A 71,498-nucleotide genomic window follows, 5' to 3' on the forward strand; every position below is an offset into this window, starting at 1 on the left:
AGGGGGCAACTTCGTCACAGACTTGGAGTCCCACAGACCTGGGATGAGCCCCAGATCTGCCACCAACGGCCGTGGGTCTCTAGGCTGGATAATCCCACAGGGCCCGAATAGTCTTTATCTATAAAATGGGAATATTAGCAACATGGACTTCACACACGTGCAGACCTGCGAAAACACTGACCAGCGTCTTCCGTGTCAGCGTATCTGCACAAGAGCAGAGGATCAAGCGGAGGTCTCACGGGGCTCAGCGCCCGTCCCCCGGACTCGGCCTCAGCGTGCGCATGCGCCGGGCTCCGCCCTCGCGTGCGCCTGCGCGGAGTCGCGGTCTGTTTGGTGGCGGAGGGCGTCGGGCCCGGAGGGTAGACAGGCTCTCGGCGGTGTGGCCTCAGGCTGGGCGGCGGGGCCTTCGCCATGCCCGGGATGGTGCTCTTCAGCCGGCGCTGGGCCATCGCCAGCGACGACTTGGTCTTCCCCGGGTTCTTCGAGCTGTTCCTGCGAGTGCTGTGGTAAGGGCACGGACTCGGCGGGCGGGTGGACTGGGTCGAGGAGGGAGCGAAGGGCGAGCGTCCGCGAGTGATGACAGTGTCGCCAGGTGCCTGCGCGCCGACGCGGTGCCCTGTGTTCTCCATCTAGGCCTCTCCACCGCCCGAGGAGGTCTGCTGTTACTCTCCCCGTTTTAGAGGTGGCAGACTGAGGCCCAGGGCGGGTCGGCCGTGCCCAGGTCACACCAGGGGCCCGCGGCCGGACGTCCGCGATGCGGCGCGGAGACCTGGCGCTGGGAGCCGCCGGGACTTCACTGCCCACCAAAGCCAGGGTCTCGGGAGGGGGAGGGGGGGGGAGGGGGGGGGTGGGGAGGGGAGGTGTGTCTCCTTCCGCAGCCGGGTGCAGCCACTGACATCATTCGGGCGCTCTCCGTGGAAACGCGCAGTATCTCGTATCTGCCCAGTGAAGGACGGGAAATAACACCCTTCAGGGCTGTTCTTGAGCCGGTGGTGGCTGGATTCCCTGAGGAGCAGACAGGCGTGGCGTATATGTTCTTGTCTTTCCAAGTGTGCAGTCGGTGGGAAGTGGAATTGGGTCCCTGAAGTCTGTTCCCAGAGGGTCTGAGCAAGGAATAATATCATTGTTATAAACAAATAGATTCTTGAGGGGAAAGGAATATAAAAACACGAAATGTTATGAGCTGCTTCTCAGTAGTTTTCAGAGTTTCATAGTTTTCAGGGCCAAGTCTTTCCGAGATCATTTCCCGTTATTTCTAGACACAGTGTCGTAATATCAAAACTGACAAAAGCATAAAAAATTAATCCAATTCCATGTCTGCGCTTGAATTATTAATACAGAGTTCTTGCCAAATGGTGCTCGGCCCTCTGCTGAAATAGCTCTAGTCATGAGTCACTATTTCTTTGCATTGTTTGTTGCTGTTTTGCTTTGTTTTGCACTGAACTGTGAAATATATATTTGAGTCCACAATGCTTGTCCTTTCAAGTTTCTCAGTGTTCACCGTGGAACATCTTGGCAGAGCTTGCTTGCCGCCCCCTTGTTTTTGTACTGCACACAGTATATTACAATGGGTGTTTGTCAATTTCTTCTTGATCCACAGAAGAAAAATTCTCTTGTTAATAATTTAGTCAAGTATATAGTTTGTTGGTTTACCAGTTGGGTATTTCTGAGTCACCATGGGGCTGTTTTCCAGCAGCTCACATTCTGTTTGCTTGCTTATGGCTTTAAATGCCTCTCATGTATTACAGCAGGCATAGGATAAGAACAATTATGTACACATAGAAAGTATAAAGCTCATTTAAAAAAAAGTCATAGTCTTAAGTTGACTTAGTGGATCTTTTATTGATGAAAATTATATTCCAAAGCAAGCCTCGCCTTGTTTTGGAAAATATTAACTCCTTTTATTTCTTTCTATTGTGTTTTATAAAGCAGCTCGTTGGGTTCCGTTTCTGACCCTCTCTATTTCTCCACAGGTGGATTGGCATCCTGACTCTGTACCTCATGCACAGAGGGAAGCTGGACTGTGCTGGTGGAGTCCTGCTCAGCACTTACTTGATCGTTCTCTTGGTTCTCTTGGCACTTGTTATATGTACTCTGTCAGCCATCGTGCATGTCAGCATGAAAGGTAGAGTAGCCTTTTCTCTGAGATATAATTCACACACCATGCGATACACCACACGATTTAAAGTGTACAATTCAATGATTTTTAGTATAGTCACAGAGTTGTGCAACCATTACCACAATTTTAGAACATTTTCATCACCCCAAAAGGAAATCCTGTACCTATTAGCAATAACTCATCGTTTCTCCCTAATTCTCTCAGCCCTAGGCATCCACTGATCTGCTTTCTGCCTATAGATTTGCCTATTCTGGACACCATATAGGTGGAATCATCCGCTGTGTGGCCTTTTGGTCTGGCTTCTTAAACTTAACATAAGGTTTTCAAGGTTCATACATGTTATAGCATGTATAGTACTTCATTACTTTTTATGGCTGAGTGATAATTACATTGAATGGATTACCACATTTTACTTATTCATTCCTCAGCTGATGGACATTTGGCTTCTCTCCACTTTTTGGCTATTATAAACAATGCTGCTATGAACATTTGCATACATGTTTTTGTCTAGACATGTTTTCATTTCTCTTGGATATGTACATAGGGGTGGAATTGCTAGATCATTTGGTAACTCTATGTTTAACCTTCTGAGGAACTGCCAGATTGTTTTCCAAGCAGCTGTACCGTTTTTCTTTCCCACCAGCAGTTCATAAGGGTTCCCGTTTCTCCACATCCTCATCAACACTTGTTATTATCTGGCTTTTTGATCATAGCCATCCTAGTGGATGTGAAATGGTATCTTATTGTGGTTTTGATTTTCATTTCCTTGATGACTAGTGATATTGAGCATCCTTTCATATGCTTATTGGCCACTTGTATATTATTTTTGGAGAAATGTCTATTCAGATCCTTTGCCCAATTTTAAATCGAGTTATTTGTCCTTTTATTAATGAGTTGTAAGAGTTACATCTGTTCCTTTTTTTTTTTTTAACGAGGAAGATTAATCCTAAGCTAACATCCAATGCCAGTCCTCCCCTTTTTTTGCTGAGGAAGATTGGCCCTGGGCTAATATCCATGCCCATCTTCCTCTACTTTATATGGGATGCTGCTACAGCACGGCTTGACAAGCCGTGCATCGGTCCGTACCCGGGATCTGAACCTGTGAACCCTGGGCCTCCGAAGTGGAGCATGCAAACGTAACCGCTATGCCACCGGCTGGCCTTTACATCTATTCTTAATGATAATTTTTTTCTACATGTACTGTTTTCTGCATACAGTCACTTAACTGGGACTGTCTCTGAAAATGTTGGAAACCTTCCTTGTTTGATTGCTCTGGTTCGTAGGATGAGCTGAGCACTCTAGTGACTAATAAAGAAATGCATTAGTAAATAAAAACTCATCAGTCAAAGGCAGAGCTGTATGGCATGCCACCATCTAATGTGTTTCAGTGTTTTATCACTGCTTGAATCGGGATGTAGGAGGCATGCTTACAGATTGTAGATGATGATGGTGATAAAACTGGGAGGGCGAGCTGATACATGGGTGACAAAATCAAGATCCTGACAGTTTGGAATGGTAGACTGGAACTTAAAAGATGATAGTTCACGGGGAGAAATATAGAGAGAAATGTTAGTGGCAAAGTGTTTCATGAGAAAAAGACCTTAGGGTTTTGATGACCAAGAAGCGTGGCATTTGCCTGCCTTCTATAGTAATATATAGAAAATAGAGCTCTGTGTATTTTAGTATACCTCTGAGAACATGAATGCATAGGGTCTGGTTCAAAGAAGGTCCCAGTTCTGTGGTGTGTGTCGGTCCCCAAGTCTGGATTGTCATTGGTGCTGGATGCTGAAGGAAAAGAGGGAACTGAATGTGGACAATGTGGCTTTAGCACTATGAAGTTATTAATGAAGTCAGAATTTCTGAAAGATGAAGGATTTAGATTGGTGTCTTTTCAGATATAGCATTATCTAAATTATTTGCCCTTTTTGTTCATGTCACATTCTGGTTGGTATACCAAGTTTACAACTGTAGTAGTGGGTTCAGATTTGAAGCAGTAAGTGTCAGCTTTCTTTTCCTTAAATGTTTTCTTTCAGATATTTTTGGTGGTGTCAGGGCACATTCTCACCCTGGTGATGGATGGCCATATTCACTCCTAGGCACTTGCACAGTGCCTGCACCATCACACACTTCTGGTCAGAGTTCAGAAAACATCTGTGGGTCATACAGGATGTTATGGGTGGATCGTCTATCCAGCAGCCTCCTCCAAACAGAACCCAATTTTATTCAGGATGTTCCCCCATCCCTCATATACTAAGCATATGTGTCAGAGAAGCTGGCCCTCTGCCCACCTCAGGAATAATCCTCGTGTGTCAGTGATTGGTTCAGGAATGGACATGTGACCCAGTTTGGGCCAGTGAAATTCAGGGATTTTGCTGGGAAATTCTGGGGAAGTCCTTCTTTGCTCCTCTAGGAAAGATCCAGAAGCAACATACTGTTTTCCTTTTGGATGGTGCTGTGCGTGGATGAGCTGCTGAGTTCCTGCTGTATCTCCACTCACAGCCAGGATGAGCTGACGTACAGAAGAGGGCAGGGCTGTGAGAAGCACAGGGAGCTCTGATGCCTGTCCTGGCTCTGTGCTTCCAGTCCCTAAAGTCAGTACAAGACCTTCCTGTTATTAAACTGGTTTGAGTTGGATTTTCTGTTACTTGTGGCTAGAGATAATCACAGCTGAACTGAAAACAGTATTTCATAAAAACATGTTAGTTTAATTGCCAATTTATTACAAATAATTAGCATTGTATACTTTATTAAAAATGCTATGTAAATTTCAGTGAAAAACCATGAAGAAAAAAAAGACAGATGGGAAAAAATATAACTCATGAGACTTAGAGCCAATCTCCTTAATATATAAGGGCTTCTATGATAAATAAGAAAAAGACCAATAATCAGTAGAAAAATGGGCAAAGATCATGAACAGCAGAATAAATATGTGACTTTTACATATATAAAAGACGTTCAGTTTCAATCACAGTAAGAAAAATTCAGTTAGATAATACATTGAGTTGGTGAGGCTGTGCAGAAACAGGCAGCTCATTTAGTTGGTGGGAATGTAAATTGGTTGAATCTCTTGGAAGCCCAGTTTGGCTCTGTGTGTGTGTGTGTGTGTGTGTATCAGTCAATTTTTTCTTATGTGTTTGCACGTGTGCAAAGAAGTACTAGTAGGGATGTTCATTGCAGTATTGTCTGTAGGTACGAAAGATTGGAAATGCCTGTCAATAGGCCACTGTTAGGTAAAGTGTAGTTCATTGATATGAAGATCTACTGTGCATCTGTGAAACAGAATGAGGAATACTTTGTGAGGAGAAAAGGAGTGATTTCCAATATGCTAAGGTACAGGACATTGTATGTAGTTTGCTGCTTTTTTCTAAAGGGTATATATGTTACATATTTTGTTTATATGCAGACTCTGGGTGCCTACACAAGTTACTAGTTTACGTCTAGGAAGGTAACTGAAAGACTGAAGTTCAGCGTGGGGAGCAAGGCTTAATATCTACTTTATACCCTCTTGAACTATTTGAACTTATTGCCCTTTATGTACCTTACCTGCACAAAATCAGTGTTCTTTTACAAACTGTAAATTTTAGGTATGTTTTTTTTCTTTTTATTTATTTATTTTTTTATTGTGAAATTTTGTTGTACATAATTGTTTATCAGTCACCATATAAGTGCATCCCTCCACCCCTTGTGCCCACCCCCCACCCCCTAGCCCCTGGTAACCACCAAACAGTTCTGTCTGTCTGTGTGTTGGTTTACCTTCCACATATGAGTGAAATCATGCACTGTTTGTCTTTCTCTTTCTGGCTTATTTCACTTAACATAATACCCTCCAGGTCCATCCATGTCTTGGCTATAGTGAATAATGCTGCGATGAACATAGGGGTGTATAAACCTCTTTGGATTGTTGATTTCAGGTTCGTTAGATAGATTCCCAGTTGGGGGGTAGCTGGATCATAAGGTATTTCTATTTTTAATTTTTTGAGGAATCTCCATACTGTTTTCCATAGAGGCTGCACCAGTTTGCATTCCCACCAGCAGTGGATTAGGGTTCCCATTTCTCCACAGCCTCTCCAGCATTTGTTGTTTTTTGTCTTGGTAATTATAGCCATTCTAACGGGTGTAAGGTGATATCTTAGTGTGGTTTTGATTTGCATTTCCCTGATGACTAATGATGTTGAGCATCTTTCCATGTGCCTATTGGCCATCTGTATATCTTCTTTGGAGAAGTGTCTGTTCATTTCCTCTGCCCATTTTTTGATCGGGATTGTTTTTTTTTTTTTTTGTTATTCAGTTGTGTGAGTTCTTTGTATATTATGGAGATTAATCCCTTGTCAGATATATAGTTTGCAAATATTTTTTCCCAGCCGGTGGGTTCCCTATTCATTTTGATCCTGGTTTCATTTGCCTTATAGAGGCTCTTTAATCTGATGAAGTCCCACTTGTTTATTTTTTCTTTTGTTTCCCTTTTCTGTGTAGACGTGGAATTCAAAAAGATCCGTTTATGGCTGATGGCGAGTAGTGTACTACCTATATTTTCCTCCAGGAGTTTTATAGTTTCAGGTCTTACCTTCAGGTCTTTGATCCATTTTGAGTTAATTTTTGTGTATGGGGAAAGAAGATGGTCTATTTTCCTTCTTTTGCATGTGGCTGTCCAGTTTTCCCAGCACAATTTATTGAAGAGACTTTCCTTTCTCCACTGTATGTCCTTAGCTCTTTTTTCAAAGATTAGCTGCCCATAGATATGAGGTTTTATTTCTGGACTTTCAATTCTGTTCCATTGATCTGTGTCTGTTTTTTTTTTTTTTTTTGCTGCAAAAAGCTTCATTGTTTCTATTTGGTCCACGGCTTGGGAGAGGGCTCCAGGGTGGTTAAAAAGCTACCTAGTGGCTTCAGGAAGAGGCTCAGGCAGAAGCTCTGACACCAAGGGGTTGCCAGAAGGGCCCCTCAAAGGCTGCTGGACTGCGGAGGCTCCTAGTCATGCCTGAGGGTGAGCCTATCCAAGAGATACTCGCCCAGCCCAGCCTGGGGGCCAGCGAGCCTGTGAATGTTGGTCAGGTGGTCACCCATCTTCTTGATGAGTTTCACTTCCTCCTCTAGGAAGTGGTTCTCCAGGAAGTCACAGAGATGGGGGTCTGAGTGGGCAGAACCCAGAGCATGCAGATCCAAGAGGGCCTTGTTCAGATTCTTCTCCAGGGCCATGGCAGCTTCCATAGCCTGCAGGGTGTTGCCCCACTCATCCTGGGACGGCTTCTGCAAGTCTTGGAAGAGGGTGCGGCCGCCGTGCTGGTTTTGCATCTTCAAGAGACGCTCCGCGCCCTCGCCTCACGCTTCTCCTCCGCCAACTTGCGGAAGAAGTGGCACTCGCCCTCCAGAGCCACATCGTCGCGGTCGAAATAGAAGCCCAGAGAGAGGTAGGTGTACAAGGCCCGCAGATACATGTTGACCAGGCGGTTGACCGCGGCCTCCACTTCGGCAGAATAATTCTGACGAATCTGGGAACTCATGGTTGATGGCAGTAAGGAGCTGAGCTCAAAAAATCGGTGTTGGTTGGTCCCGCCGGAGGTAGAGGATGGCTGAGCTGGTCCGAAGGCTACGACTGGAAGAGAGGTTGGAAGGTGGTCGGAGGCTGGAAGAAGGGGGCGTCCCTGGGTCTGTTCCGTCCAAACACTGTTGAAGCAAGAGACAGATCCAGGGGACGCGGAGCGCGCTGCCTGTGTCTGTTTTTGTACCAGTACCATGCTGTTTTAATTATTATCGCTTTGTAGTATGTTTTGAAGTCAGGGATTGTGATTCCTCCAACCTTGTTCTTCTTTTTCAGGATTGCTTTAGCTATACGGGGTCTTTTGTTTCCCCATATGAATGTTAGTATTCTTTGTTCTATTTCTGTGAAGAATGTCCTTGGGATTCTGATTGGGATTGCATTGAATCTGTAGATTGCTTTAGGTAGTATGGACATTTTAACTATGTTTATTCTTCCAATCCAAGTGCATGGAATCTTTTTCCATTTCTTTATCTCATCACTGATTTCACTCAGTAGTGTCTTATAGTTTTCATTATATAGGTCTTTCACTTCCTTGGTTAAATTTATTCCTAGATATTTTATTCTGTTTATTGCAGTTGTAAATGGGATTGTCTTCTTGAGTTCTCTTTCTGTTAGTTCGTTGTTGGTATGTAGAAATGCAACTGATTTCTGTAAGTTGATTTTGTACCCTGTCACTTGGCTGTAGTTGTTGATTATTTCTAATAGTTTTGCAATGGATTCTTTAGGGTTTTCTATATATAAGATCATGTCATCTGCAAACAGCAAGAGTTTCATTTCTTCCTTGCCTATTTGGATTCCTTTTATTCCTTTTTCTTGCCTAATTGCTCTGGCCAGAACCTCCAGTACTGTGTTGAATAAGAGTGGCGAGAGTGGGCACCCTTGTCTTGTCCCTGTTTTCAGAGGAATGGCTTTCAGTTTTTCCCCATTGAGTATGATGTTGGCTGTGGGTTTGTCATATATGGCCTTTATATGTTAGGGTACTTTCCTTCTATACCCATTTTGTTGAGAGTTTTTGTCATAAATGATTGTTGGATCTTGTCAAAAGCCTTCTCTGCATCTATTGAGATGATCATATGGTTTTTATTCCTCCTTTTGTTAATGTGGTATATCACATTGATTGATTTGCAGAGGTTGAACCATCCCTGTGTCCCTGGTATAAATCCCACTTGATCATGGTGTATGATCTTTTTAATGTATTGCTGTATTCGGTTTGCCAATATTTTGTTGAGGATTTTTGCATCTATGTTCATCAGGAATATTGGTCTGTAGTTTTCCTTCTTAGTATTGTCTTTGCCTGGCTTTGGTATCAGGGTGATGTTGGCCTCGTAGAATGTGTTGGGAAGTGTTCCATCTTCCTCTATTTTGTGGAATAGTTTGAGAAGGACAGGTATTAATTCTTCTTTGAATGTTTGGTAAAATTCTCCAGAGAAGCCATCTGGTCCTGGGCTTTTATTTTTTGGGAGGTTTTTGATTACTATTTCAATCTCTTTACTTGTGATTGGTTGATTCAGGTTCTCTATTTCTTCTTGATTCAGTTTTGGGAGGTTGTGTGAGTCTAGGAATTTATCCCTTTCTTCTAGATTATCCAATTTGTTGGCATGTAGTTTTTCATAGTATTCTCTTATAATCTTTTGTATTTCTGTGGAATCTGTTGTAATTTCTCCTTTTTCATTTCTAATTTTATTTATTTGAGCTTTCTCTTTTTTTTTCTTGGTGAGTCTGGCTAAGGGTTTGTCAATTTTGTTTATCTTCTCGAAGAACCAGCTCTTTGTTTCATTGATCCTTTCTACTGTTTTTTTAATTTCAGTTTCATTTATTTCTGCTCTGATTTTTATTATTTCCCTCCTTCTGCTGACTTAGGTATGTTTTTTAATATCTGTTAACACATTGGTAAATTTTATTCTTGATACATGGATAACTTCCATTGCCGCTTTTGTTTCATAAGTCTTCTCAATAATTAATCTGTCGTTTGAGCTGAGAAACCGTGTTTATTTAGCTTTTGGCTGATATACCTCTCTAAAAGAAACACTACAAGTTGTAGAGGGCATATTTGGAACAAATAGAATTGAGTCATCTTTATCCACAAGACTGATGCTTCTTTTTCTTGGTCATCAATATAGTTACTTGGTGGGTCGGCCCTGTGGCTTAGCGGTTAAGTGCATGCGCTCCGCTGCTGGCAGCCCGGGTTCGGATCCCGGGTGTGCACCGACGCACCGCTTCTCCGGCCATGCTGAGGCCGCGTCCCACATACATCAACTAGAAGGATGTGCAGCTATGACATACAACTATCTACTGGGGCTTTGGGGGAAAAAATAAATAAATAAAATTAAAATATATATATATATATATATATATATATAGTTTAGTTTGGAAGAATCTTGATATTGTTGTGGTAGTTTCTAGTTTTGATTTGAGAACCTCCCTGGTCAAATCCTACTGTTCCTACCCTATGGGAGGTTTAATTAGGGAAGGTCCACCCTCATGACTGCCGTGTTCTTTTTGCTTGTTTGTTTTGTGAGGAAGATCAGCCCTGAGCTAACATCCGATGCCAATCCTCCTCTTTTTTACTGAGGAACATTGGCCCTGGGCTAACATCCGTGCCCACCTTCCTCTACTTTATATGGGACGCCGCCACAGCATGGCGTGACAAGCGGTGCGTCGGTGCACACCTGGGATCCGAACCCCAAGCCGCCACAGTGGAGCACATACACTTAACTGCTATGCCACCAGGCTGGCCCCATGACTGCCATGTTTTGATAGAAGAACACCCTCAACATCCAAGGTCTGCCTTTGCCATGTTTGGTTTTGATCATGGGACATCTCCTAGCATCTCCTCTGCATTTGTATCTCAAGAGTTCATTGCTCATCTCATACTGGAGAAGATTACAGTCATGTGCTGTGTAACGACATTTCAGTCAGTGGTTTGACAGTGGTCCCGTAAGGTTAGTACCATATAGCCTAGGTGTGTAGTAGGCTGTACCATCTATGTTTGTGTAAATATACTCTGTGATGTTGGCACAATGAAGAAATTGCCTGATGATGCATTTCTTGGAATATCTCCCTGCCCAATGCATGACTGTACTGCAGTGCTAGAGGTGTTGAATCCAAAGATTCTGTGACATAGGCCTTCTTCTTGTTGCTCTTATGTAAATGGCTACGTCTGATGAAGGATCATAGGGTTACTTCACCAAGAAGTACATTACATTCAGGGACATACTCTGCTTGTCCTCGACATCAAGATGCCCACTGCAGCAGCCAGGTCCACACCAGCAACTCTATCTCGAGAAGCAAATAAATATCTAAATGGAATAAAAATGTTCTCCTTGGCAGGCATAACTATTCAAAGGAGACTTTTTCAGTATTTTATTTCTTTTCTGGAACCTTAATCAGAACTCCATTTCCTGCTTCCTTATTCATGTATTTATTTCATTCATGCAGTATCAGTCTGTGGGGTTTCAGGTCTTGGTGCTGCTGACAGCATTATTAGGGCGTTCCCTTATTTGGAATCCCAGCCATCCAGGAAACAGCTCTGTGTGAGTGTGCGTGTGCGCGTGTGTGTGTGCATGCGCGTGCAGATATTGTTTCCTGTTCCTTGGGTGATTGGCTGTTGTTATACAATAACAAGCTCCAAATACAGGACTGATTTTTTACAAACCTGCCCTCATTGTCCATCAGAGGGAGTGCTATTTCAGTTACCTTATAAAATTTTGTCTTTGAGCCAAAAATGAGGCCCGGTAGTATCTAATATTTTAAAATGTGACTCTAAGTAATTCATTCTAATGGAAAATAATTTTTGGAATTCAAAAGCTATTTCCTTACTATATCATTCTTTAGATCTTAGATTTTTTTCAATCGTTGTTGTTTTTAATTATGTGGCATTTTTATGTTACTTAAATTAGTGTTTATCACAACTTTTTCCCGAAGGGAGAGAGTTGATTTTTTTTTTTTTTTGGAGGAAGATTAGCCCTGAGCTAACGTCTGTTGCCAATCCTCCTCCTTTTTGCTGAGGAAGATTGGCCCTGGTCTAACATCCATGCCCATCTTCCTCTACTTTATATGGGACGCTGCCACAGCATGGCTTGATAAGCGGTGTGTAGGTCTGCACCTGGGATCCGAACCCGCAAACTGTGGGCTCTGGAGCAGAGCACAAGAACTTAACCACTACGCCACTGGGACAGCCCCGAGAGTTGATGTTTTACATCAAGAATTAAAGCCCACAGGCCTCTGTTGATACTTGGATGTGTTTTGCAAATGCAGTTAAAAATGTTGTGTCCAAATGTTAGGCTTCTTCAAGTGGTTGCACACATCAGAATTGTTCAATTTCCAAAAGTGAGGACCATGGGGGCATTGGTGAGGCAGAGAGCCTGTGTCATGCAGACCTGGATTATATTTTAGAAAGTAGTTACTAAGGGGCCGGCCCCGTGGCGTAGCGGTTAAGTGGGCGTGCTCCGCTACTGGTGGCCCAGGTTCGGATCCCGGGCGCGCACCGACGCATTGCTTGTTGGGCCACGCTGAGGCCGCGTCCCACATACAGCAACTAGAATGATGTGCAACTATGACATACAACTATCTACTGGGGCTCTGGGGAAATAAAAGGAGGAGGATTGGCAATAGATGTTAGCTCAGGGCCGGTCTTCCTCAGCAAAAAGAGGAGGATTAGCATGGATGTTAGCTCAGGGCTGATCTTCCTCACAAAAAAAAAAAAAGTAGTTACTAAGCTCTCTGAGCCTCAGTTTCCTCATTTGTGAAATGGGATGGTGACTATCTCACAGTTGTCGTGAGGGTGGAAGAATAATGGGTGTAAAGCGTTTTTGATGGTGCCTGGAACGATACAGGTCTCGAATAGATGGTGGAGCTTATTTTCCTGGCTGTTAGAACCTGGGTGACTGTGTGTCTCTGTTTTCCTGGGACTGTTCTGTTTTATGCCAGTTGTCCTAGCATAATTATTAATAGCACCTTTTGCTCTCAAAAGTATCCCAATTTGGACAATGATTGTATGGTCACCCTAGTTAGAATCCAGAAGTGTTTTTAAACCCTGATAAGTCTAAGAAACGAATCTGAGGCTTTTTGTCATGTTTCCCGTTCCTCACTTTGTCACTTGCTCTCAAACTTAGGCATTGATCACCAGTTACAAGTAGAAAAAGTCAGATGGTGGTGTGTGTACAGTACAAATATATGCTCTAATAGCTCTATTTTTGTAGAAAGGAAGCTCTTCATCTCTGAAGAGGCAAGTCACCAGCTTGAATATTTTCTGTATTTCAGGAACCATTTGTAATCCTGGACCACGGAAATCTATGTCTAAGCTGCTTTACATCCGCCTAGCGCTCTTTCTGCCAGAGATGGTCTGGGCTTCTCTAGGGGCCGCCTGGCTGGCAGACGGTGTTCAGTGTGACAAGACAGTTGTGAATGGCATCATTGCAACCGTCGTTGTCAGGTGAGGTCTTTCATCTTCTCTTTCAGTTTCTTGTCTCAAATGCACTTCTGAGTCCCTGCAGATAGCCCAATGTCATGCAGGCTTCCTAAAATAGTTAGAAATTGGACCTTTTTGAGTAAATCATAAAAATTTAGAGACACTTGTTTATACTTGAGAAATAATTCATCTTCCATTATGCATTTGTTGATGTAGTTTTTTTTCTTACTGGTTCTCATTTTTCTGCATTCCTTCCCTTCTCTTATAAGAAAGAAGAAAACCTGACGACCAAAACAAGGGCAAAAACTAAAGGTAGGGTGAGAAGAAATAAGTGTCAGGAATTGCAACAGAGACTAGTATACTAGAATAAGGTTTTTGCATTTTCCAGGCTAAAAATCTTAGAAATGATCTAGTTGCATCCCCTTGTGTTATAAATAAGGAAACCGAGACTCATGCTGATGCTGCCTTTCTGAGTCGCACAGCCAGGGGCAGCAGAGTCCCTTCATAGAGGTTCATCTTCCCACTAGCACACACATTAGTGAATCCACAGTGCCTTGCACATCGTGGGCTGTCTAGAAATATTTAAACGTATGAATGAAAGACCTCTCAGAGTCTCCCACGGTACGGCAAAATTCTTTTGGTTTTACCGAGAAGAAGCCTGAGGCACTGAGGAGTAGTAAGGGCCTGGGTCATGGACAGGGGGGTGTGGAGAACAAGTTCTGGCTGCTTCTTTGCCCAGGCTGCAATTCTGCCTACTAGACAGCTCCTTTTCTCTTTTGTGGTCTTTACTTTTAGGGCTCTGATCTTTCAGGGGCCTGGGTTAGCCGTGGGCTCATAAGGAACTTTCTAGAAGACACAAGTGCTCATGTCAGCCAGGTTCTGGGAGATCCCCATCTCCCTCAGTAACTAGAGCCACAGTTGTACAGATGCAAAAACTGAACCCACAGGAGGGAGCCTTTGGCTCCTGCATCTGGACGTAGGACCCACAGTCATCAGCCCTTTTCCTCTCTGTTTTGCAGTTGGATTATCATCGCCTCCACTGTGGTTACCATTATCGTTGTCTTTGACCCACTGGGGGGGAAAATAGCTCCGTATTCCTCAGCTGGTCCCAGTCGCCTGGATAGTCATGAGTCGAGCCAGTTACTTAATGGCCTCAAGACAGCGGCTGCAAGTGTGTGGGAAGCCAGAATCAAGTTCTTGTGCTGTTGTATTGGGAAAGACGACCGTACTCGAGTTGCTTTTTCGAGTACGGCAGAGCTTTTCTCAACCTGCTTTTCAGTAAGCTAAAGGGGTCTGGTTTGGTCTCTTTCTTCTGTTTAAGTAAATCTTATGTTAAGATGAGTACTCTGTATTTTGAGCCACTCCTCCTGTTCACATAAAATAGCTTTTAAGAATTTGTGATCTGTGTGTGTGGTAGAATTGGGAGTGAATACCCTGCCTGGAGTGAGTACTCAAGTACTCTAGGGAGCGTTAACCAAGGGCTCTGCATTTTCAGACCCTGCCTTTCTACTTGGTGCATCCTGGTGTTGACCCCTGTTCATTACACTGTTAAGACTTTGAATTCGTTTTTAAGAAACTAAATAATGGAACCTATACATTTTGGGAATAATTCACCGGTTGTCTTTTCATATCCAACTGGTACTCAGCAGATACCAGGTACAGTCAGTGTCATGCATCCAAGGTAGTATCAGACCTTGGTTTCTTACTACTTTATAGCATGATAGAAATGACAGATTATTCTACTTTTGAAGAAATGTTTGAATAGATTATTACAATCCAGAAAGTCATCATTCTAGAGTAATTTCTTCAGTGATTTGGAAATAATTTTTTTTTTCACATCCAATGTGTGTCGTTTCATATAATGTTCTCTGATAAACTGCTTATATTCAGTATTGAGACCAAGTAAGGGAGAGGAGTTCTCTTGACATCTCCTGCCTGCCTGCTGGTCTGTCTCTCACCCCTCTGTGGTGTCTGAGTCTGCACTGGCCAGGGCTGGCCCTGTAGCCTAACATCAGGCTGTAGCAGCAGCCTCCATGTAGGGATTAGAGAAGTGTGTCCCCCTAGATAATTTTAAAGAAGTGCTTCAACCTAGTCTTCAGATAGTTGGAAGAAGGAAGAAGAGAATCTGGCTATTCTTGGAGGATGTCTTAACCTGCATCCTAGGCAGAACTGATGGCCCATTGGCCAAGTGGCCAGTACCTGGTCCTTTCTTAGGGACCACAAGTGCCTGAAGGTGGTTGAGGATTCCTGCCTGTTCCATATCCCTCCTGAAAGAGAAGGGTAAGTCTGCTCAAGAGACTCACTGTGTTGCTTTCCTCGTTTGAGGTTCTTTTTGAGGCTTGCTGTAGTCTGTGGGTATAAATTCAGTCTCATAAATCTCTACCATGGACCCTTTCAGCAGAACCTTCACGGCATCTTGAGTGGTGAGAGTATAAACTTGGGCTAAAATCAGCCATTACTACAAAGATAGTGAATTTATCCATTTACTCCCCCTCTTGACAAAAGATGTGAAGTAGATTAAAGATAGCTAAGTCACTTGAGGTGAAATTTGAAAATAGAGATCAGCAGAATTTTTATGTTCTCCATTGGATTTGTCTGAGGGCAGGGTAGTAAAAAAACATTAAACTCACATATAGGAAAAGTCCTGAAAGAAAAATACTTTTTAAAATACTTTTTTACATGTAACTGTATCTGTGTGTCTGTGCATGTGAACTATATAAACCTAGATTTTAAGGAACTCCTGGGCAATTCCTGCTGAGTTTCATGACAAGCCGTTGTGGTCTCCCATCCAGGACACAGATCTGGTGCCCAGCGACATCGCGGCGGGCCTCACTCTTCTCCATCAGCAGCAGGACAATATCAGGAATAACCAGGAGCCTGATGAAGTGATCAGCCATCCCCCAGAGCCCTCCCAGGTAAGCCCATGTTTCTGTTGGGTTGTACAGTTTTGACATTTACACTTATTTGTAAATATTCAAAAAAAAAAGAGAAAACTAGCCAGCAGCAGTTGCAGGAGCAGTTGGCTTAGAATCTGATTTTGACTATCTATTATATGTTTAAAGCAGCCTCTTTTAGGAAATAGGCTGTTGGAGTCTACACATCAAAAATTCCTTCGAGGGTAGGACCTGATTCTCCCTTGATGTGTTTGCTCTCTTCTTTGGGCCTGGGGAGCAGAAACAGTTCCACTTGGCTTGATGATAGTTTTCCTGCCACAGATTTTTATGCTTTTGAAAGAGAAAATTGCACATAGGTGTATGTGTTTGCACCTTATTCCAGCACCTAGTTCTTAGCAGCTCGTTTGTTGCAGTGGCGTGGAAGTCTGCTAGTCTTCACGTGCATCTAGCAGGAAGTCACCAGCTCATTTCACCAGGAGTCAGAGCAGTCATTAGGGGTTTTTTTGCCGTTAACTCCCACTGTTGGAGTTAGTTGCTGCATTCGTATAAAATGAGGGGTATTTAAGGACCAGTTTTCCCTATGGAAGTCCCCTGAGAGGTCTATTCAGTGAAGAAGGAAAGGGAAGAATCAGGAATGTGAATTCAAGTTTAAGATCTTAGTGTGTTCATCCTCTCCATAGGGTTCCCCTAAACAAAAAGGTTTTTTTCTTCTCTTACAGGAAGCTGATTTGGATGCAGAGTTAGAAAATTGCCATCATTATATGCAGTTTGCAGCAGCTGCTTATGGCTGGCCTCTCTACATTTATAGAAACCAATTTACAGGGCTGTGCAAGATTGGTGGTGACTGGTAGGTTGGCACCATCTGAGGCCTCCCTCTTCCTTCTGGATGTCGCTTGCTATGATTCCCCATACTTTATTTTCTAAAAATAATCATATTTCCATTTTAAAAAAACTTTCTATTATGAAATATTTCAAAAACTGCAGGGCCGGCCCCGTGGCTTGGTGGTTAAGTGAGCACGCTCCGATGCTGGTGGCCCGGGTTCGGATCCCGGGCGCGCACCGAGGCACCACTTCTCTGTCTATCCTGAGGCCGAGTCCCACATACAGCAACTAGAAGGATGTGCAGCTATGGCATACAACTATCTACTGGGGCTTTGGGGGGAAAAAATAAATAAATAAAATCTTAAAAAAAAAAAAAAGCTTGCTTTTAAAAAAAAAAAAAAAACTGCAAGTGCAGTACTGATAACTCCCATACATCCTTTATCTAGAGTCCCCAGTTGCAACTCATGTTTGTCCCGTGTGCTGTGTCCCTCCTCTGTATTTACGTATTTTTCCCCTGCACCACTGGAGATTTAGATGCAGGCATCCTGCCTCTTTATCTCTAATTACTTCAGTCTGTATTTCTGAAGAACAAGGACATTCTTTACATAACTACAGTACAGTTATAAAATTCGGGAAACTTATCCTTAATCTTTAGCTAATTTACACCTTGTATTCACATTTTTCCAGTTATTCCAATAATATCCTTCAGAGCAATTTTCCCTGCAATCCAGGATTACACATTGCGTTTAGTTGTCATGTCTCCTTAGTCTCCTTCAATTTGGAACAGTTCCTCAGTCATTTTTTGTCTTTCATGATACTGACATTTTGAAAAGAACAGTCCAGCTATTTTGTAGAATGGACCTCAGTTTACATTTGTCTGATGGTTTCTTCATGATTAGATTCAAATTATACCTTTCTGGCAGGAATGCTCCATGAGGAATGTTGTGTCTTTCTTAGTATATCATATCAGGAGACACGTGATGCCAGTTTGTCCCATTACTGGTGATGTTAGGGTCTCTCCCATCGTTGTTGATTTATTTTTTGAATGTAAAGCATTAACATGATTCCAGAAGTCAAAACTCTGGTAAGAAGTATACACAGTGGGCCGGCCCCGTGGCTTAGTGGTTAAGTGCACGCGCTCCGCTACTGGTGGCCTGGGTTTGGATCCTGGGCGCGCACCGACGCACCGTTTCTCCGGCCATGCTGAGGCTGCGTCCCACATACAGCAACTAGAAGGATGTGCAACTATGACATACAACTATCTACTGAGGCTTTTGAGGGGGGGAAAAAGGAGGATTGCCAATAGATGTTAGCTCAGAGCCAGTCTTCCTCAGCAAAAAGAGGAGGATTAGCATGGATGTTAGCTCAGGACTGATCTTCCTCACAAAAAAAAAAAAAGTAGTATACACAGAAATTTATTTTATTTTTTAAAGGCCATTATACGTTAGCCAGGCTAAGTCCTGAAAGTCGTAAACTCTGGTCCTCACGTTTGCTGGGAAAATGGGACAGTGGGGGTTAATATGCCTTGGTCAGTGGCTCAGGTTGGCACAGTAACGCCTTTGCTCCCTGTTTTAGTTGCAGAAACAGGACAACAGAATATGACTTGGTTGGAGGTGATCAGCTCAGCTGTCATTTTGGCTCCATCCTGCAAACGACAGGGCTCCAGTACAGGGATTTCATTCACATAAGCTTTCATGACCAGGTAAAGTATGACAGTGGTTCCTCACTTCCTTGGGGTCCTGGAGTCTTTTGAGATTCTGATGCAAATTATACATTATTCCCCCAGTAAAATGTGTGTAGACACACACACTCACTCACCCCCAAAGTTTGCTTACTGTTTCGGGGGGTTCACAAACCCCCTTGGAGCCCACACAAGTTTAACATAAGATGGAGCAAAAATCTTCATCAGTGATACTATACTGTGTTGTACATGAGCCCATCTTTTATTGAAGAATAATGAGTTGCCTTTGGTAGTAATCCCACACAGGTGTGTGAAGTTAATTCATCCTTGTTTCTGGATCTGAGCTGGATCCATAATAGGGTGGTGCAGTGAGTCTCACACTTTGGAGGGTGTGGGAGTCACTGGGGAGGCTGGTGAAATACAGAAGCCAGCTCTGGCGTCTATGACCCGTCCTTGGTGTTGCTTCGTAGCTCTCCAGGTGATTCTCATGCACCAAAAGTTAAGAAACACTGGTGTAGTGCGGTGGTTCTCAAATTTGCCACCTAATAGAATCTCCCGGGGAGCTTTTAAAACTCCCAAAGCCCAGGCCACATCCCAGATCAATTAAATCAGAGTCTCCGGCGGTGGGACCCCAGCTCAGGAGCTCCCCGGATGACTTCAACGTGCAGATGATTATGGGACCCACTAGTGTACTCCTCTCCAGCCCAGGGGCTCCCAAACGACTGCATTTTAGAATCACCTGGGGAGGTAAAAAAAACAAATCCAATGCCCAGGTCACACGCCATCCCAGTTAAATCAGAATGTCTAGGGTGAGACAGACGTGAGTATTGTTTTAATATCATCAGTGAGTCTGGTGTACAGCAAAGAGCAGGAGCCCCTGAGCCTCTGCCCTTTCACTGAGTGGTAATGACAGAAAGAACTGATGTATTTTAAAGAAGACAGTTTTTCACAAGGGTTTGTGACTATTCTGTGAGCTCTTTCAAGGAGGCCCCCCACAATATCATCGTGTAAAAGTTCCTCTCCTGTGGAAACCAGGGAAATGAAGTCGGCAGTCTTCTTTCCTGCTTGTTGCAAATACATAACGTTCACCATACACAAATGGCCATCATCTTAGTATTGCTACCACTGATCGATTGCCTTCCAAGAGCCAGGTATTTTCTCAGTCTGCACACCAGCCGGAAGAGTCAGGGGCCATTATATCCTTTTTAAAGATGAGGAAACAGAGAGTAAGAGAACTTAGGACATATGCTTGAGATCAGAGTTCTTAACCCAGGTCTGCCTAACGCCAAACCCTCTCAGTGTTCTGTCAGGACTCTGGTCCAAAGGCAGGAGCCTGGAATTACAGCTGTAGCTGTGACTGTTCTAAATGATAGTGGATGCATCCAGGGCCCAAGGCACCTTCCCCCTGCTTGCACTTATACAGAGGAGGGGCTCTGCTCTTGCCCTTGAGATGGCCTCCCCGCCCCTGAAGGTAGCAGGGTGGTGGGAACCTGAAGAGAGTCTCTGGTGAACAGCACCTGTTGGTCTTGCCCAGAGGGATGACTTTTATTGATCACCACAGGACTGGATTCATCCATTGCCTCTGGTGGTGTTGGGACTAAAATGAAGGAGATGATTAGACTGTGTCCACCTACAACAGTGTAGTAGATGTTCTTGTGGGGGGTCAAAGAGGCTAGAAAGGAAAACAGAGGTGCTTTTTCATATGAATGAATGCGTGTTTTATGAAAGCCTTTCATTTACAGAGTATCAGAGTAGTTGTATGTCTAGTGAGGATGAGCAGAGAGGTAAGTCTATGCTCTCTCTCCCATCATGCAAGTCAGGTTTCTCAGTGTGGTCATAAGGTGCTGTATTGTTAGAGACACTGTGCTGGCCTAACTCTGTGTCAGTAGAGGCGTGTTCTTTTTATTTCGGCCTGATGCTTATTTCTGTCTCCCTCAGGTATATGAGCTTCCCTTTTTAGTGGCTCTGGATCACAGGAAAGAGTCTGTTGTGGTAGCTGTGAGAGGAACCATGTCTCTCCAGGTGAGGAGCCTCACACGTCTGACCTGGGAATGGGGGTGGGGACCACGGGTGCTGTGAATCAACAAGCTGCAGATGCCAGGAGATCCTGCTTTGCGGGAACTGAGGAAGAAGCATTCGTAAGTTACAGCATTTGACACAGAGGAAAACGCTGGAGGTAGAGAATGAGGAAGTGAATCCAGGGTTGTGAAATACTCCCTTTGAAAAAATGGATGAAGTTGTTTCCTTTAACTGACAAATGTCAGAAATATAGCTGCCAGCAGGGTTGGCTCCCCAGCTCAAGGAGCTCCTAAAGGGGTTGCCTGCTTGACTCCCCTGATGTGCCTGGCCAGGCCCCCAATCAGGGTGACTCTCCCCTCAAATCTTCTGTTCCAAAGCCAGAAAAGGATAGTAAGTGAAGTAGTGCTGTCAAAAGTCACACCGCTGTTGTCAGCTCCACCGTGAGTTCCTGCCAGTCAGCTTCCCTGCTCGGCTCTCTCTGCTGGTCCCCTCCTCCAGATGCTGTGAGAGCTGCTGTTTATCCATCTGATCCTTCTCTTGTCCTGCTCGTTCCTGCCTTCTTGGGCTCCTGGAGATGCTGGACAACTTTCTTCTCTCCATTTCTGTCTCTGTCATGATTTTTGGTCTCTTCTTGGCCATTCCTCAGTCTCATTTCCTGGTTCTTACTTCTCTGCTGACCCAGAAAATGTAATGAGACTCCAAAGTTCAAGCCCTTGATCCTCTTCTGCTCTTTCTGACCAGTTCTGTGGGGCAGGGCTCGCACTCCTGGCTGTTGGCTGGGACCCCACACCTGCGTCTTCAAGGGGCACCTTGCTCGGCCCAGAGGCACCAAAGAAAGCAGACACCTCGCCTCCTCCCAGACCTGCTCTTCTACCTGGGCCCCCATTTCTAGTAATTATGCAGCATCCCCCGGTTGCCCACTAAAGAAACGCTGGAGTTATCTTCAGTTTCTCTCCTCGCGTACTGCCCATTCTGTTGTGTGTGGAGTCCAACCCTGGCCGCAGTCTCTCTCGCCATCTCCTCCATTCCCAGTGCCGTGACCCTAGTTCTGGCCTAGTCCTCTCTTTCCTGGGCCAATGAAATAGTTTTCTCCCTACGTCCCTGTTTCTAGTCTCTCATCTTCCCAATCTGTCCCTTATACTGTTCACGAAATACTCTTTCTAGAACATGGGTCAGATATTACCACTCCTTCTCAGAAGGTGGTATTCCAGTGGCTTCCCACTGCTTTTAATACAAAGTTCATGTTTCTTATCACAGCTCTATTGGTGCTTTAGGATCTGACCCCAGCCTACCTTTCCAGTTCCCACCCTGCGCACCAGTGGTTCCTAACCCTGGCAGCTTTGTGAAGAGTGTATGCGTGGAGCCCCTCCCCACAGTGGGTTGGCCTCACTGGGTCCTGGGGACACACCAGCCTCTCAGGCTCTACCCGAGGCCTCTCAGTGCGTCCAGAGCTGAGCACGTGTGTGCCTGGCCCGCCACCTGCTTCCCACACTCATAGATGCCTCTGCCTTGGGTCCTGCTGCTCCCTTGGGTAAGGATGCCCGCCTCTCCCCTCTGCTTCCCAAAAGTGAGCTTTTCCTTCGGGCTCTGGCTTAGGCATCACCTCCTCTAGGAAGCCTGCCCTGCCCTGCGGTGCTCACCCCTGTGCCTCGTTGATGGATCTCTTACCCTTCCTTAGGTTTAGCAAGCTGATGACTGTGAGCCTGCTACAGGGCTCTGTGCTTCGTGGGTACTTCGAAGATGTGTACAGTGAGGGAAGGCAGAGGGTGTGTCTTAGACATGTCCCGTGTTCTCCTCTCCAGGTTCACCCCTGGCCCAGAGCTGGTCATGCCAAGGGTTCCCCAGGAGCTACCTGCCCGCCTGGGTTTCTCTCCCGAGTTCAGGCATCACAGGTTCACGTCTCAGTAGTCTGACCCGGGAGACGGTGATATCCCTGCTGTCCCTCAGAGGGACCCACCCCCCCGCCTCAGACAGTGCACAGCTCATCCCAACTGACAGGCTCTTCTTCCAATGCACTTTCCATAGGACATCCTTACGGACCTGTCAGCGGAGAGTGAGACCCTCAACTTAGAGTGTGAAGCGCAAGACTGTTTGGCACACAAGGTAGAAGCCCTGGGGTTTGCGGTCTGGAATGTTGCGTAAAGGAGAAACTCAAAGGGGCCGGAATTTTCCCAACTCTGAATCTCTCCTGTTAATGCTAACTGTGTAACAAATAGCTGCATATACCAAGCAAGTGCTGTGCAGAGTAAGTGCTTTTCATTCTTACAGTGCAGATTCCTCTGAGACAGCCCTATGAGGTGGTTTTTGGTTTTGTCTTTTAAGAGAAAGAAGCAGGTTCAGAGCAATAGTGACTTGCCAGAAGCCACAGTTATCGGAATAAGTGTCAGAATCGGCATTTGAACCCCAGTTGAACACTTTTCTTCCCTTGTAATTAAAGTAATACATTCTCATGGTGAAGAAAAGCATTAGTACAGCACAGAGCAAACTAAACCTGTTTGGCAGACTAAACCTATTACAGTACTAAGACCATCCTAATGCAGTGCCGACTCAGCCTCCCGCCCAGGACCCCTCCTGAGAGGCAACACTGTCAGCACTTCCTGGCATGTCATTCCTCAAGTTTTCTCTGTAGATGTCACAATACCCAAGTTCTTGTTTCAGTGTTACTGTGCCGTGGGTGTGGGGTATGTAAGTTCCTCCTGAAAGGCTAGAACACGGCCTGCCTAGAGCAGAGTTTTTTAAGTTTTAAATGTATCTAACATAATATTTATTATTTTAACCATTTATAAGTGTACAATTCAGTGGCATTAAATACATTCAGAATGCTGTGTACCCATCACCTCTATCTATACCCAAAACCTTTTCACTGTCCCAAACATAAACTCTGTACCATTAAATACTAACTCCCCACCCCCAGCAGCTGGTAACCACCATTCTACTCTCTCTATGAATTTGCTTATTCTAGGTACCTCATATAAACAGAATCATACAGTATTTGTCTTTTTATGACTGGCTTATTTCACTTAGCATAATGTTTTCAGTATCCATCCATGTTGTGGCATGTGTCAGAATTTCCTTCCTTTTTAAGGCTGAATAATATTCCATTGTGTATATGTGCCACCTTTGGTTTATCCATTCATCCATTGATGAACATCTGAGTTGTGGCCACATTTTGGCTATTGTGAATAATGTCGCTGTGAACATGAGTGTGCAGATATCTGTTCTATGCTTTCATTTCTTTTGGGTATATACCCAGAAGTGGGATGCTGGGTCTTATGGTATTTCTATGTTTAACTTTTTGAGGAACCACCAGACTGTTTTCCAACACAGCTGCAACATTTTACATTCCCACCAGCGATGCAGGAGGATTCCCATTTCTCCACATCCTTGTCAACACTTATTTTCTTTTCTTTTATTATAGCCATCCTAGTGGATGTGAAGTGGTACCTCACTGTGGTTTTGATTTGCATTTCCCTGATGACTGATGAGGTTGCAGACCAGTGTTCTAACGTTTGAAGGAAAGTCTAGAATGATTCCCTCCAGAGGTTACAGCAGCTACTGGGTAGAAGGATGTCAGGGGTGGAGGGCAATGTGCTTGTGCTATTTTTATACACTTCATTTGTTTTTTTAACCAAAACATGTATCACTTTTGTAGTAACCATTTTTTAAATAAAATGCTTAATTTTTATAAAAATACATGTTACAGCAAGAGTTTAACTGCTGGTGCTTGAACCGTCGTGTCCTGCGTGGACAGTTTTCAGTAGGGAGGCAGAGGAGAGGCTTTTGTCTGCCACTGGTTGGAAGCTTGACAGTCCTAGGAATATGAACTTGTTCCTTTCAACCTTTAACTGTTTTTTAATGCCTCAATTCACAAGAGTCCAGTTTAACTATTTTGGGTGCGTGTGGAGAAAAACAAAAATTTTATGCCTTATTATAGAGACACATCAACCAGCCAACCACAGAATACCTACAGAGTCCGGTGAGCTGGGTTGTGGTTCTGCTCTTAGAGGAATGTGTCCACTGTGTAAAGGCTTTCGGTGACCACAAGCTGCTACCTTTTAGGCCTGGCTCTGTTTATCAGCTGAGGCCTCCTCCAGCGCTGTTTCATTCAGTAACACTCTTACCTCCGGCCGGGAAGACAGCTCCTTGAGGCAAAAGGGCATAAACTGTTCTCTGCTCTTAGCTTTGGTTCTGCCAAGTTTTGGCTCTGACAGTGTGCACAGTAATTTGGAGTCCAAAGCCATGCAGCTGAAAGCGGTCTTAGCATTTCGTCTGTAGCACATGAGCCAGGGAGACTTACAATCAGCAGCAGTTGTGGTCCATGTTGTGTTCGGCTCTGACTGCCCAGCACCGGACACGGGTAGGTGGCTGATGTTGAAGGAAGTTGAGTGAATTGCATAGTTGTAGAGGGGTAAAGGGAAATTTGATGGTTTGTCAAGAAGTGCTGTCAGATTGTACCCTGAATGTTAAACCCATCAAACGTTCTTTTGGTTTTTCTTATATGAGGCCAGGTTCAGCATTCTGCTTGCAGAATTACAGAATCAGGAATTTGCAGTAGCTTTAGAGATGATCAGAACAGTCTGCCGTCTTGTATGGAATGTCTCCTACTTCATCCTGTCAGAGGACAAGCCACACGAGGACAGGGCCAGACTGTCTTGTCTTGTCACGTAGGAAGCACTCTGAAAATATTTTTGATCAACAGGCTTTTCTCTCCTCTATTAGAACTGCTTAATTTTCAGGAAGTCTGTTTCATAGGACAGCTATATTTGTTAAGAAATTTTACATTTTATTTATTTTTTGAAATTAAAACCTGACCTCCCTAGAACTCACTTCTGATGGTCTTGGTTTTGCTTTTGCAGGAACAGTAGATGCTTAGTCAGAGTCACTGACTCAGAACTTTATGTTTTAACATCACTTGAAAAAATCAGTCATTTAAGGGGCTGGCCCCGTGGCTTAGTGGTTAAGTGCACGTGCTCTGCTACTGGCGGCCCAGGTTCAGATCCCGGGCGTGCACCGACGCACCGCTTGTCCAGCCATGCTGAGGCCGTGTCCCACATACAGCAACTAGAAGGATGTGCAACTATGACATACAACTATGCACTGGGGCTTTGGCGGGGTGGGGGAAGGAGGAGGATTGGCGATAGATGTTAGCTCAGGGCCGGTCTTCCTCAGCAAAAAGAGGATGATTAGTATGGATGTTAGGGCTGATCTTCCTCACAAAGAAAAAAAAAAAGATCAGTCATTTAAAATCTAAGTCTGCGGGTCAGCCCTGGTGGCCTAGTGGTTAAGGTCAGGGCACTCCGCTTCGGCGGTCTGGGTTCGGTTCCCCAGTGCAGACCTGCACTGCTCTGTTAGCAGCCATGTTGTGCTGGTGGCCCACATACTAAAAAATAGAGGAAGATTGGCATAGATGTTAGCTCAGGGCGAATCTTCCAACCGTGTGGACTGGGCTGAGAAGTAAATGTTGGTACATCCGTCCATACAGCAGAATACTGTATAGCTGCAGAGAAAGCTGCAGAAGTGTATCTGTTGACATGGAACATCTGGGGCCGGCCCGGTGGCATAGTGGTTAAGTTCGCACACTCTGCTTCGGCAGCTGGGGGTTCACAGGTTTGGATCCCAGATGTGGAATGTCTGTTCTTGATGTCACCCCCCATTCGTGAGAATATTTATTGAGCGTGCTTCATGCTGCAGCGTGGCACCAGATGCCAGGAACACAACAGGGAGCAATAGACGTGGCTGCTGATCCCGAGATGCTTATTACTATTTGAGGAGACAGAGAGTCACAAATAGGTGTACAGAGTGTAATCCTGTCATCTGTCATGATGGATCCTGCCTTGTCTCACAATCACTAGCCGCCTCCTTTGTCTGCATCTTTAGGGGATTTCTCAAGCTGCCAGATACGTTTACCGACGACTCATCAACGATGGGATTTTGAGCCAAGCGTTCAGCATTGCTCCTGTGAGATTTTTTAAATTTTTCTTTTCTTTCATTTTCTTTGTCATTAGCTGTTTGGTTTTTTAACCTTGACTCATTCTGCTTTTGTCCTCTAGGAGTACCGGCTTGTCATCGTGGGGCACAGCCTGGGGGCAGGCGCTGCAGCCCTGCTGGCCATCATGCTCAGACCCGCCCACCCACAGGTCAGGTGTTACGCCTTCTCCCCGCCCCGAGGGCTGCTGAGGTACTTCTTATTTCCATGCCTATAACAAGGTGCTACTTGCAAGTCATATGGTCAAGGCTAGTCTTTTACTTGTAGTTTAATTATAATTTCTCAGCCTCAGGAGAAGTTTGTTTCAATGCATTGTTTAGTTGAAGAAAGACTGAATAGTTTTTCATAGGTCTGTCTGACCATAGCTTTGATTTCCTAAATAATAGTGCTAAGATTCATTTTTTATAAGTTTGAAAAGTACATTTTTCTTTTCTGACTCAACATACTTAATCCTGGACTGTTCTATATAACCTTTTGCCCTGATTGTAAAAGAAATTTTTACTAATATAAAAAAGAAATAAAATAAATAAAAAGGAGAAAAAAAAAATCTGAGCCATCTTAGAAATTTTGGAAAATATAAAAATGTAGAGATCAAAGGTCCTCTACACAGAAATCACCATTGTAACTACTTAGGCTTATTTTCTTCCACCTGTTTGTGTGTGTGGATATGTGTTTTACAAATTGAAGTAATAACCTATTTACATTATATCCTTAAATATTCTTTGAGAACGTGTTTTTTAAATAGCTGCTTAGTATCCTATCATCTGGTTACACCATTTTTACTTATTCCACTACTGATAGATATTTACATTCTTTCCATTTTTTCATTATTATAAGTAATTCTATCAGTATCTTTATACATAAATATTTGCGTACTTAAAAAATTTTTAAAGCTGTTTTTATATTAAAATATATATTTACACATATATAAAAAGACATGAGTGACTTTTTAAAATAACTGTATTTTTTTATTGTAAAACAAAGACAAAGCATACATTTTTGAGAATAAGCAAACGTCCATAAAACTTGGATGTATTTTGCTGTGTGAAAAAAGCCTATCACAAAAGACCTATTATATGATTCCATTTATATGACATTCTAGAAAAGACAAAACTGTAATGACAACAGATCAGCGGTTGCCTGGGGTTGGGGATGGGGTTGATTGCAAAGGGACACAGAGAGTTTTGGGGGTAATGGAAATGCTCTATATCTTCGTTGTACCAGGTGGTGGTTAAACACTTAGATACATTTGTCAAAACTCATCGAATTGCACACTTAAAATGGGTGATTTTACTATATATAAATTATACTTTAATAAAGCTAATTTAAATACACACACACCTCTGCACCCACCCCCCATGTTGAGAAATAGAGCACTGTCGGTGCGTTAGAAATTCCCTGCACATCCTCTCCTGTGCTGCTTACAGATAAGCACTATGCTGATCTTTGTGAAAATTCTTCCCTTGCTTTAAAAAGAATAATTTTACCACCTGTATACATGGCTCTACATAATACAGTTTGGATTTGCATGATTTTGAATTTTATGTAAATGGAATTGTACTTTTTTTCTGTGACTTTTGTTCCACATTATGTTTGATGCCTGTAAGATGTTACTCTGTCAGTTCTCATTATATTTCATCATATATCATTTATCTGTCAGAAATTATTTATCTGTTTGACTGGCGATGGACATTGGGTTGTTTCCAGTGTGGGGCTGTTACAAACGATGCTGTAATGAACTTTCTCTGAGACGTAGGTCTAGATGGGAATTACTAGATTGTGGAGTTTGCACACACTCAGCCTTCACTTTTTATGCCAGTGTTTTTGTTTTACAAAGTGGCTGTGCCAGTTTACGTTCTCAGCAGTGTGTGCGAGTTCACATTGCTCCACGTTCTCACCAGCACTTCATATTGTCAGATTTTTTAAATTTTGCCAATCCGGTGGGTGTGTAGTGATGCTTCATTGTGGTTTAATTTGGATTTTGATGATTACTAATGAAATTGAGTCTCTTTTCATATATTTATTGGCTACTGAGTTTCCACTTTTGTGAAAATCCTTTTGCCCCTTTTTGTATTGGGTTGTGTTTTTTCTCATTGATTCGCGTGTGTATTCCATCCGTGAGTTCTTTGTTGGTTGCAAGTATGTGTTGTAAATATGCTCACCACTCCTTGATGTGTCTGTCTTTTTACTTTCTTTAAGTGATGTCTTCAGTTCATCAGTTCTTAATTTTAACATTGACTAATTTGACATTCTTTTCATTTATGATTTTTGGGTTTTTGTTTCTTTTTTAAGAAATGTTTCTCTGTCCTAAGGATGTGGAGCTAGTCTCCTATATTGTCTTCTAACAGCCTTTTAGTCTGGCCTTTCACCTTTATTTAGATCTTTAATCTTTGTTTAGTTGGCTTTTTTGTGTATAGTATGAGGTAAGAATCCAATTTCATTTATCTCCCTCACACAAATAATGCATTGTCTTAGCATTATTTATGGAAAAGTCCATCCGTCCCCTACTAATATGCAGTACCACTTCTGTCATTTATGAAGTGTCCATCACGAGTCCATCTCTGCATTCTCGCCTTGCTTGCGTTGGTCTCATTGTCTGTCTCTGCTCTAGTACCACACTGGGTTAATTACCTTAGTTTGAAACTAAATGTTGGCATCACACAGGGCAAATCCCCATGCCTTTTGCTTTTTCAAGAGCTTCTTGGCTATTCTTAGCCCTTTGCACCTCCATGTAAATTTTAGAATCAGTTTTGCATGTTCCATAAACAAAAGGTTTGTTGGAATTGTGATTTCCACGGCGTTTATTTTCTAATTCAATTGGGAGGGAACAGACATCTTGATATTACAGCCATGTATTGCTTAATGATGGGGTATATGTTCAGAGAAATGCATTGTTAAATGATTTTGTCGTTGTGCAGACATCATAGAATATACTTACACAAACTGAGAGGGTATAGCCTACTATACACCTAGGCTCCATTATAATCTTATGGGACCGCCGTTGTATATGCAGTCCGTCATTGACCGAAACATTGTTATACAGCTCGTGACTGTATTGAGCTTCCAAGTCTCTGAACATAAAATCATTCTCCAAAATTCAGGTATTCTTTAATGTCTTCCAAGTTTTATAATTTTCTCCATAAAGTCTTATACATCTTTTGTTAGATTTATTCTTGGGCATCTTGTAGTCTTTCTCTGTTGGTGACATATATAAATTCCATATAATTTTGTATTTTGATTTTGTATCCAACAACCTTGTTAAATTTTCTCATTAATTATAATTAATTTGCAGATGCTTTTGGTTTTTTTAATGTATTTAATAATTTCATGTGTAAATGACAGGTTTATCTTCTTTCTGTCTGTCTGTCTTTTGGTGCTGATAGGATCACCGTTAAAATGTTCTCTGTGTCCCTTTGCAGTCAGTCCCCTCCTCCTACCCCCAGGCAAACACTGATGTGCGTTTTGTCACTGTAGTTTTTCTTTTCTGGAATGTCATATAATGGGATCATGTGTAGTCTTTTCTGGAATGTCATATAATGGGATCATGTGTAGTCTTTTCTGGAATGTCATATAATGGGATCATGTGTAGTCTTTTCTGGAATGTCATATAATGGGATCATGTGTAGTCTTTTCTGGAATGTCATATAATGGGATCATGTGTAGTCTTTTCTGGAATGTCATATAATGGGATCATGTGTAGTCTTTTCTGGAATGTCATATAATGGGATCATGTGTAGTCTTTTCTGGAATGTCATATAATGGGATCATGTGTAGTCTTTTCTGGAATGTCATATAATGGGATCATGTGTAGTCTCTTGTGCTGTGCTGCTTTTACTCAGCAAGATGCATCCAGGTTACATGAGTGTTTGCTTTTTTGTTCTTAATGTTCTCCTTTTTTATGTATCTTGCTTGAAGTTTATTAGATTCTTTTTTGTGTGTGTGTGAGGAGATCAGCCCTGTGCTAACATCTGCCAATCCTCCTCTTTTTGCTGAGGAAGACTGGCCCTGGGCTAACATCCGTGCCCATCTTCCTCCACTTTATATGGGACGCCACCACAGCATGGCTTGCCAAGCAGTGCGTCGGTGTGCGCCTGGGATCCGAACCGGCGAACCCCAGGCCACCGCAGTGGAGCGCATGCACCTAACCACTTGCGCCACCAGGCCAGCTCCTAGATTCTTGAACGTTGTTGTATTTTCACATATTGCCTCTGCTCTATTCTCTCACCCTTCTTTTGGGGGGACTCCATTAGACATATGTTATACCTTCTCACTCTACTTGCATGTCTAACCTCTCACTCATTTTTTGAATCTCTGTTTCAGTGTGCTACATTCTGAATATTTTCTTCAGATCCTTTTTCTATTTCATTAATTCTGTCTTCATCTGCTTATAATAATCTGTTAAAACTGTTTTATTATAGAACATTCATACAAAAATTAAAAAATGCAAACAAAAATAGAATAGTATAATGAACCCCCATTTAATCAGCTTCAATAATTTATTAACATATGACTAATCTCATTTCATATACCCCACCCTACTTCCCACAGATCCCCGGAGCTGGATTACTTTGAAGCAAATCTGAGACATATCATTTCATCCTTAAATACCCTAATATATCTCTAAAAGATAAGACATTTAAAAAACATTATTGAGCCAGCCCTGATGGACTAGTGGTTAAAGTTGGGCGTGCTCTGCTTTGGCGGCCTGGGTTTAGTTCCCAGGTGTGGAACCACACCACTTGTCTGTCAGTAGCCATGCCCTGGCGGTGGCTTACACAGAAGAACTAGAAGGACCTACAACTAGAATATACAGCTACATGCTGGGGCTTTGGGGAGGAAGGAAAAAAAAAGGAAGATTGGCAACAGATGTTAGCTCAGGGTGAATCTTTCCCAGCAAAAAAAAATAAAAGTTGTAAAAACCTTTATTAACAATTCCTTAATTCCAGTATTGATCACATTCTCCCAATTATCTCATAAATGTTTTACAGTTGATTTGTTTGAATTAAGATCCAAACAAGGTTCTTCACATTGGTGAATTCGTCTTGTAATTCTTTTAATATTAGATTTTTCCCTCCCTTCTTTATTTCTGAAACCAGGTTATTTGTTCTGGAGAAGCCACATTTTGGATTTTCCTTATTGTATATGCCTGGTGTCATTTAACATGTTACTCTGTCCCTTTAGTTGGTTCTGTTTCCTAGAAAATGGTAATTATGTCTAGACATTTGACCAGATTCAGGGTGGATTTTTTGAGAATACGTCACAGTAATGGTGTGTAATTCCCATTGCATCACATCAGGAGGCACATGTCTGCTTCTCTCTCTCTGTGATGTTAGCAGCTAATGGTCAATACATATGTATTTATTAGAGGTTGCAAAATGGTGATATTCTACTTCTGTCATTTCTTCTACATTTATTAACTGAAAATTCTGAAGAACTTTTCTTCAAGTATTTGGTTTCCTCTGAGGAATAGTTCACACTGGAAAAGCAGAATAAATGCATAAATGCTTGAATCTTTCCCTTTATTTAGCAGTGTTCAGAATAATGATTTGGTATTCTAGCAGTCTCCAGAGACAGATGTGAATTATTTTAAACTATAATTATAAACTCATGAGCTTAAACATCTTTGTATTTCAGTCCATTGCAGTTACTCTTTTGATGTTTACACTGTCCGATCTTCGGCCAGTGGGAGTCCCTTCAACTAGGCTTCTCATCCTGACACAAGCCCAATCATCAGATAGTTTCTTGCTTTCTGGTACTACAAATCTTCTCAAGTTTTTTGCCCTGTTCTGTAACTGGAATCAACCATTTCTCCAAGGAGTATTGGTTTCTGTGAGTGCGAATTGGTGGGCACTAGGAGTGCTCATTACCACAGAGCAGGTCACCATTTCTAGGCCTTTTCAGTGGAAGGAGGTAGGAAATGCTTTTGTTATTCCAAAGAGAAAATATACCCTTAATTCATTATTGATACTTCCAATTAAAGATGAGGGTTTATACTTAAATTATTTGATTGTATACTTGGTTTTTACCAAAATTCTTTGTATCTTTTTCTCCTATGCTAAAAATTTTTGTTTCTGTCAACATTCACGTTATTTTTAATTTGCATTTCCCTCTCTCTGTGTGTGTATAAATGGATGTGTATAGATAGATATAGATAGATATAGATATGTATAGATAGATATAGGCTGAGGGATCGTAGTTTCAGAATGGTAGTACCAATATTACCTGTAACAGTATGAGTACTGGAAGCACTTGGAGATTTCTTTGCAGTTTGTTTTGTTCTTAGTTTCTATTCCTACTAGAGATATACAGCCAAATTACTGTTGTTTTAAAGTCACTTGAAATAATTCTTCTGTTTGGTTAATACACTGTTAGGTTCATTTGTTTCATTTGGCTTTTGATTTTAAGGATTGCTTTTGTTGGGGCCGGCCCCATGGCTTAGCGGTTAAGTGTGTGTGCTCCGCTACTGGCGGCCCGGGTTTGGATCTTGGGCATGCACCGGCGCACCGCTTCTCCGGCCGTGCTGAGGCCACATCCCACATACAGCAACTAGAAGGATGTGCAACTATGACATAGAACTGTGCACTGGGGCTTTGGGGAAAAAAAAAGGAGGAGGATTGGCAATAGGTGTTAGCTCAGAGCCGGTCTTCCTCAGCAAAAGAAAAAGGAGGAGGATTGGCATGGATGTTAGCTCAGGGCTGATCTTCCTCTCACACACACACACACACACACACGGATTGCTTTTGTTGTTATTTTGATTTAGTTTTGTTTCATATACAGGCATTTGTCACAAAACGACGTTTTGGTCAATGACAGACCACATAGATGATAGTGGTCCCATAAGATGAGTACCATATAGCCTAGGTGTGTAAGAGGCTATACCATGTAGGTTTGTGTAAGTGCACTCTATGATGTCTTCACAACAATGAAACAGCCTAACGACGCATTTCTCAGAATGTATTCCCATCGTTAAGTGACACATGACTATATATAAAACAATAACATGGTTCCAAAGATAACTTGGCAAAGGACGGTACATTCAGAGAAATCTCCTTTCCATCCTTACTCCCTCAATAATGTCCTTTCTCTCCCCCCAGAGGTAGCCATTTTTAATAGTTTATGACTTATCTTTTCACTATTTTCACATCTATTTGTATTCTTCCTCTCTGCTGAGATAAAGGCAGCATACTCTACATGCTCCACTGCATCTTGTTGTTGTGTTTACCTTGAACACTGTATCCTGTTCAAGTGTCACCCCGCAGCAGCACAGCTCACCCTCATCTCTTACAGCTGCAGAGGACTCATTACTCTGTGGATGTGGCACGCAGTTCTCTATAGATGGACATTTGGGTTGTTTCCAACCTCTGCTGTTACAAATAGTAACAGCTCCAGTGAATAGTCTTTTGCATCTGTATTTTTACATTTTTGCCAGTACGCCTTTGTTAGATTCCTCCAAGTGCAGTTGCTGGGTCAAAGGATAAATGCATATGTTCAGTCTGCCATCTTGATCTGGTTTGAAATTTTAGCTGTGGATCGTCTCTGTTGGTCTGTGTTGTGGCTTTAATAGAATCTGGCCAGTGAGCTGCTCTAATTGAAGTCCCTCTGTTTTATTTCTCTTCCCCTTTAGAGGATAGAGAACAGAGTTTAATTCTATGAAAACTGATCTCGCACTGACCTGGCAAAGTTACTCATTTCTCTCTTTGAAGCCCTCTGTGGGCAATATAATCAGAAAACTTCATTAATTTTTTCTTTTTTTGAAATTTCAGCAAATCCCTTTATGAATACTCTAAGAACTTCATTGTGTCACTTGTCCTGGGCGATGATGTGATTCCCAGGTGAGTTGCTAGATGCTTTGTCTGGGGCTGGGGTAACTGAAAAGACCAAGTCCTGAGCCTCAGTCTGATCTTTTGCTGTACAGGTTAAGTGTGACCAACTTGGAAGATTTGAAGAAGAGGATCCTACGCGTGATTGCTCACTGTAATAAGCCCAAGGTAACTTGGGGAGCTCTGTAAGAGGATCTGTAGGAGTTTGGGTCTCCTCACGAGCTTGTATGTGGCGTTGAGAGGATGTTTCTAAATTCAGAGCCTTTCAGCCCAGAGCATTTGACGCTGGTGCTGGAAGCTTTTTCCACCCTGTGTACAGACTTTCTTCTGGTGTTCTGTAGATGATGCCCAAGAAAGCAAATGGCTAAATCAAGTCCATGAAATGCCACAGTTAGAAAATACTGTGATAGAACCATCCCTGGTCTAGTTCAGTGATTTGCTTTCTGTCATACTTCTCAGCCCTGTCTTGTGACCAACGGTATTCTGATGCCTTTGGTCCCAAAGCTTAAAAGATAAGGCTGCCAAATACAGAGTTTGGAAGGTGTACTGGTATATCTAAACCGTGGAGTATTATGCAGTCTTTAAAAATGGTGACAAATTTATATTTACCAAAATAAAAAGGTATCCATGAGGTATTGAAAAGTTAAAAATAAAAAAGGCAGACTTCAAAATGATTCTTAGAGGTACGATCTGAGGCAGGGGGAGGTGACAAGGAGTTTTGACCAAACAAAAATACACTGAAATCTGGTTTTATTTAGATGGGATTAGAGATGATTTTCACTTTTTAACCTCTTTGTTTTCTGACATTTGTTTTTGTTGCTAATCAGAGAACAAGTTTTTTTAATTTAATTTTATTTTTTTATTTTTTTTGTGAGAAAGATCAGCCCTGAGCTAACATCCATGCTAATCCTCTTTTTGCTGAGGAAGACTGGCCCTGAGCTGATATCTATTGCCAATCCTCCTCCTTTTTTTTTCCCCCAAAGCCCCAGTAGATAGTTGTCTGTCATAGCTGCACATCCTTCTAGTTGCTATATGTGGGACACGGCCTCAGCATGGCCGGAGAAGCGGTGCGTTGGTGCGCGCCCGGGATCCGAACCCGGGCCGCCAGTAGCGGAGCGCGCGCACTTAACTGCTAAGCCACAGGGCCGGCCCCAAGTTTTTTTAATTTTAAATAAACTTTCTCCTTATCAACTACCCCTCCTCAAAATTTTTAAAAATTAATATCTAATGTCTTTAAGGGAAGAGTAAAACTGGTTTGCAAATTTGCTTGAAAAGAATTAAGGTAATTTTTCCTCAAAATCAGCACGATTTGGTTTTTAAATATTGCTGCAAGTGTGATGGCTTCACTGCCCGAGAGACACCTGAGTTTGGGCCGACTGATCTCCACACTCCTAAGATCCATGACTTAAAAACAAAACTGCTAGGCCTTTGTCTGAGCTCTGAGGGTCGCTGCCACCTAGCACTAGCTCACGGGTCCAAGGTCTCTGGTGGCAGTGAAAGCCTCAAGTCACAAGCACGCTGCCTTCTTGGGTCTCGCCCTTAGTACAAGATCTTGCTGCACGGATGCTGGTATGAGCTGTTTGGAGGGGATCCTGATAACTTTCCAACAGAGCTGGATGGGGGTGACCAGGGAGACCTGACACAGCCTCTTCTTGGGGAGCAGAGTCTGCTGACACACCGGTCCCCAGCGTACAGCTTCTCCAGCGACTCCCCCCTGGAGTCCCCCACCAAGTACCCCCCTCTGTACCCTCCCGGCAGGATCATCCACCTGGAAGAAGAGGGCCCTTCAGGGAGGTGAGTGTGGGCAGCGTGGGCCGGGGCCTGACGTGGCTCAGTCCACTCACCATCAGTGGAAGAAAACGTGTGTGTGGAGGTTCAACTCCAAGTGATGCTTTGCTACTTCATCTTTTTTCTTTTTCAGATTTTGCTGCTGTTCTACTGCTCATTATAGAGCAAAGTGGTCACATGAATCAGAATTCAGCAAAATACTTATCGGCCCAAAGATGCTAACAGACCACATGCCAGACATCCTGATGAGAGCCTTGGACAGTGTGGTGTCCGACAGGGCCACCTGCATTTCCTGTCCGGCCGGAGGAGGCTCTCATGTGGACATGGTGTAACCAGGGCTCCTGGAGACTGCTCCAGGACAATGGACTCGTGCTGCTCTTAAACTGTTTGATTCCCATGATGCCAATACCTTGGATGTCCATCACTAGGAATCTGATGGGTATGGAATTTGATGGTCTTCCAAATGAGAGTAATTTGAGAAATAATTTTGATCATAGTATTAGCAGAATCAGGAGTCAGGAGAGAGCACTGAGGTGATGGGACTCTAGAGACTGAGAATGAACGTGTAAGGAAGCTTCAGGAAGGCCCTTTCCTGTTGGCCTGCTGATTCCTTGGCCATCTGAGAACTGCCCCAGGAAAGGGTCCTAATGGATCTGTAGACTCCCATCCCTCAGGCCACCTTTTCACTGTCAGGGTCTTAACACTGTTTAGCTGAGTCTGAACTTGGCACACAGGGGTGCAGTTTATTTTGCAAACTAGATTTTCCTGGCTACACAAACTCAGGACTCAGCTGGGAGGGTGCAGCCTGGGGTTTTCTCCTGGGTGGCACTAAGGGTCAGCCCTGAGCTCCAACTGGGAATCAAGATGAACCCAGGTGGGGGATGAGGAGAGACCTCTCCTCCTGCCCTCCCCGAGCAGCGGCAGTGCGGTTCCTTGTTTACACTGCTTCATCAACACCCAGTCGATTACTGAATTCTCATGTAATACTCTGGCTCCCGGAAGTCAACCAGGGGATTCAGAGGGAGTTGAAAAAATAAAGCACTTAAACATGTCATTAGTGTCTGTACAGTGCTATATTCTTCTGACTGGATGTTTTCAAGATCTGTTTTATAGCAATCATGTTTTAAACCCTTTTTTCTGTCCAAACAACAAAAATGAAGCCCTCAGTTTTCTTGGAGCTCTGGCTAAAGACTGAAGACTGCACAGGCATCTGATTTCACCCCACCCCCAGCCCACTGAAGCCCCATAAAATGACAGTGAGGGGATTTCCTTAAAAAGCGTAAACCCACAAGGATGGGGGAAAAGAAGTGACAGGAACAGTGAGATGGCTAGAGGTAAATGGAATCCTAAGTGAAGTGGAGAAGGAAAGACAAGAACCAACCTGGTTTTCAACCCAGATTTCCCATGTATCTGACACGGGCATGAAGCAGACAGCAGGGGACTAGATCAAATGAGGTGGTTTCTTGGGAAGCTGGAAGAAATCTGGCCCTTCATTTGCTTCAGGTGGACAGGGCACTGGACACCAGCACTGTTGAGGGCACAGAAATGCCATTCCTCAGCTCCTTGAAGGAGAAGATTCTCCAGGGCAGTCTACTTCCAGAGACACCTCCCTCAGGGCCTCTCAGCTGTCACAGCCACACCACCTTAGCTCTGAAAACGTGCAAGGGACCATTTAAAAACTTTGCTTGAAATGCCCTGGGAGCCGGCCCGGTGGCGCAAGCGGTTAAGTGCGCGCGCTCCGCTGCGGCGGCCCGGGGTTCGCCGGTTCGGATCCCAGGCGCGCACCGATGCACTGCTTGGCAAGGCATGCTGTGGTGGCGTCCCATATAAAGTGGAGGAAGATGGGCATGGATGTTAGCCCAGGGCCAATCTTCCTCAGCAAAAAGAGGAGGATTGACATCAGATGTTAGCTTAGGGCTGATCTCCCAAAAAAAAAAAATGCCCTGGTAATATCCAGTTGCTACAAGTTCTGTTTCTAAACACAAGTCCTATACTTGCCTAGTGGCAGCAAGGTAAGAGATCTCAGACACACTTGGAACAGTACTGCCCTGGTATAACCCACCTGTGTGCTCAGTTTCCAGTCGTCTTTTTTGCCTCTCAACCTTGAAGCTCAAGCCAAGGACTGCCAGACGTCTGAAGAGCAAGGCACCAGAAGAGACAGATGTGGGCAGAGCTTCAAACCACCCCAGCCACAGCTCAGGGACAGAGAGTGCTGCAACCACCAAACTGGTCCACCAGGCTGAGAAACGGTATACAGGGAATGAAAAAGAACGTCTGGAAATTAAAGCATGAAAGATGAGATCAGAAGCGACTAGGCAGTGGATACCTGAGTAATGGGAGTGAGTTTCCAAGTGGAAAGGGCCCACTAAGTGTGGGGCACAAAGGATAAAAATAAACCCAGAACAAGGAAGACAAAGGGAAGAGCCCACAAGACTTTAAACGCAGGCCCATGTAATGGGAACGGCCTTCAGAAACCTGAAGGGAAGCTATTCCCAACCTGGAATTTTAGACCTAGCCAAAAAGTATCAGGGTAGAATAAAGTTATTTTCAAAGACACAAGGGTCAAAAACAGATTTCCCACACACTCCTCAGGAAGCTCTTGGAGAATCTGTTCGTGAAGATGAGGAAGTAAATTAAAAAACAGAGTCAGGGGCCAGCCCAGTGGCGTAGTGGTTAAGTTCACACGCTTCAGCCGCCCGGGGTTTGCAGGTTTGGATTGTGGTGTGGACCTATGTGCTGCTTATCAAGCCGTGCTATGGCAGGCATCCCACATATAAAGTAGAGGAAGATGGGCACAGATGTTAGCCCAGAACCACTCTTCCTCACCAAAAAAAAAAAAAACAGGGGCCAGCCCTGGTGGCCTAGTGGTTAAGCTTGGCGTGCTCTGCTTCAGCAGCCTGGGTTTGGTTCCCAAGCACGGACCTACACCACTTATCAGTAGCCATGCTGTGGCAGCGGCTCACATACAAAAAGAGGAAGATTGGCAGCAGATGTTAGCTCAGGGCGAATCTTCCTCAGCAAAAAAAAAAAGATGTAGTAAATAAAAGATCAACACATAAGAGAAATGGTAGGAGATTCTGAGACTTTAGGAAAATGAAAATTGATGAAACATAATACATCCAAACATCTTGAGATTTAGAGATGGAAGTTCACAAATTAACTACACAAAAAACTAAGCAAATAAAATATGAATTATCCCAAAAGAAACCAAAAGTCGTGCAGGAGAGGCAAAGTTCCTGTATTATATGGCTCAGCTGTATTTACATAGTAATAACTACAGACAATAGCACCAATCAAAATGACTGAGGGGATGGGAAAGCTGGGGGCAGCTTGGGGGGCAGCTGGGGTGCAGATGGGAAGGAGAAAGCCCTCCTGTCTACCACAATGGGAGTATCAGTGGTAAGGGCTGAAACTGGAAAAGCCAACTGGCAATAAAAGCATGTGGTATAGCCTGACTCCTGGGAGGAGAGGGAGCGAGGGGCTGGAGGCCGAATCGGTTGCCAGTGGCCATTGATTTCATCGATCATGCCAATGTAATGAAGCCTCCATAAAAGACGCACACACAGGGCGGGGACGCAGAGCCCCGGGGCTGGTGAATGGAGGAGGGCTGGGCGAGTGGTGCACTCAGAGCGCACGCAAGCTCTGCCCTCTCCCCATGCCTTGCCCTGCGTTTCTCTTCCACCTGGCTGTTCTGAGTTACATCCTTTTATAACAATCCGGTGAGCTAGTAAGTAAAAAAAAAAAAAGCAAGCATGTGGTTTAGATATGTGGAGACAAATGTAAAAAATGAGTTACAAGAACTAACTAGTTGCCCCTGGGGAGGGTGTGAAGGGGGAAGACTTGTTTTGGTAGCAAACCTTCAGAACTATTTGGTCTTTAAACTACATATTTATCTTTGGTAAAAAAAAAAACACAACTCAAAAATAGTAATCTTCAAAGCAATAAAAAAGAATATTTAGAAAACTGATTCTAACACGAACTGTTTATAGTATAATTTCAGGCTCCAGAAAGGATCTGAAAGTCATATAGTCAGCCTCTGCTGCACAGGCTGCCAACTTGAGGCCCAACATCTGCATTTTCAGCCCAGAACTCTGGCCCAAAATCCACGTGCATACACCCCCCAGGGTGGCCATCACGTATGTTCTCACCAACATTCAACAGGTCCCAAACCAAACATCACTACCCCCCCATTATATGCTGATTTATCCAGATTCTCTCCCTGGAGGGGCTGCTCCTTGTATCCCCCAGCATGAAAACATCCATTGAAAATGACTGTCTCCAACAACCCAGGAACCAGGAAGTTGTTCACCAAGGTCTCAAGAATTCAAGTATTACCAGTCATATGATTCAAGGATTTATTAAGTCATACATGCAAAACATACTGCTAATTGCATTAGCAAAAGATCAATGTAAAAACACTTCACAATTCTGCGACTGTCAATTTAAAAAATTTTGTTCTAGTGGTTGAGAGGTCCAACCTTGTATTCTTGCCAGTGGGTAAGTTGTACAGAACTTCGTTAGCACGAGCATGGGGTTTACAGAACCTCACAGACCCAAAGGAACATTGTTAGGCAGAGCAACACCAGGAAGCGCGCGTCCATGTGGGTGAGGCGAAGAGGAGGGTCAGTATGAGTCAAGGTACAGTGTTGGTGCTCTGGCAAGACAGTGATGTTAAGAAGGTTCATAGTTTAAGAATATCTAAAATATTTTAAAAACTGTAAAGCTGCAACACATGATTTTTACACCTAGTTACTAGAAAACTAAGGAAAGCATTTATTAGCTTTGAATAAAGTAAAATGAAAACAGGAATGCACTTTTACTAATCTACAAAAAAAGTTTCTAATGCATTATCAGAAAGATTTTATAATACAAGGAGGAATATTGCTCATTAAGAAGGGGTTCAATAAGAAAAGCACTTAACTAAGCAACTATGGGAATGACCACTTCAAAGTTGAATTAAATGCCCGATTTCAGGAGGGATGGCAGGTTTAAGAAAAAGGAAAAGCTTCAGAAAACACTTACTGATAATACCGACCTTTCTTCATCATCTACTGCATTTGACAGAAATTAACCTTTTAAAATTTTTACCCGTGACACTTTTATTCAGTTTAATTACGTGTACAATGTAGTGTAAATTAACCTCCACTTCGTTATTTTGTCAAAATACTGTCTTCATCCTTTGATCACATCAAGTGTTCCACACACACCACCCCAGTGCACCCACGGCTAGAGCAGAACACTTCATGAGGGAGCACGGGAGTCAGAGTTCTGTTCAAAATCTCAGCAAAGCTAACATACTAATTTTTTTTTTTAAATCGCACTACGAAATCAAAAAGATTGATCCAAAGAGTTGAGTTGTTACCCTCATTCCGTTATGATACAGTACAATGTTAGGTAAGGAACATGGGTTGATAAATTACCGACGCATTTAAATGGCAACATTTCAGGGAGGAGGCTGACCTTTGTCTCCCATCTGAAACTAGTTAGAAAGGGTCTGCTTTCCTAACTTCATAAGCTACAGTCTCCTTCAAGACGAAGGTCTTCAAACAGTTTAGTGCTTAGTGTTCTCAGCACAACAATGCAACTTTCACAAGGTATTTTGGCAACTCTTAATCTGAGCAAGAATAGGGGCTTTTGAAAAATAAGGCTTTAAGAAAGCTTGTCATTTTAGGGCTAAATTTTAATAGAATGTGCAAGTTTGAACTCTTACACTTGAAACAAACAAAACCTAAAAATTACTGATTGGTTCAAAATGGTTTTATGGAAAAACTAATCTGTAACAAAAACTTGGCATTGAGTGCAAAGGCTCCACCGTTTTTTTGAGCAAAGCGTACAAAGGTTCAGGGGTGGGGACAGGGCGGGAGAGGGGCCCAGACGTTTACAGCAGCAGGCATTTTCTCTTCCTCTTCTTGACGGGAGGTGGGCAGAGAACGGCTCGGATAGCTTCATCAAACACTGTCTTGAGGCCTCGCTGTGTGAGAGCCGAGCACTCCAGGTATTTTACAGCACCTGCCAAGAAACACAGCCTCTCAGAGCACGAACCTACTCTCTTCCGACCAGAACAAGAGCGAGAGGCAGCTCCCCCGCCCTGCCCCCTCTGCCAGCCCACTGGGCACAGCAGAGCAACTCCTACCCCTGCCTCCGCCTTCCCAACTCTGACCTGAAGGCCCTGCTCTGCTGGTCCCCAAATTGGAGGAACACACTCTACTTCCCCAGACTAGACTCCAGTCTGTGTCACAAAATAAAAACGTGTGCAAAGCAGACATGACAAAGGCAGGATTTCATACCAATCTCCTTAGCCATGGCTAAACCCTGTGGGTAGGTGATGGGAGTCAGCTTCTTCTCCTTCAGTTTCTCAATCGTGTCTTTATCATCCCTAAGATCAAGTTTAGTCCCCACCAGGATGATGGGAGTGTTGGGACAATGGTGTCGCACTTCAGGATACCACTAGATGTGAAGAAAGGAATAAAGTTATGATGACACTCTCCTTTTTGAACTTCCTTCACCTAAATTATATCCACACGGGTGCCAAACTGTGTCACCACCCCACCTGAGTCATTGGGTCCCTACAGAGCCTTCATGCGCTCCAGCCTTGCTCACACCTTCCATTTACACCTTCTAGAACCACAGGACTACCTGTGGGTGTTTGATTAGCAAACCAGGACTCTCAAGATTAACCCTACAGAACAGGCTCTACTTGTCAGTAAGAGTGAGAGGGGAAGAGAAAGGAAAGGTCCCCCACAAAATACCACTTGTTTGGTAAAACAAGTTCTTAGGTTATCTCAGAAAATCCTTCATGTATTCAGGGATGAGAATACGTGAACTCTCGGGACCAAGGTCTCAGCTCTGCCACCATTACCCCACTGAACACATCCCTGATCACTACAACTGGAGGGCATCTTGCATGTGGCATTTACACTAAGAAATCTGTGAAAGATGCAGGAGTAGAAAGTAATGGTCGGGGTCGGCCCGATGGCGCAAGCGGTTAAGTGCACACACTCCACTTCAGCGGCCCCAGGGTTCACTGGTTCGGATCCCGGGCGCGCACGAACACACTGCTTGGCAAGCCATGCTGTGGCGGCGTCCCATATAAAGTGGGGGAAGATGGACACGGATGTTAGCCCGGGGCCAGTCTTCCTCAGCAAAAAAAGAGGATTGGCAGATGTTAGCACAGGACTGATCTTCCTCACAAAAAAAAAAAAAAAAAAGTAAGTAAGGGTCATTATTTTTATTAGGCCAACTCCCAAGTGCATGATTTTAACAAGGAATACTCAGCACTTCCGAACCAGACCCTACAACTTTAGAATTCTACAAAGTCACATACTTAAAAATCTGATGATCTAAATAGAATTACTAAAACCAAGAACATTTCTATCTGTAAATGGTATTTTAATGTTTCTTCCTGAGAGTGACATTATGTAACAAAATATTTTTCTAAAAATCCTCACTTACCTTTGCACGGACATTTTCAAATGATGCAGGACTTACAAGAGAAAAGCAAATTAAGAACACATCCTATAAAAAGGAAACACAAGGAGACATTTAGAAAAGAGTCTTATAATGATGAATGCACTTTGGTTTCTAAATGCTGCTGGGTATCTATACTTCAATAACAAAAGAAAAGAAATGGAAACAAATAAACACATGCTGCTGGGACCGACTCATCGTACGAGGTGCGTATGCTGTGCCCCAGCAGCCTGTGCTGCAAGCTTGCACCCTGGACACACCCCTTCAGTTTCCTCGGACGCCTCCCAAACCAGAACCAGCACGTGAAACAACTTGTGAGAAGAGGGGAGTGGAGGGCAAAATACGCTAGAAGTTCCTTGAGGCCACGGAGGCTTGGTCAAATCAGACCCCCGGAGGCCTCTCTGCCATCACTGCCAGCCCCCACTGGGAATCTAATGACCCGTTACACAGAGACAAAATCAAGGGTCAAGGTCCTACTCCAATGTCTATAAAATTTGGTCTCAGTTTCACAAAAGCAGAGTCAAGTTTAAAAACATTATCTACAAACAGCATGCTTTTCATCAAGCTCCCCATCCGCACGTTGAGTACAACGTGCCTCTTTAACAACTGCCATCAGAGCCACTGGCAAAAAGTGGAGGTTCAAGTATTTGCTACATGAGCACGTTCCTCCCTGATGGAGGATGCTCTGGTGTGTTAGGTGGCATCTCCTCAGCTGTCAGAGCTTCTCAAATCCAAGCAGGGCCTCTGGAGAACTTGCACCCAGGGCAGCCGTGGCTAAAGTAAGGTTCAATGGAAAAGTAGTGCAGAACAATTACCTGAACGAAATTTCTGGCTAAATGTAAGATATTTGGGTTTCTCCTCCTGTTCTGTATTGTGTAAAAAGTCAAACTTAAATATATATTTGTATTAAAAAATGCCCAAGAGTTTCTAAAGCTAGGTTTATAAAACAGTTTCCTGGAAAAACGCAATTATGCTACTTTGTGAAATGCACACAATTCCCAAGCTAACACTTTCAATCATCCAGCTGATAATCTTGTACCTGAAAGGGAAAGAAACATCCCACACAACAGCTTTTTATAAATGACATTTGAAAAATGCTAGCGCATGCACAAGCTTGTCCAAGAATCACCACGGCATTTTGGCACCTGAGCTGATTACAACATTTCAAAGCAGGGTGGGGTTAGCTCACCAGCACCGCACAGCCGTGCCCCAGACAGGCCCAGTGCACTGGACACCAAAGCACCGGGACACCAAAGCGGAGAGAAGGCCCTGGCAGCCACAGTTAGTCCCGCTCCGCTCAAGCCCACGGTATGCGGTGAGCTTCGAGGTGGAGCCTCGGTATTTCCATCCCCAACCAGCCTGGAGAGAAGTCCTTTCATAAAAGGCCCTCCTTTCACTTAGGAGGAGGGAGAAAGCAGTTCAGGACCTGCTTTCATTCAAGATAGTAGGTAAACTGTCACGCTCTCGTGAAAGCATATTTCATCAAGCAAAACCCTGATCTTGAGTGAATTAAATACAAAACACTCAAGGAACGTGAGGCTCCATAGGAAATCCTAGGAAAACTAAGTGAAACGAGAGAATAGATAAAGCTTGAAACTGAAGTCGATTGAAAGTTTTACATACGGCAATCGGCTTGTCTTTGCCCCTGGAGGTTATATCCTTACCATACGTTTCTCCAACCTAGTAATGCATGAGAACTGTGTTTGAGTTTAGTAAAAACTGAGGAAAATAAAAATCAATATAACCCGTTATTTATTCTCCATAGAATTTTCTCTCAACCCTCCCAAGGGATCTAAACACAGACGATGATCTAACAGGTCTAAGATGCCAAATGCCACCGAAACACTCCATCAAGCTGGCCAAAGGCAGGCACCCTCTGAAGGTCAAGACGGCGAAGACAGAGGTCAGGCAAATACTGGGGAGGAGACAGGTGCTCCTTCTGCCCATGGCAGCACACGCAGAGGGTCCATTCCAGCAGAATGTACGACATGCCCGTGAAGCGCACAGCTTACGCTCAGAAGGGTCCTTCCCTTAACAAAGGCACGCATGTGTGCTATCACCGGCATCCCTTAGTGACAGGCACACTTCTCAAAGATCTCCATCCCAGTTCTCGGACACAAGGCCAGCTGAGGCCGCGGCCAACAGGATAAAGCACCTGTGTGTAAAACAGTCCTCTCAGATGGAAGGCTCACAGGAATGCCGCCAGGTGTGAGAGCTGTGAACACAAGTGTGCTGTGCAGAAAAGCTGGGCCTCTCTTCCCCCAAGTTCTGGGAGTGTGGTTTGAATTCAGGGACCCCATTACCGAAATGAACAGGGCTGCTGCACTGAGACCTCCAACTCCCCGCCCCTGCAGATCTGGATGAGGCTGTCCAGAGTGACAGCACGTCCAGTGTTTATCACAACGCTCAGTTCACTCCTCTGTTGCAATAAAAATTGAAAGACTTGCTCTTCCAGCAACACAGAACCCTAGAAATCAGCACAGAACCCTGCAATTCTTTTAAGAGACGGACAAGAGAATCATTTTAATTTCATCTCACTCAAGCTTCTCTCATTTACAAGTCAAAGAGAATATTCAAGTTTCCATCACTATTCTGGTTTAATCTACGGGCTCTTTTCGAAGATCTGTCCTCCCAGGCCTTGACGTGATGCCAAATCTTTATTGTGATCCAGGGACTCATGCGGATCAGCCACAAAAATGCCGCTTCAAAACATCCTCTAACCATACCTGTTCAACCCTCTTCAATTTTCAACATCTTTTTTGATGAAGAAACATGCTTTCCATCCCACGTTAACATTACGCCATCTGCCTGTTCCTTCCTCCTTCCTTTTTGTTCCCCCAGCCTAAATATAGCTTGAAGAAAACATTCTAGTGCTTCTGACACTGATCTTCTGGCATCAGTTCATTCCGAACTCTGCTTTCCCACCTGATGTCCCAGACGGAGGTGCTCAATCTTGGCTGGGGATCTCTATTTTTATGCCTGTCCTTGTCACACTCAGAGCACCTCAGTATGGCCACCTGTGGCGTGGCCATACTCATCCTTTCCTGAGCTGGAATGGGTCACAGGCCCATCTTTCCTCCTCTGGACTTGAACGCTACTTTCCTTAGATCGGCAGACTAAGATACACCAGACTCGCATCGTGCCTTCGATGACTTTATTACTCCTGTATCACAAACCAGTTTTCCCTCTGGATCAGATGTCCAGCCAGAGCAGTTCTTACTGCTGCCCCCTGCCCCTCATCTGTCAACGGGACAACCCACAAAAAGACGAGTCTGCTTTTAGCTGAATGAGACTGGGCAGACATCTGCATGGCCGGAATCTACTACTCCCAAAAGCACTATCCTTTCTCCTTCTTTTGTTTTATGCTCTTCCAGTGCTTTCCACCTGGTTTTTACTTTCAGGGTTGAATTTTTTTTTCCCCCTAAGGAAGATTCACCTTGAGGTAACATCTGTTGCCAGTCTTCCTCTATTTTGTATGTGAGCCACCACCACAGCATGGCCACCAACAGACGAGTGGTGTAGGTCTGCACCCAGGAACTGAACCCAGGCCGCTGAAGCGGAGCACGCCAAACTTAACCACCAAGCCACCAGGGCTGGCCCTTGAATATTTTTTAATACAGGCATTCTAAGCACTGGGAAAAGGACCAGGATACACAAACATGGCAGAGAAAAGCAGCTGCACATGTGTCATCAAAATGGAGCTGCTACAAAAACCAGCTGAGGAAAAAGAGAAAATCCCCCTGCCACCTGGGAGCTGCCTGGCGCTCACAACTCAGCCATGGCGTGTTCCTGCTGAATGGAACAATCTCCCAGAACACCAACACCAGACAAGGTCACTAAAATGAGACCAAAAGTAAAGAACTAAATAGAAGACCACTTCACAATCTTAAGTATAAACAAATATAAGTCACTGTGCAAACTGCAAAATCACCAAACATCCCTCTCGCCCAGCCAATGCGAGTGTGTGACTGCTTCTGTACCCATCACAGCTTTAGCCTCCCTTCCTCCCCAACTTCTAGGTAAGAGTTATCAAAACACCCATAGAACTACCCTGCTTCCCGCCAGCATCCAGTCCAGAGCAAAGCCCCACTTCCGGAGGCCTCGCCCAAATCACCAACACAAGACCAAATCACACTCCACAGTCCCCCAGGGTGTGTCTCCCTGGTGGCAAAGTAACAAGTAACAAACCCAATTCTGTTTAACCACAGGTGTGTTCCCAGCGATTTTTGGCTGAAGGACACTGGCGCTGTAGGTTAGTCAACCTAACAAAACTCGAAGCCTTTTGAAAATCAAAATAGCCAAGCTAACCACTGTGGTTTCCTTCCTATCTAATGTCACAGTGGTCTCGTTCAGTACTTAAAAACCCTTCTCAAGTCAGAGCACACGCAGAAAATGAAAATACTGGCATGACACACTGGGGTCCTGGCTGACCTGAACACAGACAGGCCCAGGTTCGCCACAAAGAGGCTGGGCAGCATGGTTCTCTCGGAACACACAGGACTCAGGCCTTGTTATGACTTTCGCAAGTCACATATGTTCCCACTCACACCACTAAATCTTGGAACATGTAGGCAAACACAGGTAACTGGACACAATGCTAGACATTGGGCATGACCACTTTGCTGAATACACCTTGATTCTGAGCACGCCCCCACTGAAGATGAATATGCAGGACTTAGCAAACATTTTTAAAAGAGAACAGAAAGATAATTTACTAAAGAATAGAAAAGCCCTAAGGATTACCTAATTTAGAAAAATAAAAACTTGAAGGGCAATTTATACTGAAAATGATGAATACCTGCTAACCATCTTTTGGAGAATGAATTAGAAACTAATGGTTTAAACAGATTTAACTTAGTGACACAGAGCTACCCAAGAGAGAAGAGTGGCAGCATTAAATGACTATAGGAAACATAACATCTCTTTTCAGGTCACAAAGACCTAAAAAGGGGTGAGATCTGGATAAGAAATTGTCCAACTGGCCCTTCGGGAGTGGGTCTGAGCACAGTCAGGGATGAGCCACATACACAGGCCTGCAGACCACAGAGCCAACAACTGGAGGCCATGTTCCATTTAGTACACAGTTTAGTGGTTTCCCCTTTGTCAACAAGGAACCAAGGTGCCAGCCTGTAACTTCCAAGGCCTGCTCCTCTTGGTAGGACAGCATGGCTCAAAGGAAGGAGACCTTTCAGGCTCCAGTATCTCAGCATTGGGGGCCTGCCCCTCAGTAGCCGAGATCACTTCCCTCAACTCCAAAGGAGTCCAGGTAGGCATGTCTTTAACCGCTGGCTGGGTGCTCTCCCTCTGCTCCTGACCACCCACTCACACCCTCTATGCTGGCACAGTGTGTTACAGAGTCCTGTGAGCTACCTGAGGGCAAGAACCACGCCTTACTCCCTTTTTGTGGTTCAAGCATCTGATAGGAAAACAGTCTACCGCCTTACACAGAAGGGACATAAAGAGTTGGGTTGCAAGCCTCGCACACTACAGCTTGATTCAAACTGCTACTTATCTATGCGTCCTTTAGCACACAAAGTGGGAATCTCGCCAAGTCATCTGTGACTTACTGTGAGTGACTCCCTCAGAGAAAAAGGCCGAGCCCCGCCCTGGGTCCCCTGAGTCATAGGAGGTGGTTCTCATTTCTCAGAAGTGACACCCCACCCTTCCAGATGTATCCAGTGGGTTGGAGACTCCTACTCTACCAAGCCAATATGTTGGCAAATCCATTTAAAATCTGGAATTACTAGCACCAACTAGGTACATAATAGTTTCCTAAACATACTAAAGAATTCAAACCATTTGGTGATTATAGCTGATTTTTGTTTTTTTTGTGAGGAAGATCAGCCCTGAGCTAACATCCGTGCCAATCCTCCTCTTTTTGCTGAGGAAGACTGGCCCTGGGCTAACATCCGTGCCTGTCTTCCTCCACTTTATATGGGATGCTGCCACAGCATGCCTTGACAAGCAGTGCGTCAGTGCGTGCCAGGGATCCAAACCTGCGAACCCTGGGCCGCCGCAGCGGAGGGTGCGCACTTAACCAATATGCCACTGGCAGGGCCCCATAGCAGATTTTTAATACTTAATCACAGTTCATTTTTAGCTAGAGATTAACTGAGAAACCACCCAAGGACAATCAGCAAAAATCTACAGCTCAGAGAAACGGTATCTGGCAATTTCTCCAGCAGGAAACAAATAGAAAAGACAACGACTGTTGCATGGAAAAGGCTGTATTCAAAAGTTTAAAACTATCATTAACTAAAAGGAAGTTCATTAGAAAAAAAAAAAAAAAGAACTGGGTAGACTGGAACTAATTAGTTATTTTCACCCACACTAACCCCCAAGACAAAGTGATGATTCAGTCAATCAAAGGGTCAAAGCCTGCCTTCTCTGGACGTCTCCTGTCCTGACTCTGGCCTCTCTGGCCATCCCAGCTTGCTGAGAGCTCGTATAGCAACTTGCACTCATGTGGGCTCAGCTCTGAACTGAGGAGCTCTCTGGATCTACCAGTACATCCACAGAAGAACGAGGAGAAATCCTAAGAGCAGCTACCCTGGAGTGTCTGCGCCATGCCAGGACTGGTTTTGTGCTTTTTCTGCTTGATGGTTATTAACTCATCTAATCCTACAAGGAAAGAGGTGAAGACCAGAGATGAAGAAAATTGCTAGGAAGATGGACAGCGCAATCTGAACCCAAGGAATTTGCTCAACTATCTCTTTAGTTACCTAAGTCTTCAAAGTAGTTTTAAAATACACTTTCAAAATGAAAACAAACATGTAACAAGATAAGCAAATAATACAAGTAAAACAATTGCTTATTAAAGAAAAGTGGCTTCTGATTATGTTTTCACCAACTACTGCTTTGGTAAGTAGAGCATTTCGTTGTCTGATATAGGAACAAAACTAATCTAAAAATTTTTCTGACTGGACACAGTGGACACATTTTTACAAAACTGAAACCTCAACCAACACTGAGAAGATTTAGGTACTAACACGATAGAAAATGAACAGGTATTTTATAGAAAAATAGCATTAAACCCATAAGATTAGTTACTAACTGGATTTAAAGAAACCTACTCGTAACTGCTTAATTTGATTCTATGGTACAGAACTGGCACAAAGCAAACTAATCTTGAAACTAATTGCTATTAAAACTGGTTTCAAAAACATAATAGTATCTGCTTCATACGGTTGTCCTAAAACTAAATGAAAGAATGTGAAATGCACAGCGTAGTATTCAATAACTGGTAATGCTCAAAAATAAAGACAAACAAACCAACAAACCCTGGTTTGCATCTAGGGGGACATTCACTACTGAACTAATTGAACTTTAATTGCTATTACTTGATATACCCAAAAGATGGCAATATAAGCAAATCCATAGGTGATATGCAATTAATTAAATATCCCGGAATTGTATATTCTAAAGGACAGGTTAAAAATCAGTCACGATCCTTACTGTTTGCGGGTAGGAGAGGGGACGTAATCTGTCATAATCTTCTTGTCCAGCTGTATCCCATAAGCCCAGATTCACCGGCTTTCCATCTACCATAACATTGGCAGAATAGTTGTCAAAGCTGTGGAATGGGGTAAAAATGGTTAGTCTTCAGCCTTGGAGCATAAGGCACAGATCCATTGCCCGAGTTGCTGTCCTAGCCGGGGTCCCAGGGAACGTGTGCTGAGAAGGCTGGGAGCACACAGGGAGGCTGCAGGCCAGCAAACGCCTGGCCTGTGGGCATGAGGAGAAGCCTGTGAGCTAAGAGGTAGAGGGGAACCGGGGCTGGAGGGTAAGGGAAACAGTGCCTGAGAAACGCTGGACAAGCTGCTCAATTTAACAGAAACAAATTACGGGCAGCCACAAAAACATTTACCTTTAATAAACAGAATACTAAGATTTTTCTCCCATGGAAGAAATAAAGTATAAAACTAGTTCCTCTTTCAAATCCCACTTGTTGAGTTTTTCATGTACACATTTGACTCATTTTCAACAAGGCGGCACCCCACAAGAGCTGCACTCTGCACTATTTCCAGAACACCCACCTGAGTGGAGGGTGACTTAGTCAAGTCTTGGTCACTCATGCCTGCAACCCAAGTGCAGTGGAAACACAAACAAACCAGATTTGAGAAGCGATCAGATCACGTAACGTTTTCAGAGTGAGTGTACCAGATTACACATATAATTAATTTGAAGCTGCTACACGTGAATTAGTTAACTATCAGCAGTAGCAGCCCTTTAGAAAAGCCTACGGGCTGACAGGGAAAATAAGGTTGACATTAAAATATGACTACAAGTACCCTAGAGTAGTTTCATTAAAAAGAAAATCTGGCCTTGCAATGCACACCAGGGCAAGTACCAAACAGAACCCAATACATCAGCCTTTCAAATAAAATTCCAGACTTCATTTTCACATACTCTTAAGACTAAAACTTAGGGTCTTATTACACAGTGACAGCAAAGTCAAGGTCAGAGTAACATTCCAATGGGGTTCATAGAATTTAATGACCAAACTAGCTTTCATAAAGAAAAGGTCTGATGTGTGGCAATTCTGCTTCTGTGAGAAAAGGATAGATTATTCAATAAATGGTACTGTGACTTTTTTCCTGTGGGAAAAAAAATCAGGTGCCTGCCTCATACTGTACCAAAAAGTAAATTCTAAATGCATTAAAGATAAAAACTTTAACCAAAAAATCCTAGAAAAAACACTAGAGAATATTTTTGCATCACTGAAGTAGGAATGGTCTTCCTAAGTAAGACATAAAACTAAGGGAAGGGGAAGAGTGGCATATTTACACAAAAATGTTAAACTTCTTTATGGCAGGGCCGGCCCTGTGGCTTAGCGGTTAAGTGCGCGTGCTCCGCTGCTGGCAGCCCGGGTTCGGATCCCGGACGCGCACTGACGCACCGCTTCTCCGGCCATGCTGAGGCCGCGTCCCACATGCAGCAACTAGAAGGATGTGCAGCTATGACATACAACTATCTACTGAGGCTTTGGGGGAGAAACAATAAATAAATTAAATTAAAAAAAAAAAAAACTTCTTTATGGCAGAAGACACCATAACAAAGTTCAAAGACAACTGAGAGACAGAAGGATTACCATTTCTTATATACAAAAGTTCCATCAGTAACAAAACTTTCACTAGAAAAGTAAGCAAAGGATTTCAACAGGCAATTCACAGAAGACTACAAAAGGACAGTAAACATTCAAAAGATTTTAACCTCAGTGGTGATCAGAAATGCAAATGATGAGGTAACTTTTTCCAACTCATGTTAACCACAATACGTAATAAGGGGCCATTCTGGTCACAGCTGGTCACAGTGATAGTCTTTTGGACAGCAACTGGGTAGTATCTATTAAAAGTTAAAACACCCATTCCTTTTCGACTGGGCACAATTCCACTTCTAATAATCCATCACATGTGCACAGACATGGGCAACGACGTCTAACACAGACTATTTGTCATGCCCCCCCCTCCCCAGGCCCTAAAGGACCAGGGGTTAAATCAGCTATAGTATTTCACAGTCATTAACAACTGTTATGATTTAGCTCTGTCTGCACGCGTAGGAAAGTCCTCACCATAAATTCAGGACAACATGGACAGTACGATTCCAGTGATACTAAAATGTGCTCACGACACTTCAGAGAACACCGAAGTGCGTGTGCTGTGCTGGGGGATCAAGCCCTGGGGGGACTGGAGTGTTCCGGCTCCACCGGGATGGCAGCCATGAGGGGAGAGCTCACCACTCACCATGGCCAAGGGGCGCTGCGCTATGGGGCTCGGCTACACCGGGCTCCCTAGTAACCCCACCATTAGAAAAGCACGTTTCCATCTCCACCCAATTCTGCTGCCCTCAGGGAATAAGCAGCTCAGTAGCCAAGTCTGCCCTCCCACACACACTGGTTTCCTCAGCTCCAAAGCCCCATACCTCAACAGTGACGTGTAACCATCACAGTACTTGCCAGAAAAGGCCAATTAAAACATAATGGAGTATTTCATGTTCCAGTTCCTTGATCTTTCACACAGAGCCCAGAGAGCCAAACTGATCTGAAACTCCGACATTAACCAGTCTCTATACTTCACAGTTGGTTAACTTTCTTGTTCCCTCAATGTCTAAAAATCAGTTAGGAAAGTGACGTGTTTCATCACTATGCACAAACTTTATATTAGATTCAGCATTTTTTAAAAGCCCAAATACCTTATGATTAGACTTCAGTGAATGTTTGAGAGGAAAATTAACCATATCTGTTCATACAAGGATTAAAAATGGCTTTATAAAGCAAAACAAAGGTCTAAGGAATCTGAAAAACATCACAGAAGTTCATTCTCGGTTGAACTTGAGATACTTACACAGTGGGGATGTATTCTCCAGGAAATGCATTGGTTGTGTAACTGATCAGTAGGCAAGTTTTACCTACAGCTCTAAAGAGAGAGGAAAAAACAGTGTAAGTTGCTTAGTCAACATGAATGTAATCCTTGCTTTCATCATCCTGTTAAAATAATTTACAGAAAAATCAAGGAGTATACACGAAGTACTTAGCATTACAGGAAACGATCAGTTCCTATAACCTTTTATTTAATGCTACACATACATTTTTATTCTGAACTTTAAACAAACTAGAATTTCTCACAAAGGCAGTCAGGAGCCTCCACCTTCTGTTTAGGTATGTGGTACGAGCCCTAATAGTCAAGAAATAGTTGTTAAATAAGCACAAGGTTCAAGAGGAACACTATTTTAAAATTGAAAGTCTCTTCTGTGAAAGTCTGTAGAAATCTTTCATCCAAGAATCTTCAATTCTATCCTCAAATTATTTTGATGAATACTAGGATGCAAACACAGCTTTCTTCTACAACTTCCACCTTGTTGATAAGTAATATATTTTGCTGCTTTTGAGTGGCAGCTCAAATTCCCCCACCTTCCTAAAGCCCTCCCTCTGGCAATCGGTAATGACTTCTCGTAACACAGTGCTTAGTCACTAACCACCACACAGAGGTGCTCTCACTTGAATTCATCTGTATTCATTTGCCACCTCCCCAGCCCCATCCTCACACGCCACCATAAGCTTTTAGAGTGGCTATCATAATATATTCCAGACATATTAATTCATGGCTCAGGGATGCTGGAGTAAACTTTCCAAACAGCTGCAAAGATGAGAAAGTAAGAGAACCATGTAGAAATAAACACTCCAGAGACAGGAGGGGCTCCTGCACAACAGGTAGTGGGTACAGTCTGCCGTCAGGCAGAGGTCAGATTGATGGCTGAAAGTCTCCCAACCACTTGAAACTTTTTTCAAGAGAATATCACCTAAAAATTAAGAAGATCACTGCACCATTAGCCAAAAAACGGTCTCCAAATTTTACAACATTCACAGGGCGACTTCAGGGGCTTCTGAGAGCCCAGAGTCCCTGGCCTCCCAAGGGTTCACCAGATGCTCTCCTTACATGAGCCCATCTCCCTGCTGTCCTCAGCTGGCTTAGCAAGGTCCTGATGATATACTGGAGTTCTGAGTTGTAAGATTTTGTTGTTCAATCTCAACTACTATGAATTAGAATTCACCATAAAGAAGTTAAGTGCTTTCCTTTTTTCCCTGCACTCTGAGCTTAAGGCCAAAGCCTAAACAAGGACAGATTACACGCCCACCCAGTCTTGCCAATACTTGTTTCCCTCATAACATTATTAAGGGCTTAACAAAAGTTGGAACTCCCCACCCCAAAGACCTCACAGAGTCAAACATTACATCATCAGGAGGTAGCTTCCAACTCCTAAAGGCTTTCTAAACAAAAATGACTCACTGGCCGGACATTTTGTTAAAAGCTTAGAATGTCAAAATAAACCTGTAGGAGCAGGAGCCTAAGATATGGAGTCATTACCCTGGATTTGAGACCTCTGGCCAACTCAACCACTTACTGGCTAGAATTTTTGGTAAGTTTCAACTTCCTTATGCCTCAGTTGTCTCAACTGTAAAATGGATGTAAAACTAGCAACTCCATCACAAAACTATTGTGAGCATTAATTCAAATTCGATCTATACCAACAAATCGTGTGCTATGCCAGGAAGTGTACTAGGTGCTAAAGATATTGCAGTGAATGAGACCTCAAGGGATTTATGCAGTTATTGAACTAAAAAATGAAGAATGTAGTCATTACATAAAATTATAGGTGTGATAGTGTTATTAAATACTCTGGAAATGTACAGCAAAAGGATCTAACCTAGTCTTGGGGCAGGTACAGGAGGCTGCAATATATGCTGAGACTTAGGAGGAGTGGGGACACAGATAGGGAAGAACATTCTAGGCAAAAGCAACAGCATAGGGGGAGGTCCAGACTAAAAGAAGCCCAGTATAACTGAAGAACAAAGAAATACGGGGGAAGTGGGAGAATAAAACCTGAAGGTGTCCTCTGTCTTGTTAAGGACATGGGATTTGATCCTCCTTGGGAAGTCACAGAAGGTTGTGAGTTGCCAAGAAACCAATGGATTTGCATTTTGAGAAGTCTCTGACTGCAGTATGGAAAGAGGACTGAGGAAGCTTGGAGGCAGGAAATCAAGGGAGCAGCCACTGCTGTGTTCCAGGAACCACCACGATGGTGTGCACCAAGGAGGCGGTTTCAGGGTGAAGAGAAGGGGATCATTTCAAGAGCTACCTGGATGTGAGGCAGAACAAGCATGGCGGGCCCTGCACTGGATGTGGTAGCTGAGGAAGAGAGTGGAGTCGAAGGCAATGAATAGTGAACCTCTTTTCAAAATTACAAACGTTGTTGTGTAAAAATGTTAACAGTTATTGCCTCTTAATGTCAAGAATAAGCAGCTACATAAAGGTTTTAACTGTTACGTTAAAATGTCACAGTAGCACTTCCTTTAAGATCCTGTCCTAAGTCCCTTCAATATGTATGAGGAACAAACCCACTACTATAAATACAACCATGTGTGTGTTTTTTAAAGTAAATACTATCTTTATTCTCATTTTACAGATAAGGAAACTGAGTTTCAGAGAGATCATAATACTAGGTTGGATAGAAAGCCATGGAGGTGTGGAGACCTGGGTTAGGGACTCTGTTGAAGTTCGGGTGAAGATTTTTTTAACTGTGAAATTTTTGTTGTACATTATTGTTTGTCAGTCACCATATAAATGCATCCCTTCTCCCCTTGTGCCCACCCCCCGCCAACTGTGTTTTAAATGCTCTAAAATTTCTTTTCCTGAAACTTCGTCTTTATCTTTTGAAAGGCTTAACTGTAAAGGAATTCAAGGTACTGGCATAACCTGATATTGACTGAAATTTTATTACCAATCATTATTTGCTATAAACCTGTGTTCTGTAAGAAATTAAATTTTAAAATTCTGACTTTTTAAATAAGTACATGTCCAACCTTTAACTCAAATATTTACTTAATTTTTTAAAACAGATAAAAAGAAAAAGAAAACGGTTACTTACCTCCCATTAGTATATCTCCCCACTTATTTTAAATATACTCCACAAATAAACACTAGAGGCCAAAATCAACATCGGCTCTAGGCAAAGTCACAGCTTTTCCCCACATGAAGAATGGAAGCCGTATTTGGTCACAGCTCTAACTGATGCCGGGCAGAACTTCTAGAAGTTACTCTTTGCCTTGGAATTTCCAATTTTATATATTTAACTGCTCAGTTTAACCCCTTTTTAATCTTTGTAAGATGCTGTAACTCTAGAAAATGAACATGAGTCTACAGGAAGAACACTCGCGTGAGCATTTTTTTTTTAACCTACCTGTGCTTCTCCTGCTCTACCTTGTAGAAATAACCAAGACTAAAGCCAATAATTTATGTTCCTATTATATCCTTAATTTTTCCATTAGGAGAACTTAAAGGAAACTTTTCACTTAAAAATTTTTTGGTAAACTTCCGTGTTACTTCCTGAAATCTATAAACCAAAACTTAAAAGCACATATGATCAATCTGTCTGGAAACACTGGCAATTTTCTCATGTTAAAAAAGCAAGGGATCTAGGAAGCTCAAAAAGAAGACTCTTCTGCATTGCCCTTTTTTAAAAAAAATAAACTGATCTTGTAGGACAGAAAAACTTGATTTCTCCCATGACTATTGTAAACCAAAATAAGGAGCCTACATTGCTGTATAAAAGTACCTAGACATTGGGGCTGGCCACATGGCGTACTGGTTAAGTTTGGCATGCTCTGCTTCAGCAGCCTGGGTTCTCTTCCTAGGCACGGACCTACACCACTCACTGGCAGCCATGCTATGGCAGCGACCCACACACAAAATAGAGGAAGACTGGCATAGATGTTAGCTCAGGGCGAATCTTCCTCAGCAAAATAAATAAATAAATAAAAGTACCTAGTTCTTAAGGACAAATTAATAGAATGTAGTAAAATACGGATTACAAGTATCAAATATATATTCATACTTATTGCATAAATGAACGACTCTGAATGAAAGTCCTCAATTCACACTGAGAAATGGGATTTGGAGACGTAACAGTGGGCCTTCAGTAAATGCATAACTATGCAGAGAATACCTTCAGAAAATGTATGAACTAACAGAGCAATTTAATGCTACAAAAGCACAAAACCCAATCTGAAATTCTGATGTTCTGCCACTAACAGGGGACATCACAACCAACTTACAGAGAATGCCAGCCATTATCACCACTGGAGGCTTCAAAACATTCAGATTCTGTGTAGTTTCTAGAATACTCAAAGCTGAAGATGCTATCTATAATAGAGTTCTAATCTGAAGCAGCCATCACTCTAGATGGCCCTTCTAGAACCAAGCCTAACCCTGGGGTAGTTGATATTTGGGTCAGCTAAAGATAAAGAGTTCAGAAACAGGAATTTATATCTAACTGCATATCACCCCCATTCTCCTTCAAAATCAACTCCTCTATTAAATCCTCTTAAAATGTTCCCCAATAATGGGAAGATATGTGATAAAGCAAATAGAGCAAAATGCTGACTACAGAATCTAAGTGGTGGGTATATGGGTATTCACTGCACAATTCTTTCAACTTTCTGTATGTTTGAAATTTTTCATATTAAGATGTTGGAGGAGGGGCGGGCCCGGCGGCGCAACCGGTTGGGTGCGCGTGTTCCGCTGCGGCGGCCCAGGGTTCGCCAGTTCGGATCCCGGGCACACACCAACGCATCGTTTGTCAGGCCATGCTGTGGCGGCGTCCCATATAAAGTGGAGGAAGATGGGCATGGATGTTAGCCCAGGGCCAGTCTTCCTCAGCAAAAAGAGGAGGATTGGCAGATGTTAGCACAGGGCTGATCTCCTCACAAAAAAAAAAAAAGATGTTGGAGGAAAAATATTCCTTCTGATGACTGTGGTAACTGCCTCAGTAGCAGGATTCCTGATACAACACCTCCTTTCTAGGAAGAGTAAAATTATAAGATAGAGCTACCTGGTGATACAGAGGTGAAAAAGTAGGAAGCACTAATACACTAGATGACTAACGCAAAAGATAGAACATTATAAAAGGTGGCTTTAAGGTTTCTAAAACTGCATTCCTGATAGTCCTCCACTGAACCCACTCCAAACTTTTACTGGGATTATCATTTAAAATTACAAAAAAAAAAAAAAAAGCATTATGTATAATTTTACCAACCAAGATCAGAGTCAAACACTAAACCTAAATTTGGAAGCCAGTGCAGAATTCAAACACCTTTACAACGGGTCAAAAATAGGGAACTCCATGCCTCCAGACAAAAATATACAGATAATTCATGAGGTGCTTAAACATTTATGGATCGTACCATCACTGATTGTTCAACGGGAAGTGGAGAGTAACTGGTGCACATTCCTATAAAGATGACATCATGGAAGGCATTTATCATGCTCAACCAAAAAAATTCCTGGAGAGCAACGTGTAAATTAGACACAGGGCTAGAGAGACCACTAGCCCAATCTGGAGTGAAATGAGGGAGGCTTCTAGTCAACCAAAGCCAAAATAACACTATTAATAATGATTGTTTATATGTGAGATGCTGTTTTACCTAAGTTAAACTGAGAGAAAAATCTTGGGGCAGAGGTTTCCCAAACAAAAGCGACAGTCCGTGTGTTCAGGAAGGACTAACAGAATTAGAATCAACAGAAAGATTAACAGAATAAAAAAGTATCAAATTTTATCTCATATTTTATACTCAATGCCAAATGATTTGCTATATAGCAAATAATGCATTAGAAGAATATAGGCTGAATTATCGTAGTTATAATATGGTTATGACATAGCTTTTAACCATAATTCTAAGAATATTTTTGAAATAAGGAAGCTTGCAATTTGTAGAACCTCAGTTTGCCTTCACTGCTTAAAGTGCCCTTAATTGCCTGAAAATCCACAACATTGACTTCTCCACCCCACAAAATTTAGACCCACACTTACAGCATTAACAATTTTTGAATAAAGAACATTCCAACTATGTCACCAGGAATATATCTTATTCGAGGGAAAGCAGAAAAATATTTTTGGCATGGAAAATTATGTATCTAGATTTTTCACTGAAGTACTGTTTGCTACATACCATCCCCTAAATAAAGTAATACAGCTTAAATTTTTTTTTGTAAAGGTACATTTCACTTCTAATATGGCTTAGCCCTAGTCAACATCAGTGTCAAATATAGTATCAAAAAACTGACTAAATAGGTCAGGAACTGTGTTTCATGCCTCACACTCCCTTCACAGAGCCTAGCAGTGCCTCAGAGTAACAGAAACAGAAATAATGATACTGGCAGCTGGCACTTACTCAGCAGGGGCCAGGCACCTGTGAGGCACTTAACATCCAGCATCTTGTTTAATCCTCACAATGTCCCCTAGGGGCACCTCTCTTGGGGGCGATGAGCTATACCTTCAGGTTTTCCCCGTAAGTGGTGAGGTGGGGATTTAAAGGAAGGATCCAGATCCCATAGTAGGCATTCAACAAGTATTTGACCAAACAAGCCAATACAAACAGTAGAGGTCCATAATCTATAAGTACTATTAAATACACTAAATATATCCGTTGTGCTTGTGTGTTAGTTATTTTAAAGTAAGAATATTACATACTGTGTGTGGTTAGATATTGAATTATCAGCAACTTGATTTTTTAAAAAACTAGTATTACTTCATATTCTAAGCATTATTGATTCAGCATTTTTAATTTTTAAAGGAAATTCAGATAATTTAAAATGTTCCTAAGACAAAGTGACGTGTTTAGCTAATTCATTATGCAAAAGGATCAAAAGTTCATTTAAACGACTTCACTGTTAAACCAGCTAATTAGACATTTTCCCCCACATCAAAGTAAAGCTGCCTTTTAAAAGGTTAAAAAAAAAAACAAGTACCACACATATTCCTAAGTAGGTGAAACTTACAATTTTTAGTTATTTACATAGAACCATGAAGTGTTAATAATCCCTCACATTTGTGAGTCTGACAAATCCGACAGGCCAGCATCTTTAATAAATAAGTTGTCTAACTGTCCTTCCTGCATCTGAATTAGTTAGAGAAACAATTTCAAACGTCTAACTTACAATGACCGAAAAAAGCTGAGAATTCACAAATTCACTGAGAGGCATAAAAGCACCATCAGTCCTAATGACAAGTTTGGGGACTATTAATCAAAAGGAACAGTGATGCCAGAACTCTTCCTTCGACTTTACAAGACTCAAAAAATGGACCAGTTGCATTCTGAGTTTGATGAAACTGGTAGTAATTCCTGGAGCTTCCTTGTTAACGCCCAACTACTCGAGCAACGCTGAGACACACAATTTTGCTCGGATTACACTGAGATTCTTGTTTCTATGGGAGAAAAAAAGTGCATAAGACAAGTCTTGTCTTCCTCGAGGGCCTGTAACCACCACGGACAGGCATGAAAAGAAATGTCTTGAGTCACAGGGCAGCTCGGCTCCGGGAGCCTGTTCTGCTACATCCCATACCTAACCCATGAATCGAAAGGCAATTTCTTTCTTTTTTTTTCCTCAATGACCACACCACGTTCAGAGAACGTTCTCAATCACACCCAGCTTCTCGCAGTGAGAATCTTAAAAGTTTCTCCAGGGAAATAGCAAAAATGATCATTTAAAAAATCCTAAAAGTGGCGAAGCAGTACAAGTGGAAGACACCCCCCAGTAACTCAGTGAAGGGTCACCCAACCAGCCCGTGCAAATATTCGTCAAATATCACCGACCCGACCGGCGCCACCCTCGGACGCTCTCAGTGGGGCTCGAGAGGTTCATACAAAAACCAAGGAAGGGTCCTGATCCGTAACAAGGCGACGCTGCAAGCCCACCTAATCCACAGGCCGACGCGGGAGGGCGGCGGGGCGGCGCTGGGGGAGCTCGGCCTGGCCGGCGGTCAGCGGCGCGGGGAGCAGGCGGGAGGGTGGAGTTCACTTTTCCCTCCGGCCGCGATCGGTGGTGCCCTCCCCCACGGAAAAAAAAAAAACCAGCGGGAACCAGGCCCGCGCCGCCCGGGCCCGGGGAGGGGTGGCGGCCTGCGCCCCCCGCCCCGCAGAGGCCCAGGCCCCACGCGAGCCCGTGGCGCGCGCCCGCCCGGCCCGACCCCCGGTCCTCCGGCCCCCGGCCCGGCCCCACACTCACCCGTCTCCCACCACCACACACTTGATGGCCTGCATCTGGGCCGCTCGCTGGGCCGCGGCGGCGGCGGCCGGGCGCTGAGGCGAGAAGCGGCGGGCTCGGGGCGCGGCGGGCGGACGGGCGCGCGGCTGCGGGCGGCGGGGCGCGGGGTGCCGGGGCCGCGGTCCACGCCGCCTCGCCCTCCGCCGACGGGAAGCCGAAGCCCAGAAGCGGCCACCACCCAAAGCTGGGGAAAACTGCAGAGAAACAGGAAATGGCCGCTCCACTCACATCCGGCCTCCCCTCCCCCGCGCCGGCGCCGCCGCTCCCAGGCTCCGGGGCGGGGCCGCTCCCGCCCGCGCGGCTCCCGGGGTTCCTCTCGGGTTCGGGGACGCTCGGGAGCGCTCGGCTCCAGCCGCTGGGCGCGCCTCGGAGGGCGGCGGGGCGGGCCGGCCGCCATCTTTGCGCTCTGACAGACGCGGGCCCAGCCCGCCCCGGCCGGGCCTGGCGTCGGCCTTGGCAGGATCTCTGGGTTCCAGACACCCCGCTCCCCGCGTCCCCGACCAACTCCAGCCCGAGGCCATGCAAAGGGCGTTCACCTATATTTTTTATGTGAGAACCATAACTTATGTGATGACGAGGTCCTTCTAGAAAATTCGGAACCTAAAACTATAAAAAAGAGAAGACCATACGCCATAGCATTATTCAGAGATAAGAGATGTTCATTCAGGAAAATTGTCTTTACTGCGTTTAGCGTTTACTATGTCCTATTGCTTTGCGCCGAGTTCTGGAGATAATGTTTGTTCGCAGACCATTGAAATGCCGATATTTTGGTATATTTCCTCTCAGTTATTTCTTTATGTGCATAACAAACATGTTTTAAACAAAAGTAAGAAATCATGCTGAATCGTTACAACGTTTTTAATGGCTGCTTACTATTCGTTGCATTATGCACATGTACCTTAATTTAACCAATTCCTCTATTATTGGACAGTTGAATTGTCCCTATTTGAGAAGCAATGCTGGGATGAACAAGTTTATGCAAGAATCTTTATAGCTCTATTTCTTTAGACTACGTTTCCTACTGGGTTAATAGGCGTGAATGTTTCTAAAGCTTTTATACGTGTTGCTGCATTGTCCTCCTGCAAGGTAATAACCAGTGCTCACTCCCATCAACTCTGTTAGCGAGTGGACCCTCCAGGGGAGTTGATTTCCGATGATGTTTTCATCTTGTAGGCCTTCTCTTCCTACAACGCGCTCTGTTGCTCAGTATTGTAACAATTTTCTGAAATCAGACATTTGCTACACAAGTTTTTTTTAAAAAAAAACATTTTTGTCTTGCAATTATTTCAAAATAAACACGTTCCCAGGGCAAAGGACACCTCCTTTTTGCTGTGTTCATAACGATCTCCCATAAAGAAGAGTTGAAATTTCAAGGATAGGAGAACAACAGTGTCCCCTTTGCTGATAGAAATTTCCAGTGACTCTATGACAAGCCTAAACTGCTAAGTGTAGTTACTTTCATGTTTTTAGACCAGGAGCAAATAAAAGGGTGAGGCCTTGGGTCAATAATTTAATTCAACTGAACAAACATTTGAGTGCTGCTGTGGCGTAAGGGACTCATAGGAAATGAACGAGATGGGAACACAGTTGCCAGGGTATCAGGCCCACTGTGCTCAGTGCTCTAAGTGGGGTACAAATATGGTGTTTACTAGGAGGCAAAAAACTATATTCATGATAATAAAAAAGCTTTCATCAAAGAGATTAGTTGAAAGATGGGTCTGGGTAGGATTTTTGGTGGGTCTTGATGGAGTAAGAAGAAAAGAGTTTTCCACAGAGAGAAGAAAGTCCTGGAAATTAGGGACTCAGAACCATCCTCAGGTGGGACGCAGAGGGAGCAAGCATTTGCCCTGCTCCAGGTCTAGAATCCAGAGAGGTAATTGCAGGCTGGATTACAGACTGCCTTGAATGTGGACTTATTCTGATACGACATGAGTTTTTGAGCAAACACATGACACAACCATATTCAGATCATTATTTCTCTAGATTGATAAAATGAAAGTTCACCATACAAGAGGTTTGACTGTGACTATAAAATAACACAATTAATGTACAACCCACATATGAAAATCAGCTTTAATTTAAAACTGAGTTAACTTAAAGCTTCTCGAAAGTTGGCCTTGAGTGTCTATTTGTAATGTGCCCCATGGCAACACATGGTCCAAAAAAGTTAAGTTCAAATTAAAAAAGCAAATATTGAACTATGTGTGTTTCTGAATGTGCTACACAGTTATTTATCAAGTGCCTGCTATGTATGCAATCATATACCCTACTTAGGTCCTTCATTCAAGGTCGATCATTTATTTGGGTCCAAGTGTTGGAAATGTGAAAGGAACAAAACAGATCCCTGCCATCAGAGAACATACGTTCTAGTGGGGGAGATGCATAATAGGCAAATGAACATTTGATATTCATTCCCAGGTTAACATGATGGATTGGATGCAAGTATTTGATTTCACTTCTACCCAAAACCCCGCTAAAACTTCAGAAAAGGAATTTAAAAGACATAATCCTAGAACAGAAAGAACAGGGAAGGAGACAACAGAGGTTGGATGCTGGAATGTGTGGACAGACTGGTTGTAACTGATGTAGCCACCTAGACTGGCAGTGGGAAAGCTGATCAGCACTAGATCTACCCCCAGAGAATCATCGAAGGGCTGGGAACTGGCAGCACCTGGCACCTATGGAAGGGGGGTGGAAAGGAGAGGAGGATAAGAAAGATGGGGTGAAAGCTGAGAAGCAGCAGCAGCAGGCAGTCTACATCACCTCCTATCATGCACTAGACGAGGTGGCCGCCTTCTCCTTCCCCTACAAAAGACTGGAGCTTCCTCTCTAGAGGGGGTAAACTAGTGGGTATTTGGATGCCTGGAAACCAAAACAAAAATGAAGGGATTTAGTAGCCCTATGACGAATCTTGACCCTCCCCAACCCTTTCCCTCATGGCTCCTGCTGACAGTTTCCCTGAGAATAGAAGGGTGGAGGGTCGGGGGCCTCTTCTCTAGGGAACCTGTCCAGCCCAGGAGGAAAGACCAAACACATGTCAACATGGGGAGGGGGCTCCAGGAAGCCTCCCACTCCTTCTGAGCTTCCCATTAACTCAGTTTCTCACCCTTGATCAGACAACCAAGGATTAAAAGATATATGAGGAAAACCTCCAGAATGGAAGCTAGAAATCAAAATATCCAAATAAATAAATTTGGGGAAAACAAAAACAGGGCAAGGAGAAGGAAACCTAAAAAAAAAAAAAGCTATCAATATCTTCAGATAAGAGACTATAATTCATTCGTGAATAAGAAGGGAGTGCTGTTAAAAAAGGAACATCCAGATGATTAAAAAAAACAAAAACAAAAGCAAGCTAGCAAAAATGAAAAACTCAACAGAAAGATTGGAACATAGAAGGCCAGCCTGGTGGCATAGTGGTTAAGTTCCCACACTCCACTTCCGCGGCCCAGTGTTCACAGGTTCGAATCCTGGGCGCGGTCCGAGGCATCATCAAGCCATGCTGTGGCAGCATCCCACATACAAAATAGAGGAAGGTGGGCACAGATGTTAGCTCAGAGCCAATCTTCCTCAGCAAAAAGAGGAAGACTGGCAACAGATGTTAGCTCAGGGCCAATCTCCCTCACCAAAAAAAAAAGAAAGGTTGGAACGCTGAGTTGAGGAAATCTCTCGGAAAACCTAAAAGACGTGGAGAGATAGAAAATAGGCAATGGTGAGAACACTAGAGAAGCCGCCCAGGAGGTCCAACCATCCCCATCATATCCTATAATAGAAAAGAAAGAACAAAGAAAAAGCAAAGGAGGAAAACATCCACAAAAATATTAAGGAAATTTCCCAGACCTGAAGGACAGGAGTTTACTGATGGAAAGTGCCAGCCCAGTGACTGAAAATAGACCCAACCAGAGTACATCATTGTGCAACTTCAGAACAATGGGGACAGATAAGAGCCTACAAGCTTTCAAAGAGAAAACACAAGTCATAGGGAAACAGGAAATAGAATGGCTTCAAGTTTCCCAGCAGTTACACTGGTGGAGCCATGCCTTCAAGATTCCAAAGGAAAATAATTTTCAACCAAGAATTCTACTCATAGCCAAACTATTGATCAAGTGGGCGGGTAAAATAGGAACATTTTCAGACAAGTAAGTTCTCCAAAATTTTACCTCCCACACACCATATCCCAGGAAGCTACTGGAACAAGTGTTCTTCCAGTAGGAGGAAATAAACCAAATGAAGCTATGAGAAGCTGAAACGGGAGATCTAGCACAGCAGAGATCTAACACCCTCCCCGCCAGGGATGGTGACTATTGTATGACCAGCCCACTTTGGAGCAGGAAAACTTTGTGGCCATAAACCACACACGGTCTGTGTTCCTGGCCGCTTCCCCCAGGATGAGCAGCCGGGGATAGCGGAAGACAAACCAGCACTTTTGCTTACTAGCTCAGCTCTGATGACAGAGCAAGGATATAACAACAATGAGAAGGTGACAACAATGAGACAATAGAGAACTACTCGTTGATGGGAACGGCTACACTTTTTCTCTCCCCCCCACCCATTTCATTATAAAAATTTTCAAACACGCAGGAATGTTGAAATGAGTGTACAGAGAACTGGGTATATATCCATCTAAATTCTACAATTAACATTTTACTATACATGCTTTATCACATATCTGACCATTTATCCATTCAACAATTCATCTAATTTTATGCATTTCAAAAGAGGTTACAGAAATCAGTCTATTTCACTGTTAAACACTTCAGCATGCATATCATTAATTATATTTGCTTATAGTTTGCTTTTTTTTAGGTAAAAATTACATACAATGAAGTGCACAAATCTTAAGTTTGCCGTTCACTGAGTTTTGACAAATATATACACCTGTGTAATGCAAAACCCCTCAAGATGTAAAACGTTACCATCACCCCAGGAAATTCCCTCATGCCTCTTCCTAGTCAATCTCTGGCCCCACTCCCAAAGGCAACCTCTGTTGAGATCTTTTTCACAGGTTCCTTTTGCCTGTTCGAGAACTTCTTATAAAAGGAATCATACAGTATGTACTCTTTTGTGTCTGAATTCTTTCTTTCAGCATAATGCTTTTGAGATTCTTTTGTGTTGTTGTGTATATCAGTGTATATCAGAAATGTGTTCCTTTTTACCGCTGAGTAGTATTCCATGGTAGGATTTATCATAGTTCATCCATTTCCTGTTGATGGACTCCTAGGGTGTTTCCAATTTGGGCTATTATAAATAAAGCCAATAAGAAAATTTTTGTACAAATCTTTTCAGACATGCATTTTCACTTATCATGGGTAAGTACCCAGGAGTGGAATTGCCAGGTCATAAGGTAGGTATGTTTTATTTTTTTATTTGTATTTTTTTGAGGAAGATTGGCCCTGACCTAACATCTCTTGCCAATCTTCCTCTTTTTTTTCTTTTTTCTCCCCAAAGCCCCAGTACATAGTTGCATATCCTAGTTGTAGGTCCTACTAGTTCTTCTATGTGGGACGCCGCCTCAGCATGGTTTGATGAGCAGTGAGTAGGTCCGCGCCCAGGATCCAAACCAGCGCACCCCAGGCCACCGAAGCAGAACATGTGAACTTAACCACTGTACCACTGCACCACCAGGGCTGGCCTGGTATGTTTTGTTTTATAAGAGAGTGTAAGAGCTTCTGAACACTTGAAGGTCCTGGGAGAGTGGCACAGCCGGAGACGGCTTGGAAGCTCCATGCCCCTCCCCACATACCTTACCCTGTGCATCTCTTCCATCTGGATAGTCATCTGAATCCTTTTCATATCCTTTTGTAATAGACTGGTAAACAAAAAGAACACTTCTTCTCTCCCTTTTCATTCAGAAAGAACTCTCTTCAGTGCATTCAAATCTTCTCCCCCCAACAGCAGGGGATTTTCAGATACTGGGCACAGTCTAACCCTACTCCAGGATTGGGAGAGAGAAAACGCTATCCTCCTGTTTCAGCAGTAAAGGAGAAGTGAGTTGGTTGAGAACGACCTGCCTCCAGAACTAAAAGAAAGTAAAACTGGAAATGATACTGGAGATACAGCTGAAACTGGACCTGGTCCCAGTGGAAAAGGCCAGAAGAATTGGATCTCACCGTCCACTCCTCTGACAGAGGCACTGGAAGCTTCACTTAAGCACCCACCTGTCAGTTCTGATGGAAATACCTGGTACCTAGAAATTGTCACAACAGACTGGACCTCACCAACCTAACAAAGGTTGACTATACATGGACATTAGACAAGTCATAAAAATAATAATAATGATAATAGTTAAAAAAAGAAAGCGCAGAAAGTCCTTAAAAGGTTGGCTCAGTTCTGCATTATATGTGACCCTCGCCACTAGAAAGAGGGCTTAACATGCTTTGTCTCCAGGTGGTCTCCAGGACAGTAGCCTCTAGGGCCAAGGCTTGGGGGTGGTGGTGGGCGGTATCGTTCCTCCTCTGACAGGTAGGATGCCGGCTCTGCTTGGCCAGCAACTCCCCTGCGCCTGCAGCCCCTGGCACCAGGGACACTCCAGATTTGAAACAAGCTTTACAGTAACATGCTTTACACTCTCTTAAGCTGGGAATGGGAGAGAGACTCAGAGGACAATTTGTGTTATCTCAAGCTGGAAGTGAGGCACCAACACAGCCCCTCTCACCCCCACGGCTGGCTGCTCCTGTGGTGGAACCCAGGGAGTGGCCGAATCACACCAAACCCCTACTAACAGGAGTGGCTGAAGGGAAATAAATTAGCTTTGTGTCAAAACAAAAGGAACTGGAAGACTTTTTTCCAAATTGTCTCATTTCACCTTCCCATCAACAATGTATCCCCACCAATATTTGTTGTTAGCAGTCTTTTTTCTTTAAATCAGTCTTTTTAATTTTTAACCCACACTGGTGGGTCTCTAGTGGCATCTCTCTAATTTGCATTTTCCCTGGTGGCTAATGATTTGAACACTTCTGTGTGTGTGCTGTCACCACGCCTCTCATTTAACTAACAACTTGGCAAGAGCCTTCTGATACTTGTGGACTGTGATGCAGAAAAAAACCACAAATCTGCGCAAATAAGAAAAATTCTGGTATATTTGCATGCTTATCCATGTGTAGACGATCTCTGGAGAGACGCAAGCAGCTGGTAACAGAGCTGGCTTTGGGGAGGGGCTGGGTATCTGGGGAAAGGGGTGTGAGGGAGACTTTTCACTGTTTGCCCTTTTGCTCCTTTCAGATTTTGTACTATGTGCGTGCATTACCTACTCAAATAGGAATAAAAATTAAACTCACTCTAATAGATTTCAAAAAGGAAATCAAAAAGATCTCCAGTGTGCGAACGTACTTTGCCATCTTGATGAAAAGAAGCAAAGCCCCAGGATACGATCCAGGTTCTTTCAATTAGGAGCACCCAGTGGCCCAAAGAAATGTCTGCCTTGTCTTCATCACACATGTCAGCCTTGCTGGTATTTTATGCTGGAAGCTTGGCACAGTGGAAAGAACACTGGGGGAAGAGCCCAGGAATGCCCCAGCTTCACCACCAGTGGGCTTGGTGGCTTTGCTAAGTCACCAAGACTTTTTTCTCATCTGCACAATAAGAATGCAACTTGTGCACTCAATTCTTTAGTCCACAATTCCAGCAAGGGCTCTAAACGTGAGCAGGAACAAGCCGGACCAATTACTCATTACTTTGTCATTGGATTTTTCTTTTTTATTTCTTAATTGTTTATTTATCAAGAGAAACTATTCCTTAGCCCATATATTCATGTTTCATAGTTCAGGAACACAGGTCAATGAGTGACAAACTTCTCTGGAACTCAACCCAAAGAAATTCTTTACATTCCAAAATCACTTTGCGCTCTGAAAGATACCAGCCTTCCTCATCTCCTCAAAATCTTTCACGGAATCACAATTTCTGTAGAAATCTGCATATGCCTTCTTTCTTGGTTCAGCCATAGCAAACTTATAGAAAGCTGCAACCCCCAGGAGATGCAATGAATGCTCCAACAATATAAAATCGCACACACTTGGCCAGAAGGCCACGCATTTGAAGTTTCATCAGAGCGCTGGAAGCCATGGTAGTTATTCTCCTCAACACCAGCATCCTTCCTGCCTGATGGAGAAATGCTGGATTTTTTTTTAAATTAAAGACATATATGCACTTTGTTAAAAGAGCAACCACTACAGCAAAGCTTATCCTAAAGACCACAGTCCCCTGCCCAACCTCTCCCTGGTCTCCCCACCTCCAAGTCTGCCCCTTTAAGGGGCAACCACTTTTTTTTAAAAAAAAAAGGGAAATACAGCAAATTAAAGAAAAGGGTATTAAACCTAAATGTACAATTTCAGGGTAACCACTTTGAACCGTATCTGTTTTCTTGCACTGATTTCCTCTATATTGCCAAATAACAAGCTAATGCCACTGTTTCTTGCTTGACCAACTGGCAACATCATCTCTTGGCTTTCTGCTGTGATAACTGGAGACAAATGAGGATTAGCTCACTGATGCCACCATTCCCCCCATTATTGTATATATCACTATTTTAGTTCTTCTCTTGGTTACCATTGAAACTTTAAAGAACATACTGTCCCTCTCTTCTTTGCTCTACCTACTCTCTCGGGATCCTCCTAGGTAAGATGAGGATAACTCCACAGGTTCACCTGGGCCAGCAGGGCCTGGGCCTGGGCAATCTGAGTGACCAAGGCAGCATCAGCCAACAGGCTTGTGCCTCTGACCCCAGGGCAAGCTGTCTGCTTGGTCCCCTGTCCTCCCGCAAATTCACCCATTTTGTCCCTGAAGTCTGGACAGGTAGAGGCCTGAGGGTGAGAGTCCTGCCCAGAATTCGGGCGGGAGAGAGGTTAGGATCATCTCACACCCTCCAGACCCCAAGCCAGCTGCTGCTTGCTTCTCTGTTTGCTAAGATTCCTAGGTGTGGTGCATCATACCAGCTGATCTCACCGGAAATGTCCAACAGAAATATAATGCAGGCGACACAGGAATGTAGTAGCAGCATTAAAAGAGTAAAAGGAGGGCCGGCCCCGTGGCTTAGCAGTTAAGTGCACACGCTCCGCTGCTGGCGGCCCGGGTTCGGATCCCGGTGCGCATCAATGCACTGCTTCTCCAGCCACGCTGAGGCCGCGTCCCACATACAGCAACTAGAAGGATGTGCAACTACGACATACAACTATCTACTGGGGCTTTGGGGGGAAAAAATAAATAAATAAAAAAAAATCTTAAAAAAAAAAAAGAGTGAAAGGAAACAAATACAACTAATTTTAAACCACTTTATTGAGGTATGATTGACATACAAAGAGCTGTACATATTTAATGTATACAACTTGATGAGTTTGGAGTAATGCAATTAACTTTAATCAT

General features: G+C 43.5%; 2 protein-coding genes and 1 pseudogene across 3 annotated transcripts; 1 reads left to right on the forward strand and 2 right to left on the reverse strand.

Moving 5' to 3' along the window:
- Nucleotides 1–316: 316 nt before the first annotated feature.
- On the forward strand, nt 317–37,132 carry DAGLB (diacylglycerol lipase beta). The gene is made up of 15 exons (XM_004440914.3): nt 317–506; nt 1,974–2,125; nt 12,921–13,092; nt 14,088–14,346; nt 15,861–15,983; nt 16,682–16,809; nt 18,360–18,486; nt 20,404–20,487; nt 22,510–22,587; nt 26,362–26,442; nt 26,535–26,662; nt 34,234–34,302; nt 34,386–34,458; nt 35,834–36,084; nt 36,212–37,132. The coding sequence occupies exons 1-15, from the start codon at nt 412–414 to the stop codon at nt 36,408–36,410; spliced, it is 2,019 nt and encodes a 672-aa protein (XP_004440971.1). The 5' UTR covers nt 317–411; the 3' UTR covers nt 36,411–37,132.
- A 3,287-nt stretch (nt 37,133–40,419) lies between these two features.
- On the reverse strand, nt 40,420–62,319 carry RAC1 (Rac family small GTPase 1). 2 transcript variants are annotated; one of them, XM_087417531.1, is made up of 7 exons: nt 62,106–62,319; nt 53,889–53,960; nt 51,001–51,118; nt 45,169–45,225; nt 43,531–43,593; nt 42,366–42,525; nt 40,420–42,087 (listed from the first exon to the last, which is right to left on the reverse strand). In XM_087417531.1, the coding sequence occupies exons 1-7, from the start codon at nt 62,138–62,140 to the stop codon at nt 41,957–41,959; spliced, it is 636 nt and encodes a 211-aa protein (XP_087273657.1). In that variant the 5' UTR covers nt 62,141–62,319; the 3' UTR covers nt 40,420–41,956. The 2 variants fall into 2 exon arrangements, with proteins under 2 accessions (XP_087273657.1, XP_087273658.1); XM_087417532.1 differs by lacking the exon at nt 45,169–45,225 and having other exon boundaries at nt 62,106–62,314.
- Nucleotides 62,320–69,953: 7,634 nt separating this feature from the next.
- Nucleotides 69,954–70,202, reverse strand: LOC101388627 (cytochrome c oxidase subunit 6C pseudogene; annotated as a pseudogene).
- Nucleotides 70,203–71,498: the final 1,296 nt, after the last annotated feature.

This window comes from Ceratotherium simum, chromosome 26, assembly GCF_057802395.1.
Source record: "Ceratotherium simum simum isolate JZ-2026a chromosome 26, ASM5780239v1, whole genome shotgun sequence".
Taxonomy (NCBI): domain Eukaryota; kingdom Metazoa; phylum Chordata; class Mammalia; order Perissodactyla; family Rhinocerotidae; genus Ceratotherium; species Ceratotherium simum.

Coding starts and splice junctions, on each gene's coding strand:
- DAGLB (XM_004440914.3), top strand. CDS start 412: ATGCCCGGGATGGTGCTCTTCAGCCGGCGCTGGGCCATCGCCAGCGAC. Junction 26,663..34,233: donor CCGCCCCGAGGGCTGCTGAG/GTACTTCTTATT, acceptor TTGAAATTTCAG/CAAATCCCTTTATGAATACT. Junction 34,303..34,385: donor GGCGATGATGTGATTCCCAG/GTGAGTTGCTAG, acceptor TTTGCTGTACAG/GTTAAGTGTGACCAACTTGG.
- RAC1 (XM_087417531.1), bottom strand. CDS start 62,140: ATGCAGGCCATCAAGTGTGTGGTGGTGGGAGACGG. Junction 43,594..45,168: donor GCAAAGACAAGCCGATTGCC/GTATGTAAAACT, acceptor TCCTTTTTATAG/GATGTGTTCTTAATTTGCTT. Junction 42,526..43,530: donor TTGAAAATGTCCGTGCAAAG/GTAAGTGAGGAT, acceptor CTTCACATCTAG/TGGTATCCTGAAGTGCGACA.